Source organism: Arachis hypogaea, chromosome 11 (assembly GCF_003086295.3).
Source record: "Arachis hypogaea cultivar Tifrunner chromosome 11, arahy.Tifrunner.gnm2.J5K5, whole genome shotgun sequence".
NCBI lineage: Eukaryota > Viridiplantae > Streptophyta > Magnoliopsida > Fabales > Fabaceae > Arachis > Arachis hypogaea.
In genome coordinates this window covers 21,116,070-21,188,158 of record NC_092046.1, presented here as the reverse complement: position 1 = coordinate 21,188,158, position 72,089 = coordinate 21,116,070, and the positions used below count along the sequence as shown (strand labels likewise).

Below are 72,089 nucleotides of genomic sequence, written 5' to 3'. Positions count from 1 at the left end.
GCGGTAGGCTCTGATTTGAGGCCGATGGTGATGGTGGCGAGGAGAAGCTGGCGCGGTGCTCTTGGGCTGGCGGAGGTCCGCGACGTTGCTAGCGGAGAAGGGTGAACGATGATGAGGAGGGTGAGACGGTGGTTTGTGGTTGATGCTGGGATTGAGGGGCTGTGAACATTGAGAGAGAGAGAGAGAGAGAGAGGAGGGAGGTGGCTGTGAACATTGAGAGAGAGGAGGAGGGAGGAAGGAGATGATAGTGTGGAGGGAAGGGTAATTTAGGGATTTTAGATAATTTTTTAGGGTTTGGATAATTTTGCCTGTAAAAACAATTTTTTATGGGTACAAATGGTAATTTCTTTTTTCTATGGGTAGATATGTCAGCGTTTTCAACTTTCGTGGGTACAAATGGTAGTTTACTCTTTCTTGTATATTCATATTCTAAGTAGTAAAAACATTAGATAGTTTAAATACATTATTAGATATTAACATAGTTTAGGAAACTGGATGGTAGATTTGACTAATTAGTGCTTATTGCAATGCTTGTATTTTGGTAAGTTTAGTAAGATAAACTTTTGTATAGGAATTATTACTTTTGATTTCCAATAATAAAAAATTATATATTATATTAATACTTTGTTTATGAGTTATAATATTTCATTTATGGATTATGATTTTTTGTTATTGTGAAATTTTAATCACAAAATTATTTAATGCGATAAAAATGTCGGTAAAAACTGCTTTTTTAAACGATAAAAAATGTCATTTTTACCTGGTAAAAATGCCGTTTTAACCAATAAAAATGCCACTATCAGGGTAAAAATGGCGGTTTAAAAATGCGTTTTAATCAACCAAAACGTCATTCTGTCAGGGTAATAATGGCGGTTCAAACTGCCATTTTAACCTATTAAAAACCGTCGTTTTAACCCTGGAAATAACGGTGGTGTGAACCGCCATTTTAACCTATCCAAAAACTGCCATTCTTGGTAATAATGGTGGTTCAAACCGCCGTAAATACAAAAAAAAACTACCATTTTTACCAGAATTTTTGTAGTGAAATATAAACCGAGAGTATTTAAACTCCCGGGTCGTCTTCCCTAGGAGTTGCATGAAATGCTCAATTATTGGATATGGGGGATTTGGGGGTTTTGATTATAAGAGGCAAGAAATTTAAATGACAAGTAATTAAATGGAAAGCAAGTAAAAGCAATGAAAATAGAAATTAAATGGTAAAAAGAACTCTTGGCAAGAATTGGGAAATTAAAGATTCCTATCCTAGTTATGGACTACAAACATGGTAATTGTGTAGAATTAATCCCAATTAGTCAATCCTAACATCGAGAATTAGTCAAAAGGGCATAATTGATCTCAATCCACAAGTCCTAGCCAACTTTATTAATGGAAGGCTTAGAGTTAGTGGAAACCAAATCAACTAACAATTCTAACACAATGTGGAATGGACATCCACAACTCAAGTTCACCTAATTACTCAATTTCTCAACCAAGAGTGTGAAAAACTAGGCAAAAATCTAACCAAGCATTTTATCAAACACTTGGAAGGTATAAAAAGAAAGTATGATAAAATAACAAGAAATAATAAATTCTACAACTACCAACCAAGAAAAGTAAGAATAACAACTTAATTAAGCCATAAAGGAACATAAAATATAAATTGCATTAAATGAAAATCAAAATAACAAGAGTGCTCATAAACATAAAAAAGTAACCAAAATGAGAAATTAACAAGATAAACTAAGGAAATTAACACAATAGAACAAAGAAAGGTAGAAGAAACTAGATGAAAACAAGAATTAAAAAGAGAAATTACAAAGGAATTAAGCTAGAAACCCTAATTTCTAGAGAGAAGAGGGAACTTCTCTCTCTAGAAAATGACCTACATGATACTAAACTATACCTAATTGCTCTCCCCCCTCTCACATGGAATGATGGCCCTTTGATATAGCACTCAATCAGTTTCAGAAAGTCCCAAAACTTGGCTCTAGAGGCCCAGAAATCGCCCCTAGCGATTTGCATTAATGAGGTCACGTGCGCTAAGTTGTGCGTACGCACAGATGTGTGCGTACACACACGTGCTGAATTTTCTCTTGTGCATACGCATAGAATGTTGTGCGTACGCACACATGCTGTTGTGCTTCTTGTGCGTATGCATAGTAGGTTGTGCATACGCACACTCCAGTGTGTGCTTCTCCTTTGTTTTCTTCATGTTTCCTCCCTCTTGCATGCTTCTCCTCCACTCTTATCAAGCCATTCCTACCTCTTACACCTGAAATCACTCATCAAAAGCATCAAAGCATCGAATAAAATGAAAGTGGAATAAAATTGGTTAAATTAAGCACAAAATAGCATGTTTTCACAATTAAGTTCAATTTAAGGAGAGAACACAAAAGTATGTGATGAGCGGATATTTTATACGCTTTTTGGGGATAATTTCATATAGTTTTGAGTATGTTTTAGTTAGTTTTTAGTTTATTTCCAGTAGTTTTTAGGAAAAACTCATGTTTCTGGACTTTACTATGAGTTGTGTGTTTTTCTGTAATTTCAGGTATTTTTCTGGCTGAAATTGAAGGAGCTGAGCAAAAATCTGATTCAGGCTGAAAAAGGACTGCTGATGCTGTTGGATTCTGACCTCCCTGCACTCAAAGTGGATTTTCTGGAGCTACAGAACTCGAAATGGCGTGCTTCCAATTGCGTTGGAAAGTAGACATCCAGGGATTTCCAGCAATATATAATAGTCCATACTTTGCACAAGAATTGACGACGTAAACTGGCGTTCAATGCCAGCCCTCTGCCCAAATCTGGCGTCCAGCGCCAGAAAAGGATAAAAAACTGGAGTTGAACGCCCAAACTGGCACAAAAACTGGCGTTCAACTCCACAAATGGCCTCTGCACGTGGATTGCTTAAAGTCTCAGCCCCAGCACACACCAAGTGGGCCCCAGCACACCAAGTGGGCCCCAGAAGTGGATCTCTGCATCATCCATCATAGTCCACTCATATTTTGTAACCCTAGGCTACTGGTTTAGTATTTAAACAACTTTTAGAAACTTATTTTGTATCTCATGACATTTCAGATCTAAACTTTGTATTCTCTGACGGCATGAGTCTCTAAACCCCATTGTTGGGGGTGAGGAGCTCTGCTGTGTCTCAATGAATTAATGCAAGTATTCCTGTTTTCCATTCAAACACGCTTGTTCCTATCTAAGATGTTCATTCGCGCTTAACTGTGATGAAGGTGATGATCTGTGACATTCATCACCTTCCTCAAACCATGAACGTGTGCCTGACAACCACCTCCGTTCTATATACGATTGAATGAGTATCTCTTAGATTCCTTAATCAGAATCTCTGTGGTATAAGCTAGAACTGATGGCAGCATTCATGAGAATCCGGAAAGTCTAAACCTTGTCTGTGGTATTCCGAGTAGGATTCAAGGATTGAATGACTGTGACGAGCTTCAAACTCCTGAAGGCTGGGCGTTAGTGACAGGTGCAAAAGGATAGTAAATCCTATTCCAACCGGATCGAGAACCAACCGGTGATTAGCCGTGCTGTGACAGAGCGCGTGAGCGTAGTTTTCACTGGAAGGATGGAAGGTAGCCATTGACAACGGTGATCCACCAACACACAGCTTGCCATAGGAGGACGTGCGTGCGTGAATCAGAAGACAGAGGAAAGCAGAGATTCAGAAGACAAAGCATCTCCAAAACTCCAACATATTCTCCATTACTACACAACAAGTAACTTTTAATTTATGCTCTACTGGTTATTCATAATTCAACTGATAAACATAATTGATTTCCTGACTAAGATTTACAAGATAACCATAGATTGCTTCAAACCAACAATCTCTGTGGGATTCGACCCTTACTCACGTAAGGTATTACTTGGACGACCCAGTGCACTTGCTGGTTAGTTGTGCGAAGTTGTAAGAGAGTAATGTGAACAGTAACATTACAATTTCGTGCACCAAGTTTTTGGCGCCGTTGCCGGGGATTGTTCGTGTTTGAACAACTGACGGATTATTTTGTTGCTTAGATTAGGAAAAATCTTCTCTTTTTTTGGTTTAGAGTCTTTTATTATTTATCCCTTGTTAAAACACTTTAAATTTATAGCTCAGTTAATTAGAACGTGGTGTTTATGTTCATGGTAATTGGCTATCATATTTTTTAAAAAAAAAACCTTTTTCAAAAATAATTTTTCTATTAAATCCTGTGCCAAACTTTAATAAGGTCCCATAACTCATTTGGCTAGAACATTAATTTGATTGGGTTAGAATCTTTTATACTCTTTTCAAAACCTTCTTTTTCAAAAATATTTTTTCTATTAAATCTTGTGCCAAACTTTAAGTTTGGTGTTTTCTTGTTGATTCCCCTTTGATTTTCGAAAATTTTGGTTTGGTTTTCTAAAAATTTTAAGTTTGGTGTTCTTCCTTCATGTTCTTGTGTTCTTGTGAGTCTTCAAAGTGTTTTTGAGTTTTCCTTGTGTCTTGATCTTAAAATTTTTAAGTTTGGTGTTCCTTGGTGTTTTCCCTCCAAATTTTTCGAAAACAAGGAGCATTAGATCTAAAAAATTTTAAATCTTGTACTATCTTATTGTTTTTCTCTCTCCTCACTAAATTCAAAAATATCTTTTCAAAATATCTCTTCTAACTTCCTAACTTCTTATCTTTTCAAATTTGTTTCAACTAACAACTAACTTTTTGTTTGTTTCTTAACTTTTTCAAAACTACCTAACTAACTCTCTCTCTCTAATTTTCGAAAATATCTTCCCTCTTTTTCAAAAAAAATTTCGTTTTTTTTAACTAATTATTTTTAATTTTTTTTTACGAAAAAAAAAATAATTTTCAAAATTCAAATTCTTTTTAGTTATTTTATTTTATTTAAGTATTTACTTCTTATAAAATAAAATAAATAAAAAGATAAATCAGTCCAAGTTATATCCATAGAAATCCATCATGGACATAAGTGGAAATAAACAGTCCAGGAGGACTCTGGGGTCATATTCTAACCCCTCTACTGCTTCATATGGGAGTAGCATATGCATACCCTCCATTGGAGTTAGTAGCTTTGAGTTGAATCCTCAGCTCATTATCATGGTGCAGCAAAGTTGCCAGTATTCCGGTCTTCCACAGGAAGAACCTACAGAGTTTCTGGCACAGTTTCTACAGATTGCTGACACAGTACATGATAAGGAAATAGATCAGGATGTCTACAGACTATTACTGTTTCCATTTGCTGTAAAAGATCAAGCTAAGAGGTGGTTAAATAACCAACCTAAGGCCAGCATAAGAACATGGAAACAGCTGACAGAAAAATTCCTGAATCAATATTTCCCTCCAAAAAGGATGACACAGCTAAGGCTGGACATCCAAGGCTTTAAACAAGGAGATAATGAATCTCTTTATGATGCCTGGGAGAGATACAGAGAGATGCTACGAAAATGCCCCTCTGAAATATTTTCAGAGTGGGTTCAGTTAGACATCTTCTACTATGGGCTTGCAGAAGGAGCTCAGATGTCTTTAGATTACTCAGCTGATGGATCTATCCATATGAGAAAGACAATCGAAGAGGCTCAAGAGCTCATTGATATAGTTGCCAGGAATCAGCATCTGTATCTAAGCAGCAACCCTTCCATGAATGAAGAGGTTAAAACAGTAACTGCTGAATTCAGTACTGTAAAACAAGCTGCTGAATTCAATCAGCAATTAGATTTTCTAACAAAGCAGCTAGCTGAATTCAAAGACAGGTTACAGGAGACAAGGATAGCTAATATACATATGGAAGAACAGTTTAAGCAAACAAAGCAGCAGCTATCAAAGCAAATAGCAGAAGAATGCCAAGCAGTTCAATTAAGAAGTGGGAAAACATTAAATACCCCACCTCAAGGCATCAAAAATTCAAGAAATAAGCAACTCACCAAAGATTCCCCTGAGGACAGTAAGAGCCCAGGGAAAAATAATTCTGGCACTAAAATGCCAGAAAATGGGTGGAAGGCTGGCGCTGAACGCCCAGACCATGCCCAAAACTGGCGTTCAGCGCCAGAAATAAGACAGGATTGGTGTTCAACGCCAGAAATGGGCAAGAATCTGGCGTTGAACGCCCAACAGGGGCACATTTCTGGCGTTCAGGCGCCAGGAACAGACAGTGAGCTGGCGTCTAACGTCACTCCAGCTTCTGACTCTGGCATTCAATTGCCAGTGAGGGATCAGACACACACAAGTGCTGATAACAACCCCTCTAAAAAGGCTTCTTTAACCACTAAGGTTGAGGAATATAAAGCCAAGATACCTTATCCTCAAAAACTCCGGAAAGAGGAGCAGGATAAGCAATTTGCTCGCTTTGCAGATTATCTAAGGACTCTTGAAATAAAGATTCCTTTTGCAGAGGCACTTGAGCAAATACCTTCTTATGCCAAGTTCATGAAAGAGATCTTGAGTCATAAAAAGGAATGGAGAGAAACAGAAAGAGTTCTCCTCACTGAAGAATGCAGTGCAGTCATTCTGAAAAGCTTTCCTGAAAAGCTTAAAGACCCTGGGAGTTTTCTGATACCATGCATATTGGAAGGTGATTGCACCAAGACAGCCTTATGCGATCTTGGGGCAAGCATCAACCTAATACCTGCATCCACTATCAGGAAGCTTGGCTTAACTGAAGAAGTTAAACCAACCCGGATATATCTCCAACATGCTGATGGTTCCACTAAATACCCATCAGGCGTGATTGAGGACATGATTGTCAGAGTTGGGCCATTCGCCTTTCCCACTGACTTTGTTGTGCTGGAAATGGAGGAGCACAAGAGTGCTACTCTCATTCTAGGAAGACCCTTCCTAGCAACTGGACGATCCCTCATTGACGTCCAGCAGACGATCCCTCATTGACGTCCAGCAGGGGGAAATAACCCTGAGAGTCAACGATGACAAGTTCAAATTGAACACTGTCAAAGCCATGCAGCATCCAGACACATCAACAGACTGCATGAAAGTTGACCTTATTGACTCTTTGGTAGAAGAGATCAACATGGCTGAGAGTCTCGAATCAGAGTTGGAAAACATCTTTAAAGATGTTCAGCCTGATTTGGAGGATTCAGGGGACATGAAAGAGCCTCTGAACTTTCTTCTGAAAGAGGAAAAACCTCCTAAACCAGAGCTCAAGCCACTGCCACCATCCTTGAAATATGCATTTCTAGGAGAAGGTGACACTTTTCCAGTGATCATAAGCTCTGCCTTAAATTCACAGGAAGAGGAAGCACTTATTCAAGTGCTAAGGACACACAAGACAGCTCTTGGGTGGTCCATAGGTGATCTTAAGGGCATAAGCCCAGCTAGATGCATGCACAAAATCCTATTGGAGGATAATGCCAAACCAATGGTTCAACCACAGAGGCGGCTAAATCCAGCCATGAAGGAAGTGGTGCAGAAAGAGGTCACCAAATTACTAGAGGCTGGGATTATTTATCCCATTTCTGATAGCCCCTGGGTGAGCCCTGTTCAAGTCGTCCCAAAAAAGGGAGGCATGACAGTGATTCATAATGAAAAAAATGAACTGGTTCCTACAAGAACAGTTACAGGGTGGCGCATGTGTATTGACTACAGAAGGCTCAATATAGCCACCAGAAAGGATCATTTTCCTTTACCATTCATAGACCAGATGCTAGAGAGACTAGCAGGTCATGATTATTACTGCTTTTTGGATGGCTACTCAGGCTATAACCAGATTGCAGTAGATCCCCAGGATCAAGAGAAAACAGCATTCACATGTCCATCCGGAGTGTTTGCTTATAGAAGGATGCCCTTTGGGCTATGCAATGCACCTGCAACCTTCCAGAGATGGATGCTCTCTATTTTCTCTAATATGGTGGAAAAATTTCTGGAAGTCTTCATGGATGACTTCTCAGTATATGGAGACTCATTCAGCTCCTGTCTTGATCACCTGAAACTTGTTCTGAAAAGATGCCAAGAAACCAACCTAGTTTTAAACTGGGAAAAGTGTCACTTCATGGTGACTGAAGGAATTGTTCTTGGGCATAAAATCCCAAACAAGGGAATAGAGGTAGATCAAGCAAAAATAGAGGTAATTGAAAAATTACCACCACCTGCCAATGTTAAGGCAATCAGAAGCTTTCTGGGGCATGCAGGATTCTATAGGAGGTTTATAAAGGATTTTTCAAAAATCGCAAAACCCCTAAGCAATCTGCTAGCTGCTGACACGCCATTTGTGTTTGACACAGCATGCCTACAGGCGTTTGAAACGCTGAAAGCTAAGCTGGTCACAGCACCAGTCATTTCTGCACCAGACTGGACATTGCCATTTGAGTTAATGTGTGATGCCAGTGATCATGCCATTGGTGCAGTACTGGGACAGAGGCATGACAAGCTTCTGCATGTCATTTATTATGCCAGTCGCGTTTTAAATTATGCCCAGAAAAATCACACAACCACAGAAAAGGAATTACTTGCAGTGGTTTACGCCATTGACAAGTTCAGATCTTACTTAGTAGGATCAAAGGTGATTGTGTACACTGACCATGCTGCTCTTAAGTATCTACTCACAAAGCAGGATTCAAAACCCAGGCTCATCAGATGGGTATTGCTTCTGCAAGAGTTTGATATAGAAATAAGAGACAGAAAAGGGACAGAGAACCAAGTAGCTGATCATCTGTCCCGGATAGAGCCAGTGGAAGGGACGTCCCTCCCCTTCCTTGAGATCTCTGAGACGTTCCCTGATGAGCATCTATTTGCCATTCAGGAAGCACCATGGTTTGCCGATATTGCAAACTATAAAGCTGCAAGGTTCATACCCAAGGAGTACAATAGAATACAAAAAAAGAAACTAATTACTGATGCAAAGTACTACTTGTGGGATGAGCCCTATCTCTTTAAGAGATGTGCAGACGGAATTATCCGTAGGTGTGTCCCCAGAGAGGAAGCACAGAGAATCTTATGGCATTGCCATGGATCTCAATATGGAAGTCATTTCGGAGGTGAGCGAACAGCCACCAAGGTCCTCCAATGTGGCTTCTATTGGCCCACACTCTATAAAGATTCCCGAGAGTTTGTACGTAATTGTGACAGTTGCCAAAGAGCTGGTAACCTGCCTCATGGTTACGCCATGCCTCAACAAGGGATCTTGGAAATAGAGTTGTTTGATGTATGGGGAATTGACTTTATGGGACCTTTTCCACCATCATACTCAAACACTTATATTCTGGTGGTAGTTGACTATGTATCAAAATGGGTTGAGGCTATCGCCACACCCTCCAATGATACTAAAACAGTGCTGAAATTCCTCCAGAAACATATCTTTAGCAGGTTTGGTGTCCCTAGAGTGTTAATCAGTGATGGGGGCACTCACTTCTGCAATAAACAGCTTTACTCTGCCATGGTTCGGTATGGAATTCGCCACAAGGTGGCCACTCCATATCATCCACAAACCAATGGGCAGGCTGAAGTCTCTAACAGAGAATTAAAGAGAATCCTGGAACGGACAGTAAATACCCGTAGAAAGGATTGGGCAAGGAGCTTGGATGATGCTCTGTGGGCTTACAGAACAGCATTCAAGACCCCTATAGGGACCTCTCCATACCAACTCGTGTATGGTAAGGCATGCCACTTGCCCGTGGAACTGGAACATAAGGCCTACTGGGCAACCAGATTCCTAAACTTAGATGCCAAATTAGCAGGAGAAAAACGATTGCTCCAGCTAAATGAGCTAGAGGAATTCAGATTCACAGCTTTCGAAAATGCCAAGCTTTATAAAGAAAAATAAAAAAAGTGGCATGACAGAAAGCTGTCATCTAGAATCTTTGAACCAGGACAGAAGGTTCTGTTGTTTAACTCTAGACTCAGGCTATTCCCTGGGAAACTGAAATCCCGGTGGAGGGGACCATACGTGATTACAAGTGTATCACCATATGGTTATGTGGAGCTTCAAGATATTGATTCTGATAAGAAGTTCATTGTCAATGGACAGAGAATCAAGCATTATCTTGAGGGCAACATTGAGCAAGAATGCTCAAGGCTGAAGCTAGATTAAAAGCTCAGCAAGGTCCAGCTAAAGACAATAAAGAAGCGCTTGCTGGGAGGCAACCCAGCCATGGGGCAACAATCCTCTAAGCATTTTGCCCTATTTTTATTTTTATTTGTTTATATAAAGTTCACTGACACTAAGGTAAAGAATCATTTGCATAAGTTTACAGGGTTACAGAAGGAATCTACACACAAAACAGAGATAGGGAGCTTACTGGCAAGGCCATTTTGGGCGTTCAGCGCCCAAAATGGGCATCCAGTGGGCGCTGGATGCCAGTAAGGATAGCTATCTGGCGTTCAACGCCAGAAAAGGGCAACAACTGGGCGTTGAACGCCCAGGATAGCAGCAATTGGGCATTGAACACCCAAAACAGGCAGTGTTTGGGCGTTCAAACGCCAGGATGGTGGGGAGGAGCTCTCCTTCTACCCATCTCCTTCTTTTTCTTTTGCTTGAGGACAAGCAAAGCTCTAAGTTTGGTGTGCTTATCCGTGATCACTAAGATCATGGCCCCTAAAGGAAAACAACCCACTCCAAGAGGAGCAAGGGCGTGATTTAAAGGAACTGAAGCGCCAGAAATTCTCTCTTGAAGGACCAAGCACCTCACAGACTAGAGGAACATCCACTTCCCAAACCTCAAGGTTGTTGAGTTCTAATCTTAGCCTTAACTCTGTGATAACTGTTCTTATTTTAATTTTACCTTAGGAGTCATATAGTAGTAATTAGTCTATTTTGATTTTATCTCCAATTAAGCTATAGTTTATTTTTCTCATCATCAGCAAACATGAATAAAATAGTAGATCTTTTAAATAAGAAGCAATAAAATTTCGAGTTTTAATAAGAGAAATTCTAATTAGTTAAATGTGGTGGCAATGCTTTCTGTCTTCTGAATGAATGCTTGAACAGTGCATATATCTTTTGAATTTGTTGTTTAAGACTGTTAAATATGTTGGCTCTTGAAAGAATGATGAACATGAGACATGTTATTGAGAATCTGAAAAATCATAAAAATGATTCTTGAAGCAAGAAAAAGCAGCAAAGAACAAAGCTTGCAAAAATAAAAAATAAAAAATAAAAAATAAAAAAAAAGAGAGAGAGAAAGAAAAAAAAGAGAAAGCAAGCAGAAAAAGCCAAAGCCCTTAAAACCAAAAGGCAAGGGTAATAAAAAGGATCCCAAGGCTTTGAGCATCAGTGGATAGGAGGGCCAAAAAGGAATAAAATCCTGGCCTAAGCGGCTAAATCAAGCTGTCCCCAACCATGTGCTTGTGGCGTGAAGGTGTCAAGTGAAAACTTGAGACTGAGCGGTTAAAGTCAAGGTCCAAAGCAAAAAGAAGAGTGTGCTTAAGAACTCTGGATACCTCTAATTGGGGACTTTAGCAAAGCTGAGTCACAATCTGAAAAGGTTCACCCAGTTATGTGTCTGTGGCATTTATGTATCCGGTAGTAATACTGGAAAACAAAGTGCTTAGGGCCACGGCCAAGACTCATAAAGAAGCTGTGTTCAACAATCATCACACTGAACTAAGAGAATCAATAACACTATCTGAATTCTGAGTTCCTATAGATGCCAATCACTCTGAGCTTCAATGGATAAAATGAGATGCCAAAACTGTTCAGAAGCAAAAAGCTACTAGTCCCGCTCATCTAATTAGGATCTGAGCTTCAATCAAAAACTCTGAGATATTATTGCTTCACAACCTATTAGTCTTCTATTTTATTTGTCTAGTTGCTTGAGGACAAGCAACAGTTTAAGTTTGGTGTTGTGATGAGCGGATATTTTATACGCTTTTTGGGGATAATTTCATATAGTTTTGAGTATGTTTTAGTTAGTTTTTAGTTTATTTCCAGTAGTTTTTAGGAAAAACTCATGTTTCTGGACTTTACTATGAGTTGTGTGTTTTTCTGTAATTTCAGGTATTTTTCTGGCTGAAATTGAAGGAGCTGAGCAAAAATCTGATTCAGGCTGAAAAAGGACTGCTGATGCTGTTGGATTCTGACCTCCCTGCACTCAAAGTGGATTTTCTGGAGCTACAGAACTCGAAATGGCGTGCTTCCAATTGCTTTGGAAAGTAGACATCCAGGGCTTTCCAGAAATATATAATAGTCCATACTTTGCACAAGAATTGATGACGTAAACTGGCGTTCAACACCAGCCCTCTGCCCAAATCTGGCGTCCAGCGCCAGAAAAGGATCAAAAACTGGAGTTGAACGCCCAAACTGGCACAAAAACTGGCGTTCAACTCCACAAATGGCCTCTGCACGTGGATTGCTTAAAGTCTCAGCCCCAGCACACACCAAGTGGGCCCCAGAAGTGGATCTCTGCATCATCCATCATAGTCCACTCATATTTTGTAACCCTAGGCTACTGGTTTAGTATTTAAACAACTTTTAGAAACTTATTTTGTATCTCATGACATTTCAGATCTAAACTTTGTATTCTCTGACGGCATGAGTCTCTAAACCCCATTGTTGGGGGTGAGGAGCTCTGCTGTGTCTCAATGAATTAATGCAAGTATTCCTGTTTTCCATTCAAACACGCTTGTTCCTATCTAAGATGTTCATTCGCGCTTAACTGTGATGAAGGTGATGATCTGTGACATTCATCACCTTCCTCAAACCATGAACGTGTGCCTGACAACCACCTCCATTCTATATACGATTGAATGAGTATCTCTTAGATTCCTTAATCAGAATCTCCGTGGTATAAGCTAGAACTGATGGCAGCATTCATGAGAATCCGGAAAGTCTAAACCTTGTCTGTGGTATTCCGAGTAGGATTCAAGGATTGAATGACTGTGACGAGCTTCAAACTCCTGAAGGCTGGGCGTTAGTGACAGGTGCAAAAGGATAGTAAATCCTATTCCAACCGGATCGAGAACCAACCGGTGATTAGCCGTGCTGTGACAGAGCGCGTGAGCGTAGTTTTCACTGGAAGGATGGAAGGTAGCCATTGACAACGGTGATCCACCAACACACAGCTTGCCATAGGAGGACGTGCGTGCGTGAATCAGAAGACAGAGGAAAGCAGAGATTCAGAAGACAAAGCATCTCCAAAACTCCAACATATTCTCCATTACTACACAACAAGTAACTTTTAATTTATGCTCTACTGGTTATTCATAATTCAACTGATAAACATAATTGATTTCCTGACTAAGATTTACAAGATAACCATAGATTGCTTCAAACCAACAATCTCTGTGGGATTCGACCCTTACTCACGTAAGGTATTACTTGGACGACCCAGTGCACTTGCTGGTTAGTTGTGCGAAGTTGTAAGAGAGTAATGTGAACAGTAACATTACAATTTCGTGCACCAGTATGCTATTTGGATGAATAAATGTGGGTTTATATGATGAAATCCACTCAAATCAATCCAAAATTTATCATCAAATATGGATTCATCAAGTAATCAAAGCACGTGGCAAATTCATTATGGATTTATGCTTATTATCTGAATCCAACGAATTATGATAAGGAGATTTACCGGCTCCTAGGTTGACTTTTTCTTCTTTTCTTTCTTATTGCATTTGAGTTTTTTGTAAATGAAAGGGGTCATTTATCCTTAACTAGTATATTTAGTATCTCATTTGATGTTAGTTTTAACTTTGTTGTTTAGTGGCATGGGTCCTTCTCCTCTTCTGTTACATTCACATGCCTTACCACCAACGAAAGATTAAGAAGCTGCTTCTGTAAGTGCTTATTTTGGACATTATTCTTGATTTTTCTCTTGTTCATTTGCATTGCTCCAACAAATTCATACTTTTTTTAAACTATCATTCATTTGTTTTTTCATTTCTGAACCAATTTTATGTCTTTCATGATTAGAGTTTTATGAGCACTTCCATGTTGAAACACTATATTTTTTGTGTTGTCAATAGAAGAAGAAATTTGTTATTGAGAAATAAAAGACATAGTGTTGTGAATTATCTTTCAAAAGCTTAAACTATTGTGTAGAGGAACATGAATGACTTTATATCTGACAGACCTCCTCAATAGCCTTTTTTGGGGTTGATACATGAACAATATATAGGCCCATTTTAATTTGTGTTGAAATATTTTATATTGAACAAAGGGGAGAAACAAGGATTGAACTTTAACCTTTGTGTTCATAAAAGTGCCAATACCTTGCTGTGAGCTCTCTCTCCTAAAAGCATGTTATTGGTGTGCTTATCACTGTTGCTAAGTAGTTTACAGCTTCTAAATGCTTTTCTGCTTTACAAAATATGGTTTTGCCGTTGGCTATAACTGACTTGTATTATTATTCCAGATTACTCAGTTGACGCCATAGGCTCAACTTCGACATGAGTTTGTATGCCAAGTTTGTAGTGAAGATCACGGTAACAAAAACAAACAAGAAGATTGGTGTATACTATGGAAAGGGTCGGAGAATGATTATATGGTATACAAACACTGAACTCTGCCAAGGCTCACTGCCAAAATTTTATCAAGGTGAGGGTGCCGGTAGCTTAAGGTGAATGCACCGATAACATTCAAGCTCAGGACGCTGAAGCTGAGGAAGGTGAAGGTCTTGGGGGAATGCCAGTTGCTAGTGGATAACTTGTCATCTAATAATCTCATAGGCTGATAGGCATCAAGGCTAGCAACTGTAAATTTAGGATGAAACCTTAGATTTGAGCGTGTACATGAGAGAGCTAGATATTATGTGTGCTTTATTATTGTCATTTGTGGCGAGTACTTTTGCACATGCTTAACATAAATAAAATTATATTATGCCCAATTGATTAAAATGTCTGATTCAATATAAACAAAAGAAACATTTGCAAATTGAACAAAATAAAATTAATTAAGCACTAATTTTAAACAAGTTTATGCGTTAACATAATTGAAACCAATACTTAAAACTAATTATGCACTAACATCAACAAAATTATGCATTAAAACAAATAAAAGAAATTTATACACAGTTGAAACAAAATCTTAAACTAATTGACAATTATTTGCACTAATGTTAAACCAAAATACCAAAATGTTATAAGGTTGAAATACCAAATTCTGTATACAATACTAATCTTGCATTAATGCGTGGCAAAATGATAACTCTAAAAGGGATTAACTCTAATAATAAGTATGCAATATAGCTCTAATAAATTTGGCTTTTTGACTATTTCCCAATGACGAAAATGTTTTTTCCAGCTGAGAATTTGTGGAGAACTTGAGTGCAATAGAAATAACTTCATTATCGATGAATCCAAGTTCGCTAAGTATATCACTAGCCTTTTTTTCCTCATGAGTGTTTACCATAGCTTGAGCAAAAGCATCCAAATGCTTTCCCTATTGATCAAACACATATTTCAACGTGTCAGTTAACTCCATCATCTTGGTATCCTTTGCCGCTTTAGATGAGTAAGGCTTATTTCCTTGTTTATTCTTAGTAGATGAAGCCACATAATTTGATTGTTGGAGTTAGAAATTCACTGAAATCATGGTTTGAGTTAAACATATCCATATTTTCTTTGTCCATTTCTTCATCCCCATTCTTTTACACTTCTTCTTCAGCATCATTGCTGCATACAACAGCATTCCCATTTGCTCTTTCCTTACAAAATATTTTTTTCAAGCACGTATAAAAGGGAAAAGACTTTCTTGGAGTATACAACCTTACTCCTTGTTTCTAGAAAAAAAATAAAACATCAACAAAGAAGGACAGATTGTCAAGTAGAATAAAGTTAATTCAACAAAATCAAACTTGTAAACCAACCTTCATATAAGCAGCTAAGATCTCTTTGTTGTCTACAACCACACATTGCTTTACATCATCTCATCCAAAATCGCTATAGGCTGCCATGTCAGTAGCAAATTGATATTTCTCTTTCAGTCTCTTAACCTTATTTTTGCAATGACTTATTTAAAAGCCACCAATTGAAAACCTCTCATTCATTTTTGAAGAAAGATTCTCAAAAGATCCAGGCCTAAATTGACCTGCATCAGCTCTTCTTCCTTCAATGACAAGCCCCTTCATAAAACTAACAAATACCCCTGTCTCTTCATCAGTCCAGACATGTCTGTCCATTTGTCCCTACAATCTAGATTAATTCAATCAAAATTCAAGTGAACATACTAAGCACATGATGACATCATTGTTATAATTTATCAATATGATATATTTTAAAAAAATGGTACATCTTGTAAAAACACAACATCAATAACGATTACAGTTTCACCATTAGGTCTTACAATACAAAATCCAACACAACAAATTATCATAATAATTCAAATAAAATACACATACAACAAATAAACCAACTAATTAATTCGACTATGCATCCACTCATTGTACATTTCATGTGTTAAGTTATCTCGCCAAGCAATCCATTTGTTGCTGCCCTCTACACTGTCAATTATTTTATCGTTGCCATCTTGGTTATCACCATGCTCCTCTCCAATAAGTACTTGCTCATTCTCAAGTAATATGTCCTCCTCCAAATCAGAGTCCATATTAAGCCAAATAAGGTTTTGCAATAGACAACAAGCAATAATTATTCTATTTTGTGTCTTAATTTGGTAGAAATAAAGACTCCTCAAAATTGCCCATCTCTTCTTTAGTAAACCAAAATAACGCTCAATAATGTTCCTAGCTGAAGAGTGCTTATTGTTAAAATATTCTCGAAATTTTCTAGGCACATTTCTACCATAGGCCCATTCTTGTACGTAGTATCAAGTATGCCAATATGGTGCTAGAAACCCCTTGCAATCAATATAACCAGCATCCACCGAATAATAAGTCCTTATAAATTAAAAGAGATACGTTATGAGGATTAAGAAATTTGTATGAACTAAAAGTTTTAAAGTATTTTTGTTACCTAAAATTTAATTATTACATACCAATTGGTATCTTGAGGTTATTACGATGTGAAATAGCATCTCTCACAACTCTTGAATCCGATGCGGATCCTTCCCATCCACTAAGTACATACACAAAATTCATATCTCGATTGCATACGCCTAGAACGTTGGTTGATATTTTACCCTTTCTTGCTCGGTATCTTGATTTATCTTCTTCAGGGACAGTCACATCTATATATGTTCCATCTAATGCTCCTAGACAATTCTAAACCAAAGAAATTGAAGTGTTAAATAACGGGCTATAGACACGTATCACTGAGGACAATACTTTATTAAAATACCTACTTATTATTTCTCCTGACCTATAAAATCTAACTTGAAGTGTGCGATTCTTTTTATGATGAGCTAATATTATTAAAAATGTAATCACTTGCTCAGGTGTATTTACATGACATTCTTCGCTTAATCCACCCTCAACCATTTATGTAACTAACATAATCTTCCTAATTCATATACACTCATTCGTAATTCCCAAATACAATTCCTATCGCCTCCTCCTATTATGTGGTTTAACACATTTCGTCTTATGTATGAACTGTAACTTAAAATTGGTCGTTTAGATAATATAAAATAATAATTTAATTGTCCGGAATAGGTTAGAAAACTTAGACATCTTTATTTGAAAATTTAACGGTGAAATTTACGTTCAGTAGATTTTTCCGAGTGAAAAAATGTAATTATCTGCGAAAAATTGCGTAAAAACGCGTACCAGTTATTTAGCCGGCAGTACCGGCTTAAGTCTGTCCTGTACTGCGTGAGAGAAAATAAAACAATAGATAAGCTTAGAAAAATATTTAGAATTGAAAATTGAGCGCCAATCTTATAGGTTTTGGCCAAAAGGTAGGCCAAACGAACCTAAAATGCTAACGGGTTGGACTGAGCCCAAATTGGGCATAAGCCCAACATATAAATATACTAACTTAATGAGCATTCAACTCATAACTCACACACACACAAGACCTAGCAGCTGAGTTGAAGGAGAAGAGAACACTATTCACTTCTCTCTTCTTTTACTTGTAACTTGAGCTACGGTGGTCTGATTTGCGTGCCATTTGTGGCCATGCAAAGCTCTTGCTGAAACTATCATTTCTAACTAAATAAAGTAGGTAAGAACTTGAAATCTATGCTCCAGTTTTCATTCCTAATAGTTTCACATTTTTTGCTTTAGTTCTTGAATAGATTTTGTGATTTTTGTTGTTTAGGGGTGATCTAGCATTAGTTTATTGTTGGATTTTGCCCCTAATACCATCGGACAAGGTAAGTCTCTTCGAAACTCTTGTGATTTGATGTTTTGGTTAGCCCTAGTGTTGATTTTGGTTTATGATATGATGTTAGATTGAGGTTTGGTGATTTTTGGAGTTATTTTGGCTACTTGGAGCTTTGAGATTGAGTTTGAAGCTTTTGGATTAAGCTTGGTGGCCTTGCTTTGGTGTTTTGTGCATTTTGGAGAATCGGCCAAGGTATGGTTTTGGTTTTCTTTAGGTAATATGTAATGTTTTGTGAAACTTAGGCTAGTGGACCTTAGGATATGATTGAATTGATTGTTGATAATTATTGAAATGATGATGTATGTTGTTGATTATTAATGTGGTGATGAATTTGGATGAGAATGAACGTTAAAGAGGACTAGTGATAATAGATGATGAATGATGTTTATGAATAGTTGAAATGTGCAAAATTGTTGATATTTGTAATCTTAAATTGGAAATTGTAGATTTTGTTGAACTATGGAGGGAAGAGATGGAAAATTGAGTGAAATAGGTGTAAAAATGATTGAGGTGCAATGGAATAGTAAATTGTAGTGTGTGGTAGTGATTTGATGTGATTTTTGATTGGGTTTGTTTTGGTTTGGTTTGGAGTTTCGGAAAACTAGAGAACTTTGTTTAATTTTAGGGAGGACTCAATTTCAAATATCTCAAGGCATTTAATCTTGTCATGTTGGGTAAATAGGGTTGGAGATTAGTTACTAAACAGAATTCTCTAATTTACAAAGTATTCAGAAATAAATATTTCTTCTACTCTTCTTTCTTAAAAGTAGATATGGGGAGTAATCCATCCTACGGTTAGAGAAATTTGCTAGAAGGCAAAAAGATCATAGAAAATGGAGTAATGTGGTAGATTGGAAGATGCAATCAAGTTAGAATCAGGAATGATCTTTTGTTAAAATATTTTAAATTTTGTTAAAATATTTTAAATCCATCTCAGGCCATGTTTCTACAATCTCAAATTCTAATCTAGAATGGTTTCTCAACTAATCACAATAGACAAGAAATGGAAAAATAGGAAAATAACAAATTTATTCAATCTAGACATTTCAGCAGATATTCTTTAGACAACCATTAATAAGGATGATGATACACTAACTTGGATCAAGGAGATGACTTAATAATACTCTCTCTCATCAGGATACTAGATTGTCTTTCAATTCTACAACCTACCTTTGCAGAATTTACTAAAGAAATATTAAAAGAAGGAGCTATGACAAACACTTGGGACCTCCAAGTTGCACCCAAAATCAAGTACTTTACTTGGAAAGGGTTACATAGAGGGGTTCTGATGGGACAAGCCTTACCATGAAGAATCCCCTTCGTCTCCTCCTTCTATTCGTGCAACCCTAAACATTGGAATTGGCTTTCAATTATGTTATTGCATGTCCTAATTCGAAAAATGTTTGAAGATCAGTGAACATTCAAGTCCTAGTGGATAATATGAAAGAAGATCAATTTTGAAATTGGGGGCTCTACATCCTGGAGGACGAAATTAGTAGCGCAAATGGTGCGCGAAAATGAAACTAGCACAACTGAACCGGCAAGTGCACCGGGTCGTCCAAGTAATACCTCAGGTGAGTGAGGGTCGAATCCCACGAGGATTGTCGGATTAAGCAAGCTGTAGTTATCCTGCAGATCTTAGTCAGGTGAATAGAAAGTTGATTGTTGTTGCAAGCGCATAAATAAAACAATAATGAAAGCAATAAAGAATTGATGTAGAAACAATAGTTAGAAATCGGTTAAGGCCTCGGAGATGCTTGTTCTTCCAGATTAATACTTCTTACTGACTACTTTAACGATGAGTGATTCATTCAATGGCAAGGCTGTAAGTGATTAAGCCATGGGTCGTGGTCATTAATCTCCTCTGGTTCAGACCAAACACCAGCCGTGATAGTTCAATCTGGAAGAAGGTGAAGCTCGTGCAATTCAATCTCTGATGATCCTACTCAAAACGCCATAGACAAGGTCGGATCTTCTGGATCGGAGAGTGAAGCTCTATGATTCTAGCCTTGAACGCCACAGGGACCTCAATTATCCATGACTAACGAGATTTTATGTCACATATCCCAATTAGCCCAAATAACTTGTTGGAACCTGTGATGTACTCTCAAGCTGTAGCTCAATACTATTCGGGTCAGGACTCGTAAAAAACTCATGTAGAATAAGGGGTAGTCGTACTTAAGAATCATCAAAATTGCTTTCATTTCTTTTCATTTATTTATACATTTATGTATGATTGATTATGTTTTATTGGGCATTGTGTTTGTATTTTAGAATTCATAAAGATCTTTTGTTAATTTGAATTGTTCATTCTTCAGATTGCTCTCTCTTTACTTGGCTTTTCGAGCATTTTCTTCACCTGTAATAATAATATATTGCTTATGTTTTCGAACATGTAGTTTTATTTCTCATCTTTACAAATTCTCATCATCTTGATGGTTTGCTACTTTTTGTGCATCATCATTCAGATTCCAAGACAATTGTTGTATTTTATTCTTTATATATATATATATACACACAATCCTTTCATTTGCTTAGTTTGTTAATTCTCAATTTCTTTACCTATATATAGGCTAATAGTACTCAGTGTTACAAGTGAGTGCGACAAATTAGTGTTACAAGTCTGAAGTGTGCTTTTTTTTTTCACAAGTCCTTTTTGTATTTGTCATTTAAAAAAAATCATAATTTTCTCTTATTCAAAATATTAGTCTCTGTTTGAGTTTATAATTACGTTAATTTTTTTAGTTTTACAAGGTATGAAAAGTATAACAATAAAGTGTCACTACCATTTCTATTAGCGGTTTTGCTATCTTCTTATGTGAATTGACTCATAACTTGCATCAGGTTAGTTTTTTTAGTATGCTTCTTAATGAATATGTTAATTAATTTTTGAGTGTTATATCTCTCTGATCTGAATGGATGAATGGAACTCCCCTATTATGCTTTGCAAGGAATCATTCAAATGGAGGCCTGTTTTACCTTTTCTAGATTTGTTGCAATTTGAATGCTACTTCATATCATTGTTGGTTCTACGTACTAGCATATGAGGAAGATATCAGGTTCTATAACAAAGGATTGATAATTGCTTTAACTCAATATTGTGATTTATACTAATCCTACCGTTAAACTCTTTTAATGTATTAGAATGAGGATGAATTCTAATTTTTCGAAATCAGAGGTGAATGACGATAGTGATGATGATAAAGAGGTGATGGAGCTTTGTAATTTATTTTCACTTCTAAAATATATTCTGACATTAGTTGCTATTGTTTGATAATGAGTTTGATTTGTTGTTATTTTGTAGGAGAATGAGTGAAATAGTTGGTGTGGTGAAAGAAAAGGTTCTGGAGTGGGTGGAAATAATTTCATTCATCATTCTTCACATGGTTTATAGCTTAGAATATGGTTTTCATTGATTGTTGCACTCAGGCCTTAGTAGTTTCTAAAGAATAGTAGTTTCTTATTTTTAGATCTGTTATTATGTTCAATTTATTGTCATAATCATGATGTATATCTATCCACTTTGCTATTATTGCATAAATTTTATAACTAGATCTAATAGTGATAAGATTGTTTATGATTAACAATTGATGAGTTTTTCCACCAAGTGTTTTAATATTCTTATTATTTAACTCTCTTCTCGAATGAAAACGTGAATATATAAGAATTAACAAATCTAAGAAGATTTTAATCTTTGTTAAATAATTTGGGTCTTTTAAAGTTATCTTTGGGTATTCGAATTCAATGGTTTTAAAATATCGCTCAGTTTATGGCTAAAACATTAATTTATTTTCATTCCATACAAAAAGATTTTTTAATTTTTACATTCAGATAACATATTATCTTTCATTTGTTTCTAATAATATTCGACTAATGGTTAAATTAATTTTTTTCCACAAGAGTTACAAAAAAGTTTATTTTTCATAGCATGTTAATTTTGTTTTGTTTTGTTAATTAAAATTTTGTTAAATTATATAAATTCTATCATATATGTAATTATATGATAGAATCTCGTACCTAAAAAAAATCATAGGATAGAATCATGAAAAATTATTATTGTATATGATCATATTCATTCTCAAATTTGATGGAAGCCTATAAAAATTCACGTCTATTTTTAATATGCTCATAAAAAGAATTATTAACTAGAATAAGTCTTTTCCGTACATGACACGAGTTACTAATTTGTTTATTAAAATTTTAATTTTATAGTTAAAATTTTTATGGAAAGTTAATATTAAATTGTTTTGTTCACAACTTTTATTATACAATTATTAATTGGTTTAATTACTCTTTTGATCCCTATGGTTTCGTGAAATTTTTAATTAGGTCCCTATACTTTTTTTCTTTTTAATTGGGTCCCTGCACCAAATTTTTTTTTCAATTAAGTTCCTTTTAGTAGTAATTGGCTTAATTTTATAGGGACCCAACTAGAAAAAAAAGAATTGGTACATGGATCTAAATAAAAGGACAAAAAAGTGTAAAGACCCAATTAAAAAAAAAATTTAGTGCAAGGACTCAATTAAAAAAAAAAATATAGAGACCTAATTAAAAATTTTGCAAAACTATAAAGACCAACAGAGTAATTAAACCTTATTAATTTTTATTAAATTATTTTATTCACAAATTTTATCTTATATACTCTTGCATTCTTCAAAAAAGTAAAATTATGTATCTTTATTCTTATGATCTAATTTAATATAAAAGATTCATGTTACTAACAATATCTTAATATTAAATATTTTTCATTAAACTTATCATATCCATGCATAACAAATATGTAATAAATTTATAAAAAAAATTTATAATTAACAAACATAATTATAATTTTTAAATTAATAAACATTAAAATTTTTATAATTATAAATATATAATAAATATAATTATAAATTTAAATTTTTTAAAATAAAATAATAAAACTAATATTATCTAAATTAAAATAAATATTATCTAAAATATATAATTAAATATCTACAAATTCAAAACATAATTCCTCAAAAGTAAAACATAATCCAAAAAAAGCACCTAACCCTAAGTCGAACCTTCAAAGTCTCTTAACGCGAAGTCCCAGCCCCCCCCCCCCCCCTCTTCCCAACCCATTCTCCGTTCTCCATCGCAAAGGGCTTCTCTTCTCTGTTTCTCTGATCCACTGATCCGCTGCTTTTCACTCTGCCGACGCCTCCCTTCGTTCCGCCGTCTCCCTTGTATCTCCCATCACGCCGTCGTGTTCCGCTGCTTCGGCTGTCTTCTCTTCGCCTCTACCTCAGTTCTTATCTTGTTCTCTGGTTCGGTTTCTTTGCTTTTTTTTTTTTTCTGGAACTGTTAACTTGTAATCTGCTGTGTTCGACTTGTTTTCTTGTTGCTGTTGCTGTTTGCTGTGTTGTTGAGTTGTTAGTTGAATTGTTATTGCCTCAGTTGTTTTTATAATGTAATGTATTTTTGTTGCTGCTGCTGCTGTGTTGTTAAATCAGCTGCTATGTTGTTGAGTTTTTGTAATTTGAATCTATTGTTATTGAAGCCCGTTGATTAAATTACACGAGTCCATTTTCGAATTTCCCAAGTGTTTTTATTGTATATCTTACTTATTTGACATGATAAAGGAGTAAATTTATTATCATCTTTAATATTCTACTGCTAATGTTCTGGGGAAATGTGACCTAGAAGTTGACTCCGTGACTAAGCATTGAAACTAAGAGGGATTATAATCCTTTTATTTTAAATGAGAACTGCCTTTGTTATTTATTTTTATCCACTTTCGATTATTGTCACATGTTTAAATTAAAATAGACACTTCTTGAAAAGTAAGAAGGCCATGTCCATGTGTTTGACATGTTAAGAAAAGAACGAATACCGCAGTAATATGTATATCATTTTCCGTTTGAGTTCATTTTGTTTGAGTCTATGCTGGTCACATCGGATTAAAGATTGTGGAGGTGCATCAGCTGTATCTGTTTATTTGTGACCATGCACAAGTATGCATTCTTGACTTTTAGGCAACCATATTAATCAACATCCATTATGTTGTTTATTTGCATTCTGAAGCATTCTTTGAAATTTGATGCTTACAATTGAAAATTTCATTGTATCTTATCCTTTATTGTGTATCCTGATGCTCAAGCAATGGATCGATTTCTTTGCTAGTGGGGTTTTTAGTTTTCACTTTTTCTTGAATACTAATATGCATTTTTTTTATCTTTTTATTTTTTCCAGTATTCTGATGCAACAAGAACAACAGTGACATGTTTTGCACCTCACAACCAACTTGGGTAAGTGTTAAAATTTTGAAGAATACCTATGCTTTAGTTTAAGAATAGGAAATAAATACAGCGATATTGAATTTTCAGGGGTTTTTTGTGTGTATTTTATGGATGTAAAAAGCTAAAGCATTAATCTCTGGTAGGGATGATGTTTTAATAACTTCTTAGGATAAGATTTATAATTTGAGCTTTTTAGTATTCAAAAGGTCTATTTGCTATAATATGGTTCTCTCAGTACACCAAAAAAATATGGTTCTCTCGGTTTCAGAAGACACAAGTACATTGACTACATTGTCTCTCTCTTTTTTTTTTTTTGGAGTGAGTTCTCCATTTTTTCTTGTTGTATCATAAGTAGGCAATGATAGAGGTATGAAATGAATTTTCTACCTATGCCTATTTGCTTGGAAATAGATTACAAAATCCTGGAGTTGCTTTATCTCAGCCTACTGGTAAAGAGTTCACAGCATAGTATTCCATATGTTTGTCTTCCACAATTTAGCTTGTTAAAAAAAAATCTAAAATCCGCACCAATTTTTTTTTTCATTAGACCCTTGGGTGCAGCCATTCCCTAAATCCAGCTTAATTTGGGATTCTTTGCACTGGGCTGTCCATTACAACCTGGTACCAATCTCAGTTTTCGTTAAGAAAATTTTACATACCCTGCCAAAAATGGGAGATGGAGAAACACTGCAATGCACCTCCTCAAATTCCTTTTTGTGCATGACACATTTTCAACTCTTCTTTTCAAGCCATTTGTTGTCAATCACTATGGATACATGGTTTAGATATAAATATTTTATTTTTATGAAAATTGTGATTTACCCCCTACATTTGCATCATATGCAATTTATTTTCTTAACTTTTAAAATGTTCAACTTGATATCTTGAAATTATCAAATGATGCAAAGGAAGTCTTCTGATAACTTTATTCAAGGATAATGTTTTTAATAAAACACATTAGGGCTATTTTGTAAGATGTCAATTTTAATGCCACCTAACAAAAGGACCATTCTTATTTTGTAATGTTAGGGACTTTGTGACCGAAAGAAGAGGTTTGGGACCATGAAGAAGTTGGAGGAGAACTAACCCCACTCCACAAACCTCTAACCACAATTTACGAACTTAAATGGCAGCTTTGGGTTTCTTTGCCAAGCCCCTCGTTTGCTCATGAAACCCAACCCCTTCTTCCTCCTCTCTCTTCACAACATCCATTGCAAACCTTATTCTACTACACTTTCCTATCACCTCATGGCCCAACAAACCAATGATTCGAACCGACCAGAGGAACCTGACAACAACCTTTGCTCCTACCAACAGGAAGTAGAACAGAATGACTCACTGCTGTCATGCATGGATTATCCAGGTCGGGCCCTAACTGGAGAATCTCGGGTAGAGTATGCCTGGACCTATTGGGCCAAGTTGGGCCGGCCCAGATTCATAGTGGCACCCATGGTGGACAACTCAGAGCTTCCATTTCGATTGTTGTGCCGTAAGTATGGTGCGTCTGCAGCCTACACGCCCATGTTGCACTCGCGAATCTTCAATGAGACTGAGAAGTACAGAAAGGAAGAATTCACCACTTGCAAGGTAAAAATAACAGTAAATTTAAAACCCTAGATTCCAATGTTGCAGTTGTGCATTGTTAATTTATTTTGCTTTAGTTTTGGGTGTAATTGCAGGAGGATCGACCATTGTTTGTCCAATTTTGTGCCAATGATCCTGATGTATTATTAGAAGCTGCACGCAGGGTGGAGCCTTATTGTGATTATGTTGATATTAATCTCGGGTAATTATATTCAATGTTTTGTTGACAACCTGGTTCAGATACAATTTCTATTTTGGTTTGAGTTTAGGGTTTAATTTTGATATATAAGAGAGAAATGGGAGTGAGTGATTAATTATTCCTGCTGTATCAGGGAGGGAACATAGCGTATACTTCTGTGATACTTAGCCTGTTAACATGATTTTCAAGGATTCGTGGCCTATGTTTAAGATATCAATGCTTTATTACAATTTTTAGGTTTAACATTTAAAATGGACTCATCTAATAAGAATTTTTGCAGTTGGTAATTTTGACATTTAAAGGCTAACTGGTGGTGTTTATTGTTTACAAATGTTCGGGGCTTAGAGTCTATCCAAGTGTTAGTATAAGGATGGAAAGTAGTGGTTGATGATGCTCTTGGTGGCCGAGTGTCTCACACGTGTCAATGATACTTGTAGACACACATGACACATTTTTGACGTGCTTTCATATTTGAACATTTTTTTTCTCCTTAATTTAGCAATAGATCAAACACAAATTGGATCTGGTGTCACCAATATTTATAGTAGTAAGCATTGATGGTTTAACATTTGTAAATGCCTAACTACCATTTAAATCTTGAAAACATATACATATCCTTTGTTGTGTTGAGTATCCATATTGGTATCCGTGCTTCATAGGTGGTTATGGGTTCGGCTAAGTATGCATGAGGTCTTAGGTTCAATGCTCATTGTTGTTAATCTAGTATAATTTATTATGGAATGGAATAGGAAAGCAATACTAATAGTGTATCATCATATTGTTTTGGAGTTTATAAGAGTGGAATGGAAGGTTGTATCTCGTCTTAAACTGAAGATCTAGGGTTTGAACTATAAAGGCATCATGCTGGAGACTGTGACGCTCCTCAACATGGGTCTAGGAGTAAGCATTTTCATATTTGTGATGGCCTGTAGCGGTATTCCTTCCGTTGGTGGTCATTCTATTCCTTTAAAATGAAATTCCACACACATCCTTATAACCACGCTGCCGTCCAACCCCACCCCTTTGGTTATATCCAATGCATCCACACAAAAAAAATATATATATAATAATAATAAATAGGAATTTGGCATATCAGCATACAAAGTCTTTAATGCTTTTTTTTTCAGTAAATAATAAGGAACTTTATCAATAGGATTTAGAATTTGATATTCTTTATGATTATGCAGGTGTCCTCAGCGCATTGCAAGGCGAGGATATTATGGAGCCTTCTTAATGGATAACCTTCCTCTTGTAAAATCTCTAGTGGAAAAATTGTCTCTCAACCTTAAAGTTCCTGTTTCATGCAAGATTAGACTCTTCCCGAAATTGGATGACACACTGAAGTATGCCAGGATGCTCGAAGAGGCTGGTTGTTCACTTTTGGCTGTCCATGGCAGGACAAGGGACGAGAAAGATGGGAAGAAGTTTCGAGCTGATTGGAAAGCCATCAGGGCCGTGAAAGATGCAGTCAGAATTCCAGTCCTTGCAAATGGCAACATAAGGCACATGAACGACGTGAAAGAATGCTTGGAGGAGACAGGAGTTGAAGGGGTTCTTTCTGCCGAGACACTGCTTGAGAATCCGGCCCTCTTTGCTGGATTTCAAACTGCTGAATGGGTGTCCAAAAGCGAAGGAGCCGGTGTAGAGGGAAATCTAGACCAGGCAGATCTGCTGGTGGAATATTTGAAGCTCTGCGAAAAATATCCTGTGCCATGGAGAATGATTCGCTCGCATGTTCATAAATTGCTGGGAGACTGGTTCAGCCTTCAACCTCATATTAGGGAAGAACTAAACAAACAATCTAAATTGACATTCGAGTTTCTTTATGATATGGTTGATCGGCTTAGAGGAACAGGTACAAGAATTCCACTATATCTGAAAGACACTCCGTTGGAAACTTGTCCAAATTTAACGGATGAACAGAGCAGCGCACCGACGATTGCTGTTCAAATTTAATATCAAACATCAAACATTTTAGGTGGAGTTGGTGTCGCCAAGCAAAACGATGATGACTCCACATTATTTAGATACAATTTTTGTAGTTGATTACAAGTGAGAATAGTTCAAATTATTAGATCCCTACTATGCTGTATTTTGATTTCATTCTTGTGGCGAACGCCTAATATACATTGTTGTATACGTGTTAAAATTCAGATAGTGCTAACTGCCACTGGTATTGCCTAGGTACCAATCTACTGAGATTAAATCACCATTTTGACAAAAATATTCAATCATTAACCTTTTGCTGGTTCTGTTAAAAAGTCAAACTCTATTCTTTTTTCATCATCTTCATCTTTTTTTATTAATTACACAACAGTTACTTTTAAAACAAAAACAAGAAGAAAAAGCAATCAAAATGTTACATATGAGAAGCTGGAGAATGAAGCAAAATTGAGGAGGCAGATGGTGGAGACTAGGGGTGGCAAAAGTGGTGATTGTTTGGAAGGCCATGACTGTGAGTGGCTTGCAGATGGCAGATCGGAGGATCCAAGTGGTGGCTTACAAAATGTAAGAGCAGGCTGAACTGCTGTTTATCGAGGTCAATATGGACTGCAACGTCCATGAGGATGGTGGCGACATCCAGAGAAATGGCAGATCAAGTAGAGGCATGGTGGATGGCAGAAGGAGGAGGGGAATTGGTTGAAGAGGGAAAGGGAGGAGGGAGGAGGACATATAGGGAGTGGAAAGGTTAGGGAAGGAATGGAAGTATGAGAGTGCCATACTGAGGACAGAATCGAACAAGGTGGATAGATAATCTGTAAATGAGTTCATCTTTTATGACTATAACCTTCGTTTTTTTGTGTGGTTAGTTTTGTGGATTGTCACTTTGTCAGCATCCAATTTATTTTTGATGAAAAATGATAATTTACTCAATCTGTTGACTGATCTTGTCCTTGCCTATGTATGTGTATCTATCTTTAAATAATGATCCCACGATTGGTGATACCTGATATTATATGCAATTTGCAAAGGAATTCTTAATGCTACACTGTGACAACCATGTTTAGTTGTTGATTATGCGATTTTACGTGTTATATATAATGCAAATTTTAGTGTGAAGAAAATGGAGATCATACTAAAGGGCTACATGTATTAGATAACAATGTATTAAACAAACTAAAATTAGTCAACAAAATTCGTGAGAACCTTTGCTAACTAGATGATCTCCAAAGACAACTTTCCTAAACTTCTTGGTACCATTTGTCCTTGTTTTACTTGATTTTAAAGGTTCAACGACAGTATCAAAGTTCGTTTGCCCACAAAGGAATGTTAATCTAGGACCAGTTGTAAGAAATAAACACGCCAAAAATGGAGATACTTTAAATGCAACGTATTAATAAAAAATAATATTTTTATTTACTTGACTAGTTTCCTATTAATTTTGTTTAGAAATGCAACGTTAGGATTATGATATATATATATACACTTTTTTTTCTTAGGACAATTTTATGCTATTATTTTAAACTCTATTTTCGTTTGGTATTTCGTAATTATAAATTTATGAATGCTATTTTTTATAGGAATGTTAATATTAACTCCGGATGAAAATCAATTTTTGTACTCCAATTTGCAAACTCTTAATTGAAATATAAATTTACATTTTGTTGATGAAGATATTGATACATACACGACTTACCTACAATAACAAGAGAAAAATGTGAGCGTGATATATATATACCTAATCACCATACAGAGAATTTGGATCCCATAATCATAGCTGATAAAAAGTATTGTCACTCCTTGCAAACTAGTCAAGCAAGATGGATGTTGTACAGTCCAAATTAAACCAGCTAATTAGATGCCTGACTTATAAGAATTCACAACGAAATAAAATTAAACGTCGACGAAATTCGTGAGGACCTTGCTAACTAGATGCTCTCCATAGATAGCTTTTTCAAACTTCTTGGTACCATTTTTCCTTGTTCTAATTGTATCCAAAGGCTCTACGGCAGAATCAAAGTTCGTCTATTCACAAAGCAATTCCAAACTATCATCAGTTGCAAATTAATCAAGTGAAAGAGATCTCTTTCAAAATATCGGTCACTTTTAACTTTTGGTATATTCAGAAGAGTAATACTAAGGAGTCGATCTTTTTTTAGTCAATATCAACAACTTTTTCAAAATTATTTTGTTTATCTTAAAAGTCTAGACACTATATCAATAAATCCTTAACTTGAAGGTCTAAATTATAAACTCTAAATACTAAAGCTCCTACAAAAATGAGTTTTTGGAATTGAAAAAGAAAACTTAACTAATATTGACTTTGGCTAACTAAAATTTGTTCCCTATATTACCCAGATACTATGTTTACATATACATTGAATTATAGTTTAAGTTATAAATATACCAACATTTTAAAAAGTGACAAATATTTTCAAATGAACGAAGTATAGAAAATAGGGGCTAACCTCGTAAAAGTATACTACACTGACTCTATATTTTGGAGAGTTGTTTATCACCCGATGCAAAGTTGACTCGTATAAACCATTGGAATATATCTGCCGTAATTTTTCCATACTTGATCAGATATTATTCAACTATGTCTCAATTCTCATGGAGTGTTGATTTGATTAAGAGATTAAAAGCGTGAAAAATTACCTTTAGCATGTCACCAATGTTGCACACAAATGTGCCAGGAACTGGAGGTGCTGATATCCACTCACCAGAGAGGTTTCTCACCTTCAACAATATCATAGCATAAACAATGGGAAACAAAAGCAACCATGATTTAAGTTTTCTTAACACCACATTTTCTCATTTTGGAGGCAATTGAATCCATTTAAGAGCCTTAGTGAACCTAGAATTAAATTAAGGATTTAGTAAGGCACATGTTAAGATTACTATTAGTAGAAGTTCTAAAATCTTTTCTTTTAATAAATACACAACAAACGCATTAAAAACTTCAATATTTTGTATTTTCAATAACAAAACTTTCTCGATATATAACCTTAAAATGTGTCTTCAGGATACATGTTAGTTAAACCATTTAATTAATGGTTATAGCAGTAAACATAGGTTGAAAATTGAAACTTAAAACTTCGACGAAATCAATCACCTCTAACTAAATTTATATACATTTAAACAGAAACTACATATAAAATTTGAATTCAAGGTTATATAACTCAGTAAAAGAGTGCTCATAGTGAGAAACAGAAGTAATATCAGGAATTGTATGCAACAAATGAAGATTATCAGTATCTAAAATCAAGAAGGAATTATATAAAAGAATACCTGGAGAGCATTTATATCTTCATCCTGGTTTAACAATGTCAATAAACCTATTAGGCACAGCATCTTAAGATCATTAATTGACAATTGACGATTACTCATTAACAGATAATCTAAATAAATCATGATTGAAGGCTAAGATATATAAATATATATCGTACCATAATCAGTATGAGCTCCACTGGATTTCATGAAATAAAAGAAACAAAGACAAAAAAGTAAACATAAACAGAAAATACATCAATAATGTAATGGAAATGAAAAACTTAAATTAGTAACTTGCAAGTAGTTTGCAACCTCAGTTTAGAATTTTATAATTACATTACCATCCAATGTCATTTTTCATAGCTTCATGAGTTCCATTTGTAGTGGTTAAGCCCGGGTAACCAATAAGCCGCATTACCCAAAATGGATCCCCAGCTCTCTGTCCTTCAAATTCGTCTGGTGATCCTCCTAGTGCTAAAGCGATACCTCGCATAATTTTCCTTGCAAGCTCTGCTCTTACCAAAAGAATCATCATAAGAATGAAAAATTCCACTCCAGGAAACAAAATCATGGGAATAGGAATAAAAGGATGAGAAAGCATGCCTGTGCAGATACTAATATATTCCTCCATAATAACTTTGAACTTTGGAGGATTTTGAGGCCTGCATGATGGACAAAAAAATTGCAAGGGTTAGAACTTGGAATGCATACTAGCTTAAGAAGACATAAGTGTGATATTTTAATGAGTGAAGTACCAAAATTATCACAAAAGATGTTACTGATAATGTTAGCCAAAAAAAGAACAAAAATCTGGTGGCCAATATATCCAATAGACTTGATTTGTTTAACAAATCTATCCCAAAAAGGAGAACCATTTTGTTGATGACATGATCTTTCATCCATAATTTTCTTTAAGCTTTTGAGTTTGTGTTCTTCTATAAGTGATTTTTGTCAGTGACATGATCTTTCTTTCATGGGTAATTTTGGTACTTCACTGTCTGTTATTATCACATAAGGACTTCTATACTAAATGTTAGTACTCCCAAGTGCAATACTCTATTGCTTGGATATGAGAGACACGTATCAAATGTCATTCATGCAAAGTTAATCCTAAGAGAATGAAACTAATTTGATCAATATTCGAATCTTGACTAATAAGATATCGATAATGCTATGGTGCATTGTACCTTTCAATGAGAGTGAAGATTGCTTCCTTTATAATAGAAAAAGTCACAAAATATATATCATGTGCAATGCACAAGTTCTCTATAACAACAACAACGAAGCCTTATCCCACTAGGTGGGGTCGGCTACATGAATCAAATGACGCCATTGAGCTCTATCATAGATCATGTCTACAGAGAGACTGTTTATATGTAGATCTTGTTTGACCACCTCATGGATGGTTTTTCTAGGTCTTCTTCTGCCTTTCACCCCTTATCCATCTTTCATCTCATCCACCCTCCTTGTTGGGTACTCTGTCGGTCTTCTTCTCACAAGTTCTCTATAAATTTAGGAAAAATCTTTGCTCTTCACCCAACTGCCAACTCTACTCTTCACCCAACTTTATTCTTCACCAAAGAAATTCCCATAAGATATATGCGACTAGAAGCAAAAGCATACATGAAATTATGTCTATTGGGCATGATATTCGTCTAAAGCAGTGAAGCAGGCATTATTAAAAACAAAAAGATAAAAAATAAACATGATTCCACATACCACTGGTTGTATCCTTCCATAGTTTTGCCAAGATCTCCATACATGCCCCTTGTCACCTCCTTATAGCACTGCCAAAGAAAAAATGTAGCAATCAGTAGAGCTACTATGCTTAGCAATCAGAGAAAGAAAATGATATGGTATAGTGAGGGAATCTATCTTCAAACAATATGATCAAATTGACTCTAAAGAACATTGACATAGACCTATATTCTTAGTAATACCTACATCAATTGCTTCATGCATGTCAGGTGTGCCTTTAGTTATATTTTCTCCAACCCTCTGGTAACCTCTGCATCAGAAGTTAGGCTTTTATAGCAAGTGCTGTGATGCATATAAATAAAATGTCACAAATCAACTATGTCAAACTTTATGCTGCTAGATAAATACATAGAGATGGTTTTAAAAAATGACGTGCCCCCTCAAGAAAGATCCATACTGATGAAACAGAAGGTATAGGCCAACCCAACCATATGCTGAAACTCTGTGTGCAATTTTTGGAAAATGACAACTAGGATCAATCTTGAGATCAATCAATCATCGAAGTTCTAAACATCTGATATCATGTCACGAACTAACTCTTCCAGAAGGTGAAGAAGCTGTTAGGCAAAGGCGTCTTATATCTAACAACTAAATAAAGCGAATTCGGCATCCAGGCTAACCTGAACCCTGCAGCCGGAGTCATTTTGATTTTTGTCTTTTCTTCACAAGGTAGTTCGAAGAATCTGCGAGTTATGTCTTTAACTTCTTTAAGGAGAGCATCAGAAACACCATGACCTTTCTGTAAATCAAGGACCATAGAATTTAAGCAAAACAATAACCAAAATAAAGGAAATGATTAAAGATGACAAGGGAGAAAACCGGAATGCAAAATCTTGCCTTGGATTGCCAAGAAAATAAACTTTTAGAGAAAATCAAATAATAATTAATTCCTCTATTGATTTAATATGAACTCTATTTACTCAGATGCTTGTAAATGGCAATAGCTTCACTAGAAGTTGCCTCGAATGTATCCTTGTGGGATTATATTATTAACCTTTTTGGTTTTCCACGGTATCACTTAGCCTGATAGGCCAAATACTAATCTGTCGCAAATTGAAGCTTTATTTAAGGATTTGCTGCTAGCTAATGAGTTGCTGCATGCACAAAGCGGGATTCAAACTCTCCGACACTTGCTTAAGTAGACGAGTGAACTAACAACTTGACCAACCCAAGTTGGTTAGGTTAACTTAGTATATGAGATTTATTGCTTAAACGTTTTTTTTCTTTTTGTTCATTTCAGTTTCAAAGCAATATTAAAATCTTTATTCTAGAGAAATTTGGAATCTACACATCAAAGACTACTGAACCTACTGTCAATGTAAAATAAGCAATTCTAACACAGAAATCGTTATGATGTAGAGAACCCTACCAATTTATCTCATATTTCAAGAAAGCAAGCTACAGAATAAAAGAAGAAAAATAAATAAATAAAAGATAAATACCAAATAGAAGAACCCAGCCTCAGTGCAAGCCTTATCCAACTGTCTAACAACTTCAAGAACACCAGGGTCCTCTCCCATTTTTGGGTCATCACACTTGGCTAAAAGGGCACTAACATCTAGATAGAACAAAAAGAAATTAAATTTATCCTCTGAATTTATAAGTATATTAAGTAAATAATTCGGCATCAACTGTAACATAATTGATCACTTGTGATAATGAAAATTGAACTTTCAAAATTCTTGATTCATGGACACTGAACTAAAACCATCAGCGAAATTATTATAATTAGTTATGTTTAATTTCTATCTACATACACAAATGAAGCTATGAAATCGAAAGATATGATTGGTTGAAAATATCGAGATTGATGGCTATGGAACTGGTATGAAAGTTTTACCAATTAGGGGAATTGAACTGAAGTCCGTAGCCATCGCTGACTTTTGTGTGTTCTGTGTATTGCGGGTGAGGTCGGTGATACAATGCAAGCTCTGCGGTGGCAATTGCCTCTTATAAAGAGAGACAAATGGAGTAATGCACATCAAAGGCACCTATAATCATGCCTCCTCTTCTTTTAACCGTTTTTTTTTTTTTTTTGAAAGATAGAAGGTTCGAATCCGTGACTTCTTAATTAAGTATGGGGTCATTTGAGCTATAATTTATTGGCCTATTTTTTTAACCGTTAAAATCAGTTATTAATATAAAATATATATTAAAAATTAATTAAATTATATTTATATTTAAATAAAAAATATATAATAATTAATTTTATTATATAAATAATATTTTTATAGTTTCAAATTAAGTACTTTTTTTAACGATTAATTTTTTTTATCTATAAACATAAAATGAGTAATATACTTAAATATTATAATTTTTTTATATATTTTTTTATATTTTTATTTCAAAAATTAAATAATTTAATTTTTATACTTTTTAAAATAAAAAAATCCTATTTCTTATTTTAAATTAAATAATACTATATTTAAAATTAACATCCTAACCGTTCATAATTAAAGTAATATTCTCTCTTACAGTTCAGATGTGCAAACAGGTTCGGAAGTGGATTGGTATTAGTTTGGATATGCAGTTAAAGTCTATGACTCACGTAATGGTTACTTGTGGTTGTGTAAGAAACTTTTTGATTGGGAGGAGCAGGAGAATTGGCTTTAGCTTTGGCGTCAGCTTGTTCTGAAAAAGCACAAGTTTTTGGCTTGGTTGTGTCTTAAGGAGGCTCTTCTTACTGCAAGTTTTTACTTTAGAAGAGGGATGTCGTCATCGGATAGGTGCCCAAGATGTCTTTTTAACCATGAATCGATTTTACATTGTATTCAGGATTGCCCAGAAGCTCAGCTTGTATGGCATAGGTTGCATATTTCTTAACATCCTTTGGATTTGAAGAACTGGTTCTTGTATCATAGTAGAGAGCATCCGTTCAAGTTCTTTTCGGGACTTTGGTGGATATGATGAGTAAGGAATAATGACATGTTTAATCCTCATGAAACTTGGCCTCCGGAAAAAGTGATTTGTCTGGCATTAACTTCAGAAAAGGAGCTTAGGAATATTTTTGAATTACAACGTATGTTCCTTCCCTCTACTCTAAATGGTTTTTGGAATCCCCATCCATGGGTATTTTCAAGATTAATTGTGATGCTAGTTATCTTGGTTTGGGTGATAGTGTTGGTTTTGCTTGTGTTATTAGAGATTGTAATGGGAGTTCGCAAAGGGGGTGTTTGAGAATGATTGAAAGTAATAGTATTCTTCAAGGAGAATTGTTTGCTATTTGGAGAGGATATCTCTTAGCTTGGGATGTAGATCAACGAGATGTTATTTGTGAGACAGATTGTGTGAAAGCATTTAATCTTGTTATTAATCACCAAGATGATTTTGGGTTTATTGATCCATTGGTGCTCAAAATAAGAGATATCATGTATTGAAATTGGCGTGTTGACTTTCGTTTGATTACGAGAGATGCAAACACGGTCGCAGATACTATGGCAAAGATAAGGATGAAGTTACAACTTTCTCATGTAGAGCTTCCTTCACTTTGGGAGGAGTTTAAGAATAGTCTTAAAAAGAACTGTCCCTCTATTTAAGCAAAGCATTTGTTTTGTTTTTCTTTGTTTAGTTTATTTCAGTCACAAAAAAAAAATATATATATATATATATATATATATTCTTATCAATTTAATATTAAAAATAAAAAATGAATAATACCAGTTTTTTTTTTCAAACAAAAAAATTTTACACAAATAAAAACTCCAAATATATTTTATTAAAAAATACTAAAAAATTAATAATTTTTATTGATATTAATCAATATATATTTTAAATTAATATTTTATTTTTATACTATTAAAATTCATTATTTAAAATTCAAACAATAATTAATTAAATATTAAAAAATAATAAATTTTACTAGTCTTATAATATTATATTATTTTATAAATATGATAATATTACTTGTATTCTATTCTAGAATCGATGCAGGTTTAATATAATGTGGGTATCTTCTGCATTAGGGACTAGTGTAAAAAACAGAAATTTAATCTTATTGCTCAGTTTTATTTATTGCACTACAAGAAAAGAGAACTATTTTAACATGATTTTTTTAAAGTTATAGTTAAGTGTAAAAATTAATATATATTTTTGACAAATATCACAAATGTCAAATGTCAAATAACATTCATTTGTTTTCAACTTACTCTATTATTCTTTTTCTTCGTTGAGCTCCATCAATTTTGGCATCACACTGCTCTCAGTTTAGGATCATACTACTTATTTTTCATTTTCAAAATCTCAGTTTATTCTTCCGTTTCAAGATCTCATCTCATTCTTTGTTAAAAATTTTTGTTGAGAATTTTTTATAGTCAATAAGTGTCAAAATAAATAGTATTTTTGACGATTAATAAGTATTACAAAAAATATATTCTCAAATTTTTCTAACAAATTATTTTTGATGGCCAATATTTATCAAAATAAGATTTAAACTTTTTTTTACAATTACTTATATGTTAAAAATACTATTTTTGACAAAATTTTTATTAACATATTTTCATAGTTAAAATAGTGTCAAAATTTTTTTTGACGAATTTTAATTTTTTTTGACACATAATAATCCTAAAAAATAGTCTACATTGTTGTAGTGGTGGTGACAAATAGATCGAAATTTGTCGAGTTGGTCTGCGTAATTCGTCAAAAAAGATGGGTTGGGTTGAAAATTTAAAACGGTTATAATTAAAAAGTTCTCCTAACTTGTGAATTTTGGTGAGTTTTGGCAGGGCAGGCTTTTCTGGCGAATCTGTCGTTCTTTTTTATAATTGAAGATGTTCTAAATTATATTTAGATTATGTTCTATATTCAATTGATTGGAGACTTGAAAATGTTTAATTATATATTTTAGACAACGTTTATTTTATTTTTTATAATAATAGTTTTATTATTTTATTTTAAAAAACTTGGTTGATGATTATGTTTATTATATATTTAGAATAAAGACTTTAATATTTGTAAATTTAAAAATTATAAATTTTTTATACCTTTATAAATTATAAATTTATTAAAATGATTGTGAAATTATGTATATTATTTAATATTTAATAATTTATTAATAAAAAAAATTAGCGAATTTAACCCATCGACCTGCCAAGTTGCTGTTAGGTGGGGCGGGAATGGAATTTGACATTGCCTTACTAGGCGGAATGAAACAGACTAGCCCACTAAATAATAAACTTTTGACAGCAGAAAATATGACGAAATGAAATGAACTAACTTGTTTGTCACCCCTAATTATTTTATTATTATCTGATTGTTTTCTATTTTCATATTAGATATAGATGCAAAAAGAATGCTAAGGGTCAGCAATTTTAGTGTTTTGTAACCATCAATTGGCCATCAATAGTATTTTTAATAGGGTGAGATTATATCTAATGGTAGAAAATCACTCACTTTTATTTTAATGGTTAAGTGCTGGCCAAAAAACACAAAAATTAATGGCCTCCTAGACTTTTCCTAGATGCAATAGTACATATCCGCTGTCTAACTCGATAAAACACAAATTTTGAGCAAACATAATGAATTTAATTTTTTTCTCAATAATTTATTAACAAATTAAGAAATAGTAGAATGATTGATATTTCTTTGGTCTTATACTATCAAATTATTATAATAAAAAAATATTACATAGACAAATTAAAGAATGATACACAAATTTTTTTTACCTTATTTATATATGAGTAAAATACAAATTTAAATGGTATCAAATATCAACTATCATACAATTTCTTTAACAAATTTTATTGAAAGCAGAATTATTTTTCAGTAAAAACTATTATTTTATTCATAAAGTATTATTATATTATGAATCATTATATTGTTTTCTATTTTTATTCTAACACAACTATTAAGAAATCAAACTAATATGGAATAAAAGTATAGAACACAATATCTTTTGTTCATTTACCTCTCTTTTTATTTATCTTATTTTTGCGTGTAAAAAAATTTCATTATTGTTGGATCATATTATAATATTTGAATATAAAGATACCTACTTGAGATCGATCATTCCCATCACTTAATATTTTTATCTTTACGTAAATTACTATTGCATTGAGATAATGTTATGGAGTGGGCGCGTGATTCGTTGACGTATTTGGGATCAATTACGTTTGTCGTCTTTGGTATGAAAAGATAAACCTTTAGATAGAAACAAGTACAATAATTCATAATTAAAAACACATAAATATTCATAAACAAGATTATTCTAAACAAGATCATTATTCATTATTGTAAGGGGAAGAATAGGTTATGCTGATATAAGAACCTCTCCACCACCCGCACACACTATTGATGTGCACATTGTACCATTAAGCTAAGGATAATTTTTTTTTATTTAAATAAATTAAACAAAAAAAAAATCAAAAACTACTTAAATAAAAGAACAGTCCGCTTAAGACTATTTTTTAACTTCTTTTTAAAAAAAAAATTCCACTTGATAAAATTATAATCTTACCGACATCTTTGTCATAGTATTTGCCACCGTATTTACATCTCTCATAATCAAACGAAAGTCAGCACGTCGATTTTAACGCATGATATTTTTTATTTTAAACATTAACAAATCAATAAACCCAAAACTATCTTGATGATTAATAACAAGATTTAATGTATTCACACAATTCGTCTCACAAATAATATCTCATTGACCCACAACCCAGGATAAGAGATCATGTAACCTCTCTAAATAACAAACAGTTTTTCTTGAAAAATACTATTATTCTCAATCATTCATAAACACCCTCTTTACTAACACTCATTACAATTTTTGATAACGCAAGCAAAACCAACAATATTACCAGAACCAGAATAAGTAGCATCACAATTAATCTTAAAAGTACCTATAAATGGATGATTCTAAGAATTACTTAGAATAGAAGGAAGGGACATACATTGTAATTCAAAAACACTCCTAAACTCTTTTTCTAAAGCTAAATCCAGACAAAATATTTTTTTCTGAGGTGAAGTCTCATAAGGATTAAAGATGTCATTATTCATTATTCGTCATATCTACCAAAATTCTAAAGATGTTCTTTACTATGATACAAGAACAAGTTCTTCAAATCCAAAGGATGACAAAAAATATCCAACATGTGCCATACAATATGAGCTTTCGAAAAATCCTGAATACAATGTAAAATCGATTCCTTGCTAACAAGACATCTTGGGCACCTATTCGATGATAACTTTCCTCTTCTGAAGGGAAAGCTTGTAGTAGGAAGAGCTTCCCTAAGACACAGCCAAGCAAAAAACTTGTGCTTTTTCGAAACAAGCTAGCGCCAAAACTAAAGCCAATTCCTCCATTTTTTCCAACAAAAAAGTTGCTTACACAACTACAAATAACCATTGTGTAATTTGTAGACTTCCACACCAATACCAACCCACTTTCGGACCTTTTTGCACATCTGGATTGTAAGAAAGAATGTTACCTTTCAGATTCTGAGATAGAAGAAAATAAAAAGTCTCCAAATGACACCTACCAACTAACCATATATTTTGTATCTGGAGGTTTGAATCAGAAATGTGAACATAATCCATCTCATTGGATAACTGTCTTTCTCTCTTCTAGCTAGAAAACCAAAAATTCTAGTTCAAATTTTCAATACACCAAACAAATTCATCCTTCAACACTTTTCAAGTCTTGCAAAAACTCTTCCAAATGTGAGCCCTTATTCCTAGTATAACCCAAACAGTCATCTTGAGATGATCGGTATTCGGTATCCAACAATTGAATCCAAAACTTGTTTGGCTGATTGAAAAAAGTTCAAACTAGCTTCCCAAGAAAAGCAATATTCGCACAATAAGGATCTCTGATCCCCAAATATCCATATTTTTTTTAGAGTAACCAGCACCTTTTAACTAACAAGATTTAATCCTCTTTCATCAGTCTGTCCTTTCCAAAAAAAGTTCTCATCATAAACTCCAGTTATCTATGATCCTTTTGAAAAAAATAGAGACATGCATCTAATATGTGAGAATAATAACTACAATATAATTAACCAAGCAGAATCTACCTATCCAGTTGAGCAAACTCCCTTTTCAACTTGTTAGTCTACCCTAAATCTTATCTATGACATCATTTAAAGCTAAACGGATCACCCTGGAATGGCTAAGCATGACCCCAAGATACTTGCCCAAGCTCTGGACAAATCTAATGGAGGACACCAATAAAAATCTCTTTTCTCGTCGTAGAGATATTTTTGGAGTAAAGCGCTTTAGACTTCTTTTAAGTCTTCATTTCTTTTATATTTTCTGTCTCTCTTCAATTTTTAGTTCAATTGGTTTGTTATGAGAAATTAAAGTTATTCTTTTTACTTTGTTCAGTTGGTTTATTTTGAAATTTGAAGTTTTGAGTTCTTGTTAAAATACATGTTAGTGACGAATTCTGAATTCTTGAAAAAAATCACCAAATTATGTTGTTCTGTATAGATTGTAAAAATTCTGAGTGACTAATGTTCTATTATGTTTTTTTTTTTTTTGCAGTTTAAAAAGTGACAAAATTTAACCCCGTTGAACATGCTTGGTTGATAAAATAAAAGATTATGGAGTGAAGACCTCGAAGGCTTATTGTTGTTGCATTTTTGTTTTTAGTTTTTAATATGTTTGGAGTTTGATGAGCTTGGAGTTTAATATGTTTGGATTTTCATGTGTTTGATTTTGTTATTGTTAAAATATTTTTGATTTGTTAGATGATATTACATGTTTACCATATTTATAGATATATTTTTTTAAAATTTATCATTTTCTAATTTTTTTAATTTCTATTTTATCGGATACTCAATTATTCAAACCAAACTAACCTATTCTTAATCGATTTGGTTTGGTTCGGATACACATAAAAAAAATATAAAGTTGAACAAATCGAACTAATTACAATTTAATTAGTTCAGTTCTCATTTCACCTCAAATCCAAACCAAACCGATCCGTGAACACCCTACCTAGTGGTGCCTTTTCGAAACTTTTCTTCGCTGAAAATTGCAGAATAATAAAGGGATGTGCACTAGAATGGTTAGGATTTGATATTTTATTAAATGTGTATTTATTTTAATTTATGTCTATAACTATTTTCTCTATGAAAATTGATAATTTTTTTTGGTGGAGGTATCAAAATTAAGAAAAAACTCTATTGAATTTTTGTTAAAATTGTTTAAAGACATATTTGGTTCATGAAAAAATAAAAATTATATTTGGTAGAGGATTTTAATCATAAACAAAATTCTATCGAAATTTTTAAAAAATATAATAAATTGTGTTATTGGCTAAATTTTAGTTTGTTTATTGCAAAATGATTTCAAGTCATTGTTTGTGCATGTATGATAGGAACAACGGTCAACTGGAGGAGAGAGTGTTAAAACCTTAGTTCTTTCAGGGGTTGATCAGTTTGTTGTGTATGTCTTCAATATGAAACCGTTTAGGTATCAAAGGGTATATAGGTGTTCATGTTATAAATGTCGGTTGACTAAGTAGTTAGAACCTTCATATATAACCCTTCACCTTTACTGTAATGGGTTCAACAAAGGCTATTGCGTGTGGACTGAAATCAGAGAAGTTAACGAGTACGGAATCAATCAGTACGCACTAAATTCCACTAGGTCTGAGGGTTGATAAAGGAGAATTAGGGTGGTTAGAAAAGTGAACATGGAAGAGCTGAATTGGGAGGATAACCAAAAAAGATATTATGAGATGGTATTTAATGCAATCGGTGTTAATAGTATGGAAAGAGCCTAAGTTAAAGACAAAGAGATTTTATGATCTGTTAGAATTTATGGTATAATCATTGTTTGAGGGGTGTGTTCACTTGAAATTGTCTGTTTGTGTTAGAATGGTAAATATTAAGTCTAAGTCAAATCACACCTAAAAGTGTTTTGATAAGTGGGCCATCCTTTGTAACGAATTAGTACTATCCGGGACTACTGGCATCCCCCGGAGCCATTATAAGGCAAAGAAGCTAGCTTTGAAATTAGTTTTAAATTCAGTATAGTGTCAGACCGAATTCGAGCTATACAAAAATTGTGTCTACAGGCTGAAATTCTTCTTCGCTATCAACATACACACCTCCACCTTGAGGGCTTTGTTCACCTCAGCCACCAACCCTGCAAATTCTGAAAACGTCAATTTGCGGGAGCAGGTTCACTCCCTCACCTAGAGCTTTCTGGATCAGGGTCACTAGCTACATCTAGTTGAGAAGAGGTATATAATGAGATGCTCACATACATGGTAGAGAGGAATACTCATGATGCAAAAATAGAGTCCATTAGGCAGGAGCTAGAGCAGATTTAGCAGATGCGGTACCAGATGCGGTGTAATATGACCAAATGCACACTGGTGGCAGCGTCACTAATGAAGGGGGCTCCTTGTCCTCTACACTGGCACCAGGACAGGAACTGACACCATCACCTAGACCGCGTCTCAATAGGACCAAGGAGATGATGACGACGATGATTATCAGGATCCATAGTGATTTGGGTTTTGTTTGTCTTTGTTTGACAATATTGGTAATTTATCTCTTTGACTTTTTATTATGTACAATTGTTATTTAATATTATAGTTGACTGTTTTATTAAAAATACTACTTGACTATTAATTATTGACTAGTAAATCGGGTTCTAACAGATTCAAAAAATAAAATAAAATAAAATTTAAAATTATTGTCAGATATATTTATCGATTGAATTCGCTAGTAAATTTTAATTTAATTAATATAAGATAATATATTACCGTCAGATTTAAAGGGGGATAAATCTGATGGTAATAAGGCAGTAAACTAAAATTTGTAGCGTCAAAGTTACCATAAAATTTATTTTCACAATGACCACTTCCATAATTTTTCCAATCAATTATTCAAATTTGTTGCTAATTTTACCGAAAATTACCGTCATATTTTATAATCCGATCGAGTTGCTGGCAAGGATTTTAGTGTCTAATTTTGTTTGCTGCTAAATCCGAGAGTAATAAATTGACCGGTGAATTTTTTTAGTAATTTCACCGATAAATTCAATTGTATCTGATGAATTTTTTGTAGTGATCCTAGTAATCAATTATTAATGCTCCAAAATAAAAAAAAAATTTATATTAGTGATTATTGGTGGATCGATTTTACTTACGTATCAAAATTTAACGTTATTAGTTCTTCAGTATACTAATTTTTTATGTCAAATTTAAAGTACCTTTTAAAACTTTATAAGACTAAAATAAAATATTTAAAAGATTAATAACCAAATTAAAATTGAATCCAAATATTAAAAATCAAAATACTACTTTATTCTTTCTCTTAATTTCTAGATGATAGTCTTCATGGTACATGGTTGAAGTTCACCGTTCTCTTAAAACAAATTAAAATCATAGTTGTTGAAGTCACCTCCATGCAAGTGACCTTAAACTCCAAATATTGTGTTTGTAATTTTGCATGAGTCGTATTTGTCACACGACTAATACAATGTACCTAGATTATCAACGCTATTTTTAAATCCAGACTTGAGAATATAATGGTGCATTCCAAATTATCATTTGTTTCATATTTAATAATTTTATTTTTTGATTATATTTATTTTTATATCCAAAAATAAAATGTGTAAATAATTAAGGATGTGCCAAAAAAAATTGCAAATAACACAATTTATTTTTAACCTTTGAAAACACAAACTAATATAAACACCTAGATTGGTCTTGACACCTAAAATTGTTAGATACTCTATTAACAATATTTCACCTACGCAAGAAATATTAACCATGCCATGAAGTGTGAAAACTAAGCCTATTTATTACTTGTTTTTTGGTACAAGTTAAACCTATTAGATTAGTTACTTTGGATTAAGTACAAAACAAAATCCTTTTTAAGTAATTTCTGTTTCCCCCCAACATATCCCTTTTGCTAATGTAAGTATACTATATGCTCTGACCTGATTTCTGAAGTGAAATTTGGAACTTGGAAGCTTGAATTCATTGAAGAAAATATAATTTCTCAGTGCCATAAAATGAGGAGGTAAAAAGAAAAAAAAAATGCCAAAAAAGAATTATTTTTTACAAGCCTCAACCAGAGAAAGAAGTAAACAAAATGCAGTAGTGAAAAAAAATCATAAATACCCAGAAGAATTTTTTTAATCCACCAGTTTGCGGCTAAGACGATCCATGATGATTCCGAGCACCTTCTTCTAGCAATGTGTGTATGACTAGAGAGACATTATTAAACTAAATTTGACGAAGAAGAAAAAAAAAAGAGTAAATATTTTTTTCGGTTGCTAACCATTTATCGAAGAATAAAATGTTCTTTTATAATTCAAAAATTTTTTATTGTTATCTAACCATTCAAGTAATAGGTCTAAATAATTCTGTTACTGAACTAAGCGACATTTGAATATGTCACCATTTACAGAAGTTTTATAGACCATTTACTTAGATGGTTGAAGACCAATTAAAAATTTTCAAATTATAGAAAAATACTGTGTTTGGAACAAATATTTAGAAATTGAAAATGGTATTTACTTGAAAAAAATAATCCCCTGAGCCTTACGAAGAAGTAGAAGGAGACGATGAGCTATTATCATTCTTGCAATAGTGGACACTCCTCTCATCCATCTTTTCCAACACAAAATGTCCCAAAGTCTCGCTTGCCTCAACCAAATTCTCCTTGCAAAGAAACTCATCACCACAAACCCTTTCAACTTCCCCAAAATAGTCATGCAAGAAGACATGAGTCTTTGGGTTCCCGCCCTTCTTGCTCCTGGCCAGGACGCTAGCGGTGAAAATCGCTGACATCCGGCCAGGAGCATCAGGCCAGTCCCCACGGGGACCGTCCACCAAGATAACATCCCAATCAACCTCGTAAACATGGTTTGGAAGGTCATTAAGGCCAAGTTTGCAATCAGAGAACAAAAGATTCTGCACCGGCTTGCACTCATTGGAAGCCTGCTCTTTAGCCGAAGCTATAAGCTCCTTCATCTCACTTCGCTTCGTCGTGTATTGCACGTCGAAAACGTCGAGCTCCGGGTGCTTCTCTTCGATATACGCAGCGTAGTAGCGATTCTCGTCGATGAAAACCGTTCTTCCGTTATGATTCAGGGCTTTCCAGAGCAGAGTCTCACCAGTGAGGCCAAAAATGAGGAAGTTGCATGGTGAAGAACACTTTCGGAGGACATCGGAGATTGATTTGAGATCTGAATACTGCATGTGGTATGTGTCGTTGGATTTCGAAGCGTAGTGGAGAAGAGTGTTGATGACTGTGGAAGGAAGAGGAACATTGATTGTGCTAATTGGTGTTGAAGATGTTATGACGTGTGAGGTTGTGGCAGTAATTGAATATGTTTCTCTTGTGTAGATTAGTGTTACGAGAAAAGCGAGTGTGAAGATTGAGATGAAAGCGAGGAGCCATAAACGATTGGAGCTTCCTTGTTTCTGGATGTAAGGGTGGAGGAGGATGAGTTTTGTGTTGTTGTTGTTGTTGTTTGTGTTCTTCATGGTGTTGAATAAAGATTTGAGGAAGAAGAGAAGGATTAGAGTCTTTGTTATGAGCTCTGAGGGTGAATTGGGGAAGAAGGTTTGGTTTTAAAGAAGTGGTGGAAAACTTGGGGTTGCAAAAGAGGGAATTGAGGTAATGTAAAGGGAGAAAAAAAAAATTGTTGAATGTGACCTTGCATTACAATTCACAGTGACGCTGATTCAAAGCTCTCTAGAACTGAAAACAACTTAACCTAGAGCTTAATTGTGTGTGTTGTGTCATTAAAGTGAGTCATTAAATATAATAATAATGAAGTGTTTGCGTTATAACTTAGTTATTAAATAATAAGAGTATTTTGATCAACATTCTTTTAATCAATTTTTTTTTAAATTTTGGGTTCTTTAATTAGTGCGCAAATAATCAAAACGACAAACATTATAAATTAGATGTAATAGTTTATATTTCATCTAGTAGTAGATAAATAATATAATAATATATGATGAGGATAATGATGATATTAAAGTATCATTACTAAAATCTTATTTAGTAATTTATTCGGGAAAAAAAAATATAAAGACAAAAGAAGGTCTGGAGACAAATTTGGTTTTGTTTCCTATCCATCTAATATATATATATATATATATATATATATATATATATTGTTTTATTCATGTTTAAGAGCCTATTTGAGAAGTAGCAGAAGCTTTTTTTTTTCTTTTGGATTATGAAAAGTCACAATTTATGTGTTTGGCACCATTTTAACAAAAATTTTTAACTTCTCAAAAAATTAATTTGTAACTTTTTAAAGAAGTAGAAATATATGACTTCTCTGCTTCTTGATAAGTCATTCTACCACTTATTTAAAAAAATTTAATTTCAAAACAAAAAAAAATCTACTTTTTTTCTTGACTCGTGAAAAATATTGACTCTTCACCACCATTTTCCCGTAAGGTCTGACTGGCCTTCTGGCTTCCACCATCATTCTCATGCAATGTTTCAAATCTCACTATTTTCACGTAATGATTCATCTGATGGAAGTATTGATCCTCTACCATCATTTTCTGACAATATTGCATATGAACAACCTACTGCATATATTCCTTCTAAGTATTTTTTTAATCATTTTATCACTATATTTTTTATTATTAAATTTGTATTTAACTGTGGTATTTTAATTTTATTTTTTTCATATGTGATTTTATAGCTTGCTATTATTTTCATAGTTAATTATAGCAAGTTCTTGATCTCAATAAAGGAGAAGAGAGTTCTAATAGAAGTAAAAAAAATAAAAACAGCAACAAAATATACATTAACACATATTTTATATTTATTTTTTATTTCACCTACCATATCATACACAATATTATTGATTATGTTATGTAAAATCAATATTTAATATTGGAAAGTATTTGTTATCATCATTATTTTAATATTCATTCTCTTCTGTAAAAAAAATTTATTGTTTGAGTTATTTATCCAAATGCTATGACTTTAAAATAAGTACTTTTATAACTAATAATTCAAATACAAAATAATTTATTTATAAGCTGTTATTAATAAAAATCTTTATGCTTTAAACTATTTTTTTAAAAGAATTTATTTAAGTTATTTATCAAAATTGAGGCTAAATGTGTTGCGACTGAATAATGTTTTTCTTGCCTCTTGGTGATCTCTTCCTTTCTTCATGTGTGGTTGATATCTTGTATTTAATTAGTGCCTAATTAGATTGTAATTTGTTAATGAAGGATGGATTATGCTGAGCCAAAGTGGGTTTAGGGAAGAAACAAAGTACGACTACTACTTCTGAGTTGGGGGGTGGTTGGAGCAGAGAGGCAAATGCACACATAGCGACCCATTAACTAATTACAAGCAACAAGTCGCTTTTCCTTGTTGATTTGAGATTTTTTCCCTACGTAATAACCCACCCCCTTTCCCCCCTAGAATATTGGTTATTTCTTAAACAAATAGCTACCATTGAATGAGACTAAGTACCTACATTGATTCCCCCTTATTGAAACACATGTGATGATTATCCTCTTTGTTTAGCTACTCATGATTCATATATATGCTCATGATTATTCTAGTACATACATTATTATTATTATATTATTATTATAATTTAATAATATCAGGTCATGTTTGATTTGGTGTTGTATTAGGTATGAGGGTCTAAATTAATATATATATATATACACTATATAGTTTTATTATTAATGTGTTTTTTTTATAAATTTATTCATTATTAGAAAATCCATTATATGTGAATCTATAAAGTATTATGTTAAGAGGAATGCTAGGGACTAGTAATTTTTGTATTTTGTAACTATCAATTGGTCATTAATAGTGATTTTAATGGTGTGAGATTACATCCAATGATAAGAGATTACTTACTTTTCTTTTGATGGTTAAGTGCTGGTCTCTTATATTAAATATATGCTATACTATGTAATAGAAGGAGAGTACGTATGCTATATATATATATATATATATATTATCAAAGATAGGAGACTCGAATCCGTAACCTCTTAATTGAATATGGGGAGCTATTACTTATTGGCTACGTATGCTATATATATGTTAATATTTTATATATATTTTAAATAAATAATATTATTGACAACAACATTATTCCTTTAAAATTTTACCTGTAAGTGATGAAATTATTTGAGATCTTATACTAGCCAATTTTACATTATTAAATGTTATTATTATATTGCATACCAAACAGCCGATCGAAAAGGCATCAAGGTTCGCTATATGAGATTTTTTAAAGCATATTTTTCAGCCACGTGCCTCATAATTAGTCAACACATGACGCTGTTATATGGACTATGGACACCATAATGCTGTCCTCATGGAATAGTAAGCAACTGCTTCCATTTACTTCTTCTTCTCTTCCTTCTTTTTTATTTTTTATTTTTTATATTTTCATAACTACTTCAGAGTTGGTATATATAAAACTAATCTCATTCTGCCTAGAATGCGAAAATGAATTTTTGAAGAGTTATACTTTTGTTTCTTTTAATTTGGTGCGATAAACTTAAGGTTACCACAAGTTATTCTTACCAACGAACTGAATAATAAGAAAAAAAAAATAGAAATATGCTAATAATTTTAAAAGTAAGTATAATTAAAATATATTAAAATATCATAGATAAAATTAAAACCAAACAATAATGATAAAATTTAGATAAAATATAAACAATGAAGGCAAAATTAGTATTTACTACTATTCAGTATTTTTTTAAAAATAAAAATCACATTGATAATAGTCATAATAACCGTAAAACGTATACTTCTTATTTGAGAATCACTTTAATACAATATTTTTCATAAAAAATAAAAAAGATGGAATCTCGAGCTAATATTTAAATTGGCTTCTAAAGTTTGTCTTGAATCTTAAATTTATTTTAAAAATTTCAATTGCTTCAATTTAATTATTGAATTTTTACTCCGTAACTTAAGTTAGAGATTTTTTTACTATAAAATAAAAAAAATTATTTTTTAAAAAAAAATTCAAACTTTTAATCTTAAATATAATTTTTTTTTGGTATTTAAAGAAAATTCACCGCACTACTGACAAACTCTATAAGTTATATAGAGTTTATCGTACCCCGGTAAATTTCAAGTTTTTCTCTCCATAAATACCCACACAACCTCAATTCGAGTTGCTCATTCTTCTCTTTGATCTTCTCATCTTCTTGATTAACTCTTCATAATGTCTGAAATTTCGTTATTATCTATTCATTATGATGGTAAAATAAAGTATGATGAATAAGGTTCTATCGTATTTAGGTATGCTCAACCAGTGATTGCATACATGACAGTCAAAATCAACAGTTTAACAAGGTTGAAGAATTTAATATTGCACTCCATTGAATAACAACACACAAAAAGAGTGAAAAAAATTTACTACCGATATCCGACCGAAGTAGATAACGTTTTGTTTTACAAAAAGGTATATTGTAGATGTTGTGATTCTTATTTTTGTATTTTTTTTATATAGTCGAGGTTTTGAGAATATTTTATGTTTTTTGATATAGGTATCAGGTACGTGATGACGAGGACATATGTCTTATAAGTGTGTGGCACAACCGTTGGACAAATGTCTATTTGTTGGAATTATTTGTTTACCTAGTTTAGTTAGGTGGACAATAATCATCTGCGGTTACTGTTGATGATAGCCCTTTAAGTGAAGCAGTTAGAAGAAATATTAGAAGGATGATGGTAGCGATAGTTAGGGCAACGTATGAGAGGTTGCAACAGCTATTCGTTCACAAAGGTCGCGAAGCACATGCTTAGTTACAGGGTGGACAAATATACTCACAGCGGCTATTGGCAGCTACAGAGAAGAACAGAGAAAGCCTGCCGATGATGCGAGTTATCCACTGTAATCGTAGGGCATCCGTATTCAATGTCAAGGAGGTAGAGCCAGTGGATGGATGGTCTCAAACTTCATATTGCATTCGTCTTAACGCCTGTACATGCGACTGCGGTCTATTCCAGTCGTTACATTACTCATATCGACACGCCTTGGCGGCATGTGCAGCTGCGGCAACCATCTCAAAGGGACAAGTATAGCAGACTTGTTCGTGAACAGAAATCTCCCAATAAGCATCATGAAGTAGCACCGGACATACTGACAAAGTTGCCAGAACCCATGTTGTATATTTGAAAGAGGTTGACCTCCTTGCTTCTCTCATGTTACAATCCTCTTGCCGCTGAGCTCCCTTTCTCCTCGGTAGAAGAAATAGAAAAGGATCATCTAAAACGCGTTTGAATTTAAAACGGATCAGTACTCCTGGTCTACGAATCTATTCTAATTATCAACAAATTCCGAGAATTTTAGGGGGGATGGGAATTGTCATTATTTCTACTTCGAGAGGTATAATGACAGATCGAAATCCAGAGCTGCTCTAGCTGGAATGTATGAAACCATGTCCCTCAACCAAGTCATCCTCACCCCAAAAACATATTTCCCTCCCTTTGGCTGTGGTGGCGGCTTGGCGCTAAGTAAATTCTCAACCCACTCCCACATGGGGTATCCATATCATCACTGGAAGTCTCTGGTATAATTTTCAATTGGTTCTCCATCAGTGCGTAGACCAATGTGGTAGGCAACATCCTGGAGCGTAATGCTGACCTCACCCCATTGAAGGTAGAACGTATGGGTCTCAGGCCTCCACCGCTCGACAAATGCAGAGATAAAGGAATTGTCAAACATAAAATCCCTCAACTCTACTACATGCCCAAATTCCACCTCCCTAATATAAGGCAATAGGCTGTCCGACGAGGGGATACCCAGGGTCACACGGCATGACAACAGTAATCGTGGTCTCTGCAATATCCATAACATTTACCCCCGCATATTAATCTCATCTAAATCATTAGTTGTGTTTAATCATTACTAAAAATTCTAAAACCAAGTAGATAAATATCGATAATAAATATAACAGATACAGTACGAATATAATTTATATTGCTAATATTCATAGCACTTACTAAAGACAGGATTATCAAGTAAAATGTAAAAGATTAAATCATTCATGTTACACTATTTTAACTTGACTGTCACATTTGGGCATGACGTCAATTAGTTACCTGTTAATTTTATTAACGTATTAATTAATAGTTACCTATTTTATTTATTTAATTTAAGTTATAATTAGTTACAATTAATTATACAAAATATCAAGCTATACTATACCTGACTAAATATATATAAATTGCCTAACTTTAATTTGTCTAGTCACTAAGTCCTACCACATTAACTAAGTTACTAAATCCTAAACATCTTTCAGTCTATTGATGTCTCCATCGCAGACATATTCTTGGGGGTCATATTTACTTAAGGAACTCAAACTTAAGCTTTTAGAAACTAACAAAATTCTTAAAAACTATTCAAATGCACAACAATCTCAACTGTTGTGATCTTATATATGCGTCCGACGATATTTAGATGCTGAGACCCAAATTATCCAAATTATACATACATATCTCAAGTACTAAGACCCCTTTTTAAGTTGCCATATATCTCAAGTGCCCAGTCTCCGATCTCCATAATAACACATATTCCGAATACACTCAAGATATATTTCGACATTATCCAGCCACATAACGAAATTTCAGACGTCAAGATATGTTTAATTTTTAACTTATCTCTCAGTATTTAAAATGTGTAAGTACGAATACGTATTTTTATAAATACCTCACATTATATTTTCGTAATTTATATATTTATTTAATTTAAATAAAAAATCTCTAATTAATATCATGAATACTTACGGAGTGAGAACTCTTGAACCACTGATTGAGAACAATGTTAGAAAATTATATATTTTTTAATAAAAAATAATATTAACATGTGTCGATATTCTATAAAATTTGAAAATTGTTAGGGCGGATTTAATATTAATAAAATATAAATTTAAAACTCGTAACATGTATATAATAAAATTCAAATTTATTTAATTTGTTATTAAAATTAATATGTTAATTATATAAAAAATAAATTTTTAATGTAAAAAATAAATATATAAATACATAAATAATTATTTCACTAATAAAAAATGACAATTATATATATATATATATATATATATATATATATATATGATTGTTAAAATATAATATTTATTATTCATTTGTAGTAATCTATTCTGAAAAGTAATAATTCGAATATGGTTATATAGTTTTAAAAGTTATATTGGTCGTCAAATTTGAATATAAAATAATCATTTGTAATACTCTGTGTCGGAGAAGAAATTAATTTTTTAAAAGGGATAGATGATTATTACTGTAAACACTATTTTTTGTACCAACAAAAATGATCTTATTTTTCAACTCTTAAATTAGTCAAAACAAAATAATTTGAAATATTCTTTATTAATTCTTTTAATTTTGAGAGATTTATATGTATTTTAGCACATGATTAACGAACAATAGATTGATATTAAGGTGCACTTTTCATTGGCAAATTTCATATACTACTCTTATGTTTGGTGGTTTTTGTTAAATCTTTTATAAGTGTTTTTTTGTTTTTTTTTGTTTTTTTTTTGTGTCTTTTAAAATTATTTCTCTATCCAAAATTTTCGGATGTCATTTTGTTAGTTTATTCAAAAACTAAAAAGTATTAACTTAATATTAACATTATTACTATTGTGAAATATATAGTTAATAAATTCAGCGGCCTATTAGCTCATTTTATGGAACACAATAAATGAGTCGATTTATACATCTAATAATTTATTAGGCATGATAAATTTTTAAATAAAATTTTAACTCGCATAAAAGATATGATGGAAATAAAAAAAAAAAAAGAAACACTAACACTAGAACCCTCCAAACATCTTGTATGACTCAATCGTGGGCAATATCCTTTCAACATAGCTAGCAAGACGCTCATTATATATAATGGCCAATTTTATAGTGTCTATCAATTATTACCTAATTTTTATTTAATTTATTTTTTATGGTAAATTTTAATTTTTAAAATAATTTATTTTTATATTTTTTAAATTAGATATTAATTTTTAATTTTTTTTAATAAATAAATACCACTTTTTAAGTAGTATAGTATTCAGTATATCTAATACCTCTGTGACTTTTCATACTTGATTGTAAAACAGTCGCTCTCATTGATATAGGTGCTACAAAGTTAATTTTATGGTGTCTATTAATTATTGTCTAATTTTTATTTAATTTATTTTTTGTAGTAAATTTTAAATTTTTAAAAATAATTTATTTTTATATTTTTTAAATTAAATATTAATTTTTAATTTTTTTTAATAAATAGACACCACTTTTTAAACAGAGTAGCATTCACCACAAATGAATACATGAAACTGACGCATTTGGAACATAAAAGTTTCACTAACATGGTGTGTAACACGTGAATACCTTTCTACAGTTGATACCCTTACTTGTTTTGGTCAAGAAGTTTATACGCCTATTATTTGGGTGAGGAAGTCTTCTAAGTGGGCCATTGAAATTGTGGGAAAGGAGAAAAAGAGGAACACCCAGGGGCCTGCTGCGTGTAATTCTATACCTTTTCATAAATTAAAAGTTAAAGAAAGTCACTTATGAAACCTATTCAGACACGTCTTAAGTATTTTTAAAATTAAAAAATTAAACACAAAATAACTTATTTATAATCTACTTTTAATATAAGTATTTATTGTTTAAACTATTTGTTCAAAAATAATTTAATTAAATTGTTTATCCAAACTGGTTATGACGAATTATGAATAGGACTAATAAATCGGCTCAATTTATTTAGTATTGCAAAGAGATTTGTATTTTTTTATTGTTATTTTGTTATTTGTGAGTTTAATACTACTATAAAAAAAGTTTTATTTTTCAAAAGATGAAAAATATTATCGTCGTTTTGTGTTTATTAATTTATTTTAACCAATTAAATACAACACGTCAATATTATTTTGTGAAAAAAATTATTTAAAAAAAGAGTAAAGTATCGTTTTTGTCCCTAACGTTTGGAGTAAGTCCTATTTATGCTCCTAACGTTTAAATCGTCCTATTTGTATCCTTAACGTTTATAAAAGTGATTCAATGTTATCCTACTATCAATTATACTAACAAATCAGATTATATTTTTCAATTATTCTCACTTAGATGTATTCATTCTTAATTAGGTCTCACTTGAATGTATTCGATTTTAATATTATACCCATTATTTGTGTTTAGATTCAATTATATTCCTAGAAAAGTGAATTATGTAAATGTTGTAGGAATTAGTTTCAACATTTGATGAGCTATTTTTCGGAGTAGATCATCGATTCTATCCCAAACATTTGTATTCTAACTTCAAGAAGAGATTTTTAAAACTCAAACTAAAGCGCTCATGATGTGTAATTGACGGCAGGATAACATTGAATCACTTTTACAAACGTTAGGGATACAAATAGGACGATTTAAATGTTAGGGACACAAATAAGATTTACCCCAAACATTGGAACAAAAATGATACTTTACTCTAAAAAAAAATTAAAATTGAAAACAGCAAAACCATTTTGTGTTATGGTATATTTTTTAAATTAAAGAATAAAATATGACGATACTGTTTTAAAATTTTTTATATCTTTTTAAATTAAAAAAGGAAAAACAGCAACACCATTTTGTTTAAAATGAATTTAAAAATTCGAATTGGTTAAAACAACATTGACGTTTTGTAAAAAAAGTAATTGACATAAATAAAAAAATGTATAAAATCAATTATAAAAAGAGTTCGGATGCGATGAAACATTTTGAGAAGAGAAGAGTAAAAGTGAAGAAGAAGAAGAAGTTGTTCTTCTTTCTGAGATTTTGAGAGAGTTCCTTAGTTTTTTGAGTTGCACATTGAAAATAAGAAAATTTGTGAGTGAATGTAATGAGTGTATAAAATAGAGAGTTATGTTAGTTTAAAAATATATTATAATGGCCAGATTTTATCTCATACATATTAAGGTGTGAGCTTTTTATGTAAAAATCTATGTGTTATTATTGTTCATCTTACGATAACATATGAAGGACTCAAGAATATATTTTTTGAAAGTGTAGATCATCAAGTACTAAAAAAGAGTAACAAATATTTTGTACAGGCAATTTGTGCTAGTATTTAGTGATTTTGTTCAATTTCAAATAACGCATGTGACTGATGAAGCTAATATGCAAGGAATGTTATCGAGCTACCATCAAACTAGAGCACAAGCTTCAATTATCGAGTTATATGTTGAGTTCGAGAAAATTGATGATGTTGATTTTTAGGAACCTAACATAGAATGGATGGGCTATAATACTAAAAGCGATGAAGAGCTTGAAGGTAATTATCAAATTATTGGTGTAGTTAAAAATGTGAAAGATGATACAATGGTTGAGGGAGATATGACAGATATTGCAAACGCATTAGTGGGCCAACATTCATTTGAGGAGCCATCTTTTATGTGTACTTTGAATTTTGATGCCATGCATGCACTGAAATTTTTTGAATATGTCAATATAGGTAATTATTATTATTATTATTATTATTATTATTATTATTATTATTATTATTATTATTATTATTATTATTTGTAATTTCTTTTTTAGTATTATTATTTACATTATTATTAGTACACGGTCACGATTATTATGATTAATAATATCATGATGACTGTTGTTGTTAGATTTATTTTGTGTTATTATTGGTGCAGCCCCCGTTGTTGCCGCAGACAGTGAATTTGTTGTCAGAATGGAGTTTGATTCTAGAGAGGTTGTGATTGGGACAATTAAAGAGTATACCATTCAGAGAGGCGTCGATTACAGGGTGTATGAATCAGAACCGACAATATTCTATGCTAAATGCGTATAATACGGAACAAGTTGTGATTGACTTATCAGAGTTAGTCTTATAAAAAGATAATATTGTTGGGTGATAAGGAGGTATAACGGTAGTCACACGTGCACCAGATCTACCATCTTTTAAGATCATGCGAAACTGGACTCTGATTCAATTGCAGAAGCGATAAAGTCATTGGTTGAATCCGACCTGTCTCTGAAGGTGAAATCTGTCATTGCAAAAGTGCAGTCGAAGTTCAACTATTCGATAAGTTATCGCAAAGCGTGGTTGGCCAAGTAAAAGGCAGTTAAAAAGATATTTGGTGGGTAGGAAGCTTCTTATGAAGCTTTGTCCACATCGTTTGTAGCAATGGTTGCAAAAGAACCATCAATAGCTGTTGAGTATGAAATTGCATATGCTTATTTAGGGGATGAGTTGGTTGAGGATCTTTGGATTCTGACGCAAGTCTTCTGGGCTTTTTACCCTTGTATTAACGCATTCAGAAGTTGCAAGCCGCTGGCATAGATAGACGGCGCACACTTGTATGAAAATATAAAGGGGCTCTTTTTAGTTGCGGTATCACAAGATAGCAATAAAAATATTGTGCCTCTTGCATTTGCCATAGTCGAGGGTGAGATTGCCAATGTCTGACACTTTTTTCTTGGCAATCTACGAACACATGTGGTTAATTGAGATGGTGTTGGTCTTATCTCTTATCGACATAAGATCATTATCTCATCTGTAGGTTGTAGTAATGGAGCATGGCAATATTCTAGAGTCATTCACATATTTTACATCAAACACATAGCATCTAACTTCTTGAGGAGGTTTAAAGCACCGCATATGCAGAAGCTGATCGTCAATATAGGTAAATATATTACAAAATTTTTGCATTATATGGATGATGGTGAATAACTAGCTACAACATTATGTATTACCTGGCTTGCGATGTTCTTTTATGGTAGGCTATTCTAGAATAATGTGTGAATTCAACATGTGTTACCAAAGATATTATGAGCCGGGTGTAGCCTACATGTAATGGCTCAATAATATCCCTCTGTCGTAGTATGCCTTGGCATCTGATGACGGACATCACTGGGACCATATGACCACGAACCTAGTGGAGTGCATTAACAAAGTATTGAAAGGGGCACGCAATCTTTCCATCACAGCCCTTGTTAAGGCAACTTTTTATAGGCTAAATGCGTTGTTCACAACAAAGAGAGTTGAGGCTGAGGCTCGTATAGGTGCAGGTCGTCTATTCTCTGAATATGCAATAGAGAAAATTCAATCAAATTAACGCGAAGCGGGAAACATTCAAGTAAACTTATTTGACAGGAAGAACAAGGTCTTTGAAGTACACGGGATGCCCAATGGTATGAAGTTTGTAGTGAATCTCCGTCAATGACATACTGATTGTGGTGAATTTTAGGTGGATCGAATTTCTTGTTGCCATCTCTTTGCCTGTTGTGCGAACCAACATTGGATTGGAAATAGTATGTACATAAGGTATATACGATGGAACAGATTTGAAAGGTGTACATAACCCGATTTAGGCCACTAGAAAACCTAACAACATGGTTCGTGCATCAAGGACCAAGACTAGTACCTAATTCCCACCTCAAACGAGTGACTAAAGGTCGTCCTAAAAAATCTTGCTTCTTGAACGAGATGGATATGCATGATTTTCGTGGTCCTAAGCATTGTAGGCTTTGTAAAGGTGAGGGTCATAGCTGAAGTAGATGCTCGTACCGTAGTGGAGCTAGTGTTAGTGGCTTGGCTCCAAATTCATAGTTTTCATATTAGGGGAGTTTTTCACTTCAATTTTTTAGTCTTATATTCAATTGTAGTTTTTTACTCCATGCCAATGGCACTTTGTTTATTCTTATATTTGGTTCTAGTATGGCTTTTTTGGATGTATCATCCCATCTCTGCCATTGCATCTGCAGCAGCCATAGGATCCTGCTATCCAGCCCATGCCTCATGCAGACCCTCGACCTACCCGACCTCAGTGCCAGACTCAGCTTTCGCCATGTGGTACCGGGCATCGACTCCACTATCAGGATCCCACCACCGTGATGACTTATGTTTGTTGTTAACTTTATTTCCTAGACTGTTAAAGTTGTATTTTATAGGTGTTCCTTGTTTATTAGGTTGAGTATCTTGTTTTCATATTTATGGAAGTTGTATTGTATAGTTGATAGTTATATGCTAACCTTATATGTAGTCGTTTTATAATGATCTTGTTTTTATCATGAAAAAATTCAGTGGAACTTGTAAGGGTGCTATGCAACTAAAATTAAAATAACGTAAACAACAACCGCGGATAGTTTTTAGTACAAGTCTTATAAAAGTACACAGCTATAATAAAGGGTTACAACTAGAATATAAGAAACCAATCGGAATAAAACGAAACAACTACAATAAAAGAAAACAACTACAATAGAACAAAACTACTACAATAAAATGAAGCAACAATAATAAAAGGACTATCAACCCTAAGCATCGTCCGTGGGTTGATTAGGACAACCCCTTCTAGTATGACCGACTTTCCCTCAGAGGCCACACCGCTTCTCCTGTAGCTCGACCTCATCCATGTCATTCTGAAACCTAGTAGACACGGGTCTCCCAGTAGCCTTCCTGCGCATGAGTGGGTTAGAACGGAGCAGTGTCCCATACCACTTTGGCCACAGGAACTCATCCGGTATCGGTGGAAACTCCATCTTGTACACCTTAAACATAGCCTCTTGCTTATAAACTGGATGAATATACGGAGCCCACTCGATGCTAGCGGCGGCACACCCAGCAAGCGCATGGCAGCATGGGTAATGGAGAGCCTGAAAGAGTCCACAGTCACACGAACCCACTGATAGCCAAACTCAGAAGGAACCTTGTGACCAACCCTCGAACGGCTCTAACTCCTCCACGACAAACATGGAAGCCCGCCAATCACAATAAGTAACACGCATCTTCAGGATGCCTTCTCTGTTCTTCTCAATGGCTGCCATCAGCCTCTGGGAGAAGTAGTTTCCAGCAGCCAGTTGTGACTACACCTCCCTGCCCTTTGAGACGAACAACTTCTGCAACCGTTCGTATATGATGTGCACGATGGCAGAAATCGACAAGTACCGTGTACCCTTGAGAACTGCATTAATGCACTCCGATAGATTTGTTGTCATATGAAAAAACTGCCGACCACTGTTGCAGTGTTGTAGTCATATCTCTGGGTTGAAACGGCCAGCCCAATCCACCATCCCAAGCGACAACCCTCTCAAGGCATTCATGTACCACTTGTACCCAACCTTGCTTGGACTATAAGCAGCGTTTATAAGGAATCATTTGTCCTCGACATACTTAAAACGAGTATGAAATTCGCGGCCATGCGTCTAATACAGTAAGCATGGAACACCCTAGGAGGATGCCAACTACCATCATTGGCATTAAGTGCAGCCTTGATTGCTTGCGATCTATCGAAGATAACCAACAGGCCTTCTTGTGGGGTAACATGGCATCTCGGATTTGTAAGAAAGAACGACCATGACTTCATACTCTCGGACTCCACAATGACAAAAGCAATAGGCAGGATATTGCTATTGCCATCTTGTGCCACTGCAATAAGCAACACCCTACCGTATTTGCCATACAGATGCGTGCCATCGACGGAAACAAACGGTTTGTAATGCTTGAAAGCCTTAACACAGGATGGGAAGGCCCAAAATACTTTGTCGAACATGCTACAGTCACAGACCAGAAGGTGCCCGTCGTAGTACGGTACGACTCTTAGCTCACAAATAGTTCCCAGGAAACAACTCTGCAGCGCCTGAAGCAGTTTCGATACCTTGTTGTATGACTCCTCCCAATCTTCATAGATCTGAGCAATTGCCTTTTGCTTCGCCATCCACACCTTTCTATAGAAGGGTTTGAAGTGATAGCTCTGTCGGATCGCACCTTGCAAGAGAGGAATGCTGACGGATGAGTTGGACTGTATCAATGGCAGGATGACCTTGCAGATGAGATTGCTATCCAACCATCGATGGTCTTGGAACATTGTGGGTGCTAAACAAGTGTGCGCTCCACCAACCTTACGGACCTCCCTAACGAAATAAAAAAGCCATGGTTGGAAACTACTTAATGTATAGCAACCATAAATGAGTAAGTATGCCTCAATCAAACTTGAACTCACCAGTATCCGAGGTTCTGTCGAAGGGCAACACAAAGACTCCATGGAAACCCATTTGTAGCTTGACGGTAATGCACATGGTACTTTAATCGGTTTGATTCGATCATCCGGTACTCATCACTCCTGCGAATACTGTAGTTCTTTACACCCTGCATCACTGCATCTCGGCATTTGAATCTGTGACCGACCTGAAACTCTATCCCACCGTCTAGATTGTAATCCTCTTTCCCCATTTTGGAAAATGGAGTTCTCTCATACATGGGGTCTAGATCCAATGTATAATAGTGACTTGGTACATTTGATAGGTACCAGAATTGGGTGGAGGGGGGAGGCAAAACATAGCGCACCGCTGTCTCGGTAGGCGTCTTCAGTACAAACTCCTCCTCATCACCCCCTTTAGAGGAATCACTATCAGCAACGTACTATTCATCGGAGTCTTCCTCACCCACCTCCATGTTTTCCACTGGAATGGCGACATGAATGGCTGGTGGTGCGAGAGGTCGGTCATCCTGCACATAGGTCGAGTGTACAAAACCACCACTACCAACATCTCTAACCTCGGCGGAAAACTCCATCATTTGTTCCGCCATAATTCTCCCCATAGATGTCAAACATAAGTCACACATGCTCGTCCTCAGAAGCCGAAATAATCAAAATCAGAAAACTCCATTACCCAAGGGTGCTAGCAACCTATACCCCACCTTTCCGACCTCCCTCGTCTCTGTGCTACCACGGTCGATCAATATCAAACTCTTCAACTCGGACAACAAACTTACACGCCGAGTGCACAAGAGTATCGGATTCTCACACTCAAATATCACCCTCTTGTCGCCATTTCTCATACGACAATTGGGGTAAACACACACAACTATGTATACGCTATTACTAGCCATTTTGCCTTCTTTTTGTGAGAAAAACGGGAGAGAAGAAGATATGAAATGTATGTGGAGAACGCTAAGGGTTGCACATCCTTTTATAGCTACTGAAAATTTGTCTTACTGTATCTCATTTACACTGTAAACGCATTGATTTAACACGTGTCACGCACACGTGCCATATATCATTTACACTGTAAATAAGATAAGGCTTGGGAATGGATTTTGGTAATAATTTTTAAATTATTTATTTCGGTAATTAATACATTTACTTAATTTATTTAAATAAAAATTCCTTTTCTTCACCACCCCCGCCAGTAAGTCATAACCCACACTCCCAAAATTCCGCTGACATTTGCAAGTTTTTAAAATTTGATCAACTCTTAAAGTTTTTATTTCAATAAAAGGTAGAGTAATATTTTAATTTTTAATATTTTGATCAAATTTTAATTTTATTTTTAATATTTTAAATAAATTTAATGTTGTCATACTGTTAAATTTGACATAAATAATTAACAGAGTGAGTGACCTAGACGTTTCAACATTATTGTTAAGTCGTATAACTAATTTTTTTTATAATACTTCCTCTTCTCGTTCTCCTTCTTATAATTTTTTTTTCAAATTCTATCAATTAACCATCAGTATTTTAGAATAAAAAAATTATATTGGTGATCATTGGTGGTAAATTGATTTTACTTATGTATTGAAATTAAACGTTATTGGCTCTTCAATAAACTGATTGTTCTTATAAATTTATCAATGGAATAATATTGAACTCGTTTAAATGTTTTGGGATTGAAATAAAACATTAAGAATTTTTAAGATTGAAATAGAATATTTAAAATATTAGGAATCAAATTAAGACTTACTCATATGTTAGAAATTAAAATAATACTTTATATTTAAAAAAAATTCATTTTAAGAAACTCCTATTAAGATTTGAACCTAAATACAACATATTAATAGGTAAAATATTTAGTTCTCAACCAAAGCCTCAATTGCTCCCATTTACTATTTTTTTTTACAAAAACCCAGGCCAACAGTCCAACCCAGGTTCAGAACAAAAGATCCATGCCCCTAACCGACCCAAAACCAAACCACACTCCCCACCCCTTTGCACGAGAGAGAGAGAGGATGGATTTGTGGCCTAAGTTGCAGCTTCCTCTCCTCAGCAACTCAGTGCGATGATCGAAACTCTGAGCGGAAGCGACACCACCGAAGACCACTTGTCTCTGGTCCGCCATTCCAAACGTCTTGCCTCCTTAGAACCATCACCCAGCAGATCCAATCAGTGACTTCCTTAGCACACCACTGATTTAACCATAGTTGACACCTCGTCCGTCTCGCCTTACCGCAGCACCATCTCCTTTCATATCCCCCGGTTTCAACCCCATGGTGAATATCCATTTGACACTAAAACCTAGACCATCCTCCTGTGTGACCGCATCGCCTTGGGTTGCATGAAGACCCTCTGCTTCAGATCACAATTGATTTGGATTGAATTCTGAATTCCCTGCCTCATTCCCTGGTTTAAACCTCTCCGTTTTACCCAAGGTTATGAAAACCAGTTCGAACCGACCGGCCAAACTGGTCGAACTATGAACCGTTGCCAAATACAATTATGACATAAGTCAAAACTGGGGGATTGGAAAACTGGCGTTGGACCGTCAAACGGGATGAGAACTGGTCGGTCGAACTAAACCGTGACCCAGCCAATTTTTGATAAATTCCCAAAAACAACAGGTTTTCCTTTTCTAACCCTAATTTTCCAAACCATTACCCCTCTACTCTCCAGTTCCACAATGGGGAGAAGCAGAACTCCCCTTTTTTCCAGTTCTCCTTCGTCTCACTGTCATCGAGGCCACTGGCGCAACTTCCGTCTACCGATTGCTGTCGTCGTAACTTCGACCTTCGAAGCCACTGGCGCAACTTCCGTCCAGCCACTGCCGTTTGAGCTTTGAAAATCGAAACCACCGTTGCTGGTCTCGCCTGTTGCCTCCGTCGCTAGCCACTTCCCGCTAGCACTAGTTCTGTACCACCGCGCCAGCCACTGTCTTGCCAACCACAGTCCTCGCTAGTTCTCCTCTGTTCTAGCTTCTAGTCTTAGGTATTATTTTTTTTGAATAATATTTTTTAAATAATTGTTGTTAGTGAACTGATTCCTAGGCATCTTTGGTTAGTTTCACAAGCCATTTTCTATAGTTTTTACTTGGTTTCATGCATTATCTTCACCAATAAGCAAGCATTTGGATGAGTTATCTATGCATGTCTTGATTCATCAAACCTTAGTGAATTATAATCATTTTCAAGAGATTTATGCAAAAACTACTTGATGCAATGAATGATGCATTATCTTGTGGTTATGGCAAAGTTTTGATGCAATTGTTTGATTGATGATAGGCAAGGAGAAGCAGAGGAGAAGCAGAGGAAAGCAAGGAGGCTGTGGCGTTAGTGGCCAAGTTAGCACACTAACGCCATGGTTAATGCTACACCAAGGGAGTGCTGGCGTTAGTGGAAAAGTTAGCCCACTAATGCCACTAATAACGCTAGCTCAATGAAGGAGGGTGCTGGCGTTAGTGGTAAAGTTAGCCCACTAACACCAGTGCTAACGTGCTCAAGGAGAAGAAGCTGGTATTAGTGGCAAAGTTAGCCCACTAACGCCAGTGTTAACGTTGCCAAGGAGGAAGAAGAAGCTGGCGTTAGTAGCCAAGTTAACCCACTAACGCTAATGCTAACGTTGCTCAAGAAGAAGGCAATGTTAGTGGCCAAAGTTAGCTCACCAACGCCACTGCCCAAGGAAGAAGGTGCCAACGTTAGTGTGCTAATGCCACTAACGTTAGCACACTAACGTCTTCGATCAATACACGAGTTGGGAGCTGGATGAATTGACCGGTGTGCGTACGCACGAAGTAGTGTGCGTACGCACCAGAGAAAAATTTACCAGTATGCACACGCACGAAGCAGTGTGCGTACGCACAAGTGAAGAAACTCACAAGGCTGCGCACGCATGTGACAGAATGCGTACGTACAACAAGAGGAGCGTTAATGGCAACGTTAGTGTGTTAAGGCCAGTAGCATTGCCAGAATGGGTTTGAAGGCTGGCATTAGTGGCAGCGTTAGCACACTAATGCCAGTATTAACGCCAGCTCCAGGGGGCACTCATGCAAGTATAAGGGCGTTAATGAGCCAACGTTGCTCCATCAATGCTAGTGTTAACGTCAGAAAGGGCCTGAATAACTCCTAACTTGCTTTAGCTAAGGCCAAGTGCCGACATCCAAGTACTTGAAGACTCATTTGACGATCACAAAAGTAGTATATATAGGAAAAATTTTGAACTCGGAGAGGATTATGTACTCTGGAGCTTAACTTAAGACTCTAAGTTTTATACACTTTTACATTCTACAACTTTCCATTTTTGCTTGTATTAAGGCTTAGTTTATTTTCATGCACTTTAAATTTCCTGCAATTGTTCTTAGAGCGATAATTAACTAAATCCCAATCATTAGGGGGAGGAGCTCTATTGTAATTCAAATGAATGAATGAAATTCTTCTTCTTCTCAATCTGCTTGTTGTAGCTAAGGGAAAACTTCTGTGCTTAATAGATCTATTCACTACCGGAAGGGGTTTTAGATATACTTGAATCTCTATGTGAGCCTTGGAAGAGGGATCATAGAATTTAGTTTGAAGCTCTTTCCCTCACAACTCTTTTGATAAATAAATTCCTGGTTTGAATTGAGATCCTGAGAGCTTGTGTGGCTTATGGATTAGAGAATTGAACTTAACCTCTTCTCATGAACAATTAGATCAAGGAATTGGCGATTGATTGTGTTAAGAGAAATTAAGTTACCAAGGAATTGGGATTCAATTACTACAATCCGCCATAGATCTACTTCATATGATTGAGAATGAAGTTGAGGCCCATTGATTCATGACGGATTATGATATCTCCAATCCCTAATGAATTATACCCATTATCTTTCTTCCACTTAATTGCTTTGAATTTCTTGTTTTTTTATTCCCAGTGCCCAGAACCCATTTACGATTCATGCAATTTACTCTTCCGTGCCATTTACATGCTTGCTTTTACTTCCTTTCTCTTTAAGTTTCAGTTCTTTATTTTATTGTCATCTAACTTTCTGCCATTTACCTTTCACAATTTACTTTCATCTTTTTACTCTTCCGCAATTTACAATCAGTATAGTTACTTTCCTTGTCAATTACATTCTATTCGTTCAATTACACCAAAATCATCAAATATTAGCTTGACTAGATAAATCACCTAACTAAAGTTTCTTAATCCATCAATCCCTGTGGGATCGACCTCACTCAATAGTGAGTTATTACTTGGTGATTCGGTACACTTGCCGAAGGAATGTGTTGTGCAAATTTCCAGTCATCATGTTTTTGGTGCCGATGCCAGGAATTGATTTAGATTAACAATGATTAAGTGGGTGATAGTCTAGATTGAGCATTTTTCTTTGTTTTTGTTTAAGCATACTAACTGTATAACGCATTGTGTCAACTAATTCTAACACACTCTAGCAATAGAGTGTTCACTTTCCATTTGGTCTGTTTTTGTGTTGTGTATGCCAGAAAGGAGAAAGGCAACATCAATATCCTTTTATTCTGAACCAGAGACAACTCTACTAAGATTGAGAAAAGAAGCCAGAGGGAAGAGAGTGGTTGGTGAAGAGGACTCAGAAGAGGACTTGGATCAAATCATAGAGGACGAGGTGCATGAGGAAGGAGTGGCTAACAACAATGCCCAACCTGCCAGGAGGGTGCTAGCCTCCTATACTATTCCAGATCCTAGGAATTGCGGGAGTAGCACTTACTCCTAATGTACATGCCAACAATTTTGAGCTTAAACCTCAGCTCATTACTTTGGTTCAGAATAACTGCCAGTTTGGAGGAGGTGTTTTGGAGGACCCAAATCAACACTTATCCATTTTCTTAAGGATATGTTACACTGTCAAAACTAATGGAGTACACCCAGACATCTACAAGTTACTTCTATTTTCCTTCTCTCTAAGGGACAAAGCAACTCAGTGGTTAGAGACCTTCCCAAAGGAAAGCATAAAAAATTGGGATGACTTGGTTAATAAATTCTTGGCCAAGTTCTACCCTCCTCAAAGAGTTATCAAACTCAAGACTGAGGTGCAAACTTTCAGACAATTGGAAGGAGACTCATTGTATGAGGCTTGGAAGAGGTATAAAGAACTGATAAGGAGACGTCCTTCAGATATGTTCAGTGAATGGGTGAAGCTCCATAACTTCTATGAAGGTCTCTTTATGAAAGCAAGAAAGGCACTGGATTATTCTTCAAGATGGTCACTGACGGGGGAAAAATCGTCGGTAAAGAATTTCACAAAAATAAGCGCGTTGGAAGTATAGATCTAAACCGACAATTAAACCTCAAGCAAATTTAATTTGTTTGTCACTAAAGAAAACCCAATAAAAATTAACCAAAGTATTAAACCTCGGGTCGTCTCTCAAGGAATTGCAGGGAAGTATGTTACTATTGGTTATGGGAAAGTATCTTTTTGGGTTTTTAAATAAGGAACAAGTAATGTAAATAACAAGGAAATAAAATAATAATTAAGAAAAGTCTTAGAAAGGATTGATAATTGGAATTCCTATCCCTATTATCATAGTCACTTATGATGGTAATTGCCTTTTGCTATCACTTAGTTAACCTCTAACAATTGAAGGTAAGTCAAGTGAAAAAATCAACATGAACCCTCAAGTCCTAGTCAACTCCTAAGGAAAGACTAGAGTTAGTGGAATTCAAGTCAACTAGCAAGTTTTAATTGTCAATCAACATGAGACTTTGACAATTCAAGAGTCTAATTAATCAATCTAAGTTAAGAACAAAAAAAGCTAATTTAAAATCCAACCAAACATTTTATCAAACACTTGGAAGGCACAAAACAAAAGTATAGAAAACTAACAAGGAATATTGAATCTAAACAACTATTTGGCAACATCAATAATAACAAACAAAGAAAAGAACAATAATTATGAAATACCTCAAATTGCATTAAATAGAAAATTGAATCTAACATGAGAATTCATAAACTAAAATAGCAACATAGAGTAATCAACAAGGGAAATAAATAAACTAGAAAGCTAGAACAATTAAAAGTAGAAGAGAAACTAAATTGGAATAAGATAGAATTCAGAAATTGAAAAAAATCAAAACTAAGAAACCTAAAATCTAGAGAGAGGAGAGAGCCTCTCTCTCTAGAAAACTACATCTAAAACCTAAAATTATGTGAATGAAAGTTGTATCCATGATTTCCCCACTCTGCAGCCTCTAATCTGTGTTTCCGGACTTAAAATTGGGCCAAAAATAGCTAAAAAATTGCCCCAGCATTTTCTGATACGTGCAGCACGTGGCTCTGTCACGCGTACGCATCGCCCACGCGTATGCGTCGCTGAACTTTCGCAAGGTCACGGGTATGCGTCATCCACGCATACACATCACCTAACTGCATGGTAACTATATCAAATTTCATATCATTTTGAAGCCCCATATGTTAGCTTTCCAACGCAACTAGAACCGCCTCATTCAAACCTCTGTAGCTCAAGTTATGATCGATTTAGTATGAAGAGGTCAGGCTTGACAGCTTAGCAATTCCTTCAATTTCTTGTATTCTTTCCACTTTTACATGCTTCATTTCCATCCTCTAAGCCATTCCTGCCCTATAAACCCTGAAAACACTTAACAAACATATCACGGCATCGAATGGTAATAAGAGAGGATTAAAAATAGAAAATTTAAGGCCAAAGAAGCATGTTTTCAATCATAGCATAAAATTAGGAAGGAAAATGTAAAACATGCGAATTCTATGAATAAGTGTGAGAATTGTGGATAAAATCCACTCAATTAAGCACAAGATAAACCCTAAAAATGGGATTTATCAGTCAATTCAAATGATGAAAACTCCAGAGGAAGCACATGATCTCATTGACATGGTGGCTAATAACCAGTACTTCTACTCCTCAGAGAGACAAGCAACTCTAAAGAGAGGTGTATATGAGCTTGAGGGTGTGGATGCTATCCTAGCCCAAAACAAGCTAATGCACCAACAAATCCAGCAGCAGATGGAAATGATGGCAAAAAGGATGGATGGACTACAATTAGCTGTAATCAGCACAACAAGCCGAGCTTTAAATGCATGGGGTCAAAATGAAGAAAGCTTTGAGGCATACAACAATGAGCAGCAGCCAGAGGGGTGGAGATCATGCAACCCGATCTCTTCAACAATGGCATGGTGGTTATTCATGGCCTTCAAGGTTTCATCGCATGAAAGCAGTTTAAGCTGTAGGATCAAGCTTTCTTTCGAAAAAACCCTCTGTTCATGTCCGGATGTTAGTCTATAATTGATATCGAGAGATTCGCATTTTGAATGTCTACCTGATGTCTTTCTCTCTAGGTGCTAGCTGTCCTCGTGTAGAGTTAAAGCCTAACCTGATCTTCAGCAACTAATAAAGAATACGATTTCCCTTCCTGCAGACATGTTAGACAAGCAGAGCGCGTTTTGTCTAGGACCAATGATGTCTAAAGCAAGCATTTTATCAACTTCTTAAATCAAGCTCGGGGGTAAAAACCACTCGCCTTCGGGTGAGAGAAGAGTTCTTGCTTCCTCCTTTGTTGCTACCTTGCTAAGAAGTAAAGTTCTATGGTGACTGTCCTAGGTGGGGATTAGAGACTAACTTCCTTCTATTGCCCAGTGAGAGTCATATTCTGAGCAAGTCCAATATATGCACAACACAAGCTGTTCCCACAATGATTTTCATGGGGACACATACAGTTCCTCATGGAAGAACCATCCCAACTTGAGGTGGGGAGACAATCAGAACCAATGGCAGAAGAACTCCAATTCAAATAACTTTCGCAACACAAGCAACCAAAACCATCACCCCCTAACAGCAATCCATACAGAAAATCACAAAATAACTTCTCCACATCCACATTCTACCCACAAAATAACTCTTCAAATAACCCAACCAACTTCCATCAACAACCAACATCTCATACACAAACCCAGCCACATCAAGAGTCTCAAAAAATCTCTAATCTAGAGATGATGATGGAAAAGCTCATGAAAAACCAAGAGATGGCAAGCAAGAACTATGAAGCATCAATGAGAAACCTTGAAAGACAAAAAGGGCAATTATCCAAGCAACCTACTGAGAGACCAATTAATGCCTTTCCAAGTGACACCATCCCAAATTCAAAGGAGGAGTGTAAGGCCATCCAGCTTAGGAGTGGTAAAATATTAGAAAAGGACAACAAGGAGGCCAGCAAGGAAGAGACAGAGATTGAGGAAAATGATAAGGTAGATCACAAGAAGGACAATGAGCCACAAGCTCCAAAGAAAGGCAAGCAAGCCTCAGAGTCACAACCACAAGAGAAAAAAGATGAAGTGAAGCCATATGTTCCTCAACTACCTTACCCTCAGAGATTTCACAAGGAGATGAAGGATCAACAGTTCCCTAAGTTCTTGGAGATTTTCTAAAAATTAGAGATCAACATTCCACTAGCTAAAGCCTTGGAACAAATGCCACTTTATGCAAAGTTTCTCAAAGAACTCATCACCAAAAAGAGGAGCTGGAAGGAGAAGGAAACTGTGATCCTCACCCAGGAATGCAGTGCTATAATCCAAAAAGGGTTGCCACCTAAACTCAAGGATCCAGGAAGCTTTTTCATACCAAGCACCATTGGGAACATACCAATTGACAAAGCATTATGTGACCTGAGATCAAGTATCAATTTAATGGCACTCTCTATGATGAAGAAGCTGTCAATAGAAGAGGTTAAACCCACCAGAATGTCACTACAACTTGCCGACAGATCCCTTATAATACCCAATAGAGTGGTGGATAACCTTCTAGTTAAGGTTGGCAAATTTATTTTCCCTGTGGACTTTGTAATTTTGGACATAGATGAGGAAGGAAGCGACTCAATTATTCTTGGAAGACCTTTTCTGGCCACAGCAAGGGCAATTATTGATGTGGAAAAAGGTGAAATGATTCTAAGGGTACATGATGAACAGATAATCCTCAATATTTTCAAAGCAATACAGCACCCTACTGAAAAAGAAAATTACATGAGAATTGAGGATGAAGAGCCAAGCTTGAAGGAGAAGCCCAATAAGTCACCTCCAAAACTCATAAGCTCATCCTTGGAGGAGAAGAAAGTAAATGAAGAGAGAAAAGGGGTTCAAGAAGTCAGAAAAGCTAAAGAAAAACTACAAGCAAAGACCCCAGTGGTGACAACTAATAAGAAAGCTCCTGACATTGAGCCTGCCAAGAAGGAAGAATCATAAAAAAAAGGGAAGAACAGTAAGAAAAGGGTGCCTAAAAGGTGGAAGAATAAAAAAATTCCAACTGAAGGATTCTCACCAGGAGATCAAGTGAGACTAATTTACCAATCAATGGAGACATCTCCACACTTTTCTGGATACTATACTGTGAGCAAGATCCTTTCACTTGAATACATAGAAATCATCAAACAGGATACCGGAAGGAAGCTCATAGTAAGAGGAGACAAATTGAGGCACTATCATCATCAACCTTCTTAACAGGAGACAACCGTCAAGCTAGTGACGATAAAAGAGCGCTTCATGGGAGGCAACCCATGTTCAGTATTCCTTAATTCATGCTTTAGTAGTAATAATAAATTGTCTGCCATCATGAATTCAAACTTTCACAAACAATTTGACAGCTGCATTAGGCACTTTTATGAAGCATATGATCAATCTCTAAGTTTGGTGTGCCTGGAGACACCCTAAGATGATTTCATGCATAATGAACATATTGATATCTTAGGATGTTTACTTAATCATTTTTTGTAGTATATAGACAAACATTAAGTTTGGTGTTCCACGTATGCTACACGTATGAATGATGAGAATCAAATTGTTTAAAGTTTTGAATTTTATGAAGGCAATGGTTGTTAGTGAATTAGTTTATGAATTTTCCTAGCCTTTCTTTCCTGCTACTAATTTCAATGTTATTTTAATTTGTGTTTAAAAAAGGGAATCTGGAAGAGGAGATTGATGGAAGTGACTATACTAGCAAGGGGTTCGGCCACTTCATGACTATGAGC

The 72,089-nt window shown here is 34.6% G+C and overlaps 3 protein-coding genes across 4 annotated transcripts; 1 reads left to right on the top strand and 2 right to left on the bottom strand.

Annotated features, from left to right (window-relative positions):
- The first annotated feature begins 23,151 nt into the window (after window positions 1-23,151).
- On the top strand, window positions 23,152-28,427 carry LOC112720521 (uncharacterized). Its single transcript, XM_025771485.3, has 5 exons — window positions 23,152-23,448; window positions 24,374-24,429; window positions 25,450-26,007; window positions 26,100-26,206; window positions 27,391-28,427. The coding sequence occupies exons 3-5, from the start codon at window positions 25,588-25,590 to the stop codon at window positions 28,157-28,159; spliced, it is 1,296 nt and encodes a 431-aa protein (XP_025627270.1). The 5' UTR covers window positions 23,152-23,448; window positions 24,374-24,429; window positions 25,450-25,587; the 3' UTR covers window positions 28,160-28,427.
- A 1,329-nt stretch (window positions 28,428-29,756) lies between these two features.
- On the bottom strand, window positions 29,757-35,175 carry LOC112720520 (homoarginine-6-hydroxylase 2-ODD-C23). 2 transcript variants are annotated; one of them, XM_025771484.3, is made up of 12 exons: window positions 35,016-35,175; window positions 34,618-34,733; window positions 33,796-33,914; window positions 33,362-33,425; window positions 33,137-33,204; window positions 32,021-32,079; window positions 31,759-31,927; window positions 31,594-31,613; window positions 31,436-31,482; window positions 30,803-30,883; window positions 30,613-30,702; window positions 29,757-30,169 (listed from the first exon to the last, which is right to left on the bottom strand). In XM_025771484.3, the coding sequence occupies exons 1-12, from the start codon at window positions 35,155-35,157 to the stop codon at window positions 30,038-30,040; spliced, it is 1,107 nt and encodes a 368-aa protein (XP_025627269.1). In that variant the 5' UTR covers window positions 35,158-35,175; the 3' UTR covers window positions 29,757-30,037. The 2 variants fall into 2 exon arrangements, with proteins under 2 accessions (XP_025627269.1, XP_025627268.1); XM_025771483.3 differs by having other exon boundaries at window positions 31,759-32,079.
- A 9,913-nt stretch (window positions 35,176-45,088) lies between these two features.
- Window positions 45,089-46,769, bottom strand: LOC112720519 (protein IRX15-LIKE). The gene is made up of 2 exons (XM_025771482.3): window positions 45,654-46,769; window positions 45,089-45,359 (listed from the first exon to the last, which is right to left on the bottom strand). Exon 1 carries the CDS (start codon window positions 46,623-46,625, stop codon window positions 45,678-45,680), a length of 948 nt encoding a protein of 315 aa, XP_025627267.1. The 5' UTR covers window positions 46,626-46,769; the 3' UTR covers window positions 45,089-45,359; window positions 45,654-45,677.
- Between the last annotated feature and the right edge of the window lie 25,320 nt (window positions 46,770-72,089).

Bases quoted from the DNA above. Each gene is read 5' to 3' on its own strand.
- LOC112720521 (XM_025771485.3), top strand. From the start codon at position 25,588: ATGAAACCCAACCCCTTCTTCCTCCTCTCTCTTCACAACATCCATTGC. The intron at 26,008-26,099 runs GTAAAAATAACA...GTGTAATTGCAG, and splicing joins AAGAATTCACCACTTGCAAG to GAGGATCGACCATTGTTTGT. The intron at 26,207-27,390 runs GTAATTATATTC...ATGATTATGCAG, and splicing joins TATGTTGATATTAATCTCGG to GTGTCCTCAGCGCATTGCAA.
- LOC112720520 (XM_025771483.3), bottom strand. From the start codon at position 35,157: ATGTGCATTACTCCATTTGTCTCTCTTTATAAGAGGCAATTGCCACCG. The intron at 33,915-34,617 runs GTATTTATCTTT...CTTGATTTACAG, and splicing joins AGGCTGGGTTCTTCTATTTG to AAAGGTCATGGTGTTTCTGA. The intron at 30,170-30,612 runs GTTAGCCCCTAT...CTTTGTGAATAG, and splicing joins GTGTAGTATACTTTTACGAG to ACGAACTTTGATTCTGCCGT.
- LOC112720519 (XM_025771482.3), bottom strand. From the start codon at position 46,625: ATGAAGAACACAAACAACAACAACAACAACACAAAACTCATCCTCCTC.